A 72089-nucleotide genomic window follows, 5' to 3' on the forward strand; every position below is an offset into this window, starting at 1 on the left:
AAATATAGCATCTTTCCTCAGCTCTGAGACTCAAAACGCGAGAAGCCCATTCCTACAAACCTCCCTTAGCAAATCGAGCAAATCCATTCTAGATCCAAGTGAATGCGGGGGCAATAAGCAGACAGATGAGGGACAGACACTGGCAAAAGCAAACAATAAAGTCAGCTGCCTTCTTAACAATCAGCAGATAAAACGGGGTTGTTTGCACAATACCAGAGAATAATGCAATCTAGGCTGAAAGGAATCTTAGAGGCTATAAAACTTAATGTCTTTTGATTTTCATGATTCTGATGATTTGTCAAGATTCTGTTTTGACCAAATGATTTTAAATATATACATTTTTTGGCATTGATCGGGTTTCCACAAGGTAATGGATTGGTATTGGGATTTCTTGGACTTTACAAGCTCCTCTCTCACCACAAACTGCTCTATCAAATGGCCTTGCTGCGCACAGTCCTGCAAACTGGGAGTTTACAGTCGGGTGTCAGGCTATCCCTCAGGATCTCCTTGATGTATCATCGGTTCTCTTAAGTGCAGGGCGGATTAGTGCGAGGAGAGGCACTTGTTATGCTTTTGCTCATTAAAAAGTTGCAACGACACAGGTAAGTTCCGAGTGGGCAAGAAGGCAATTGAGGGGGCCACTGTGCCAGTGGCTGGAGCGCACAGCAATCACTCGGAAAGCCCGGGTGAAGGTCTCCAACTCTGAGCCGGATTCATTTCACCCAGCCCGCAGTGGGTGGGCTCAGAGCGGCTAGCAGCGAGGGGTTATGGTTGCGGCCCCAAAGAAAGCGGTGACCAGGTGACAGAATCAGGCCACCTTGGCTGCCACCCGCCGTCACCTAACCCGAAAGGCAGCCCGGAATGTCCGCGGCGCGCCAGGCGCATCAAGCACACTGCCCGTCGGGCCGAGTCCCCCACCTGTTGGCACGCTCCCCCGAGCTAGGCTTTGGACACTGTCCACGGACAGGGAATGTGACAGACGATCATAAATATGCAGGACAGATGCAGCCAAGACAGCAGAGCCACCGGGCCGGCGCCGGCGGGAGCCGCGGAGCTGGAGCCCGGCCTCAGTCGCCGCGCTGCCAAAGCCAGGCGGGTCGCGCCGGCGCACTCGGGTCACCGCAGTGGCACCAGGGGCTCGGGTCGCGCCGACAGCCACGACGAGCCCCGCCGCCGCCCGCCGTCCCCCACCGCGCCACCCGGCAGCATGGAAGCCGGCGCGGCGGCCCGATCCGCGGAGCCCGCCGCGCGCCACGGCGACTGCAGGAAGAAGATGGCGGCAGCCGTGGCGGCGGCCACCGCGGCCTCCCACGCGCCGCTGACGCCAATGGCGCGCGCCGGCCGGCGGGCTGCGGATGGCGGCGGCCCCGGCTCGGGCGAGGGGCGGAGCGAGGCGGCGAGGGGGCCGGCGGGAGGCGGAGGCCGGGCGGGCGGCTGGAGGGAGGTGGTGGCGGGGACAGTTTGTGGCGCTCGGAACATGGCGGGCGTCTGCGACGCAGCCGCCCCGGGAGAAGGTGGCGGTGGCGGCGCGGACGGCTCCGACCGGACGGGCCGCGGCGAGGCGGAGCAGCAGGGCGGTGGCGGCCACGGGCCCGCGCCGCAGCACACCGAGACGCTGGGCTTCTACGAGAGCGACCGGCGGCGGGAAAAGCGCCGCGGCCGCGCAGGTGAGGCGGGCGGCGAGCGGGCGAGCGAGCGGGCGGCGCTAGGCCGCGGCGGGCTGCCGAGGGGCCGACGCGGGCTGAGGTGGCGGGGACGCCGCAGTCTCTGGTCTGCGCGCGGAGCGGCCGCGGCTCCGATGGCTCCCGAGTCCCCGCGGCCGGTGACAGCTCCCCCGGCCGCTAGTGCGCGCGGCCCGACGCTCCCGCGGCCATCCCTGAGCCAGGTGCGCCCCGGGGTTCGGCTGTTCTCCTGGTCACCGTCTGTTCCCGGCCGGTCTCAACAGTGACAGGCGTCTCCCGCATCCGAAAGAGGTCAAAAATGGGAAGCGCAAGGCTTTCTAGGTGATGTCCATGCCAAGGTGACTTCCCCCCCCCCACCCCTGTGTTTTTATGCGAAGTTGAGCATCGGAAACCTGTTAACTTACTCCTGGAATACGTTTTTCGTAGATTCAGCTGACAGGGTGGTCGTGACCGTGAAGTTCAGTAGTTTCCTCCGAAATGTGTGGCACCCCTTAAAACGTTACATGTGGACTTTTCCTAAAACTGAAACTTCTGCCAGGAGGAACAGCTTTGCCACACAAGAAAACAAGTACCACTTTTGAGCCCCACCGTCCGTAAACACTTTAAAGCATACTGCTAAAATATTAGGATTCCTGTGTGTTCTCGGGTCTTATTATTTTAGAAGAATTTTTAATAGCTTTGGTGTTCATAGTGAAACTTTGTAGTCAGCCCGGAAGAAAAGGGAAGATTTTGACATGACCCTTTCATTTGGTATACGAGTGATTGATTACATTTTAATTCTTACATAGTAAGTCCAAGATCTTGGACAGCAACTTGATGGCATTTCTTCCCACTTATTCCAAGCTGCTACAGTGGAATAGGGGCTGTGTTAGCCTCTAGAGCGTGCAGCCTGTATAACACACATCCAAGTTATCATTCGCTGTGGGGTTGAAGTTTTAGCAGTACAAAATGACTGGTGGATAGATCTGATAGAGTTGCTCCTTCTCAGAATTGGATGTAGAGTTTTACGTCGGTCTCCATATCTTTGAAAACTTGGGCACAGGCTGTGCCTTGTTTGGCCTTTTTCGATTAGCCACTTCAAATTTTTCCAGCATTCTCTATTTGGTTTAGTTGTCGGTTAAACTCTCCCCTGCAAGAGTATTTGCTTTCTGAATTGGCAGGACCTAATAAGACAAAGTCTTCCATCTCTCGGCTGCTTGTTTACTTAGATCTGACTGCTGCAAGCAAATAGAGGTGACCAGGTTTCAGTACAGTTTCTTTGAAATATTTTTGAGCTTCGGGAAAGCCGTTACTGTTGAAACCCTGTGTTGTTTGCATGAAGAAAAGAACGAAGCTGTGAGGAGCCCTTGGTGAACTCAGACCTTGAACTTGTGAAGAGGTGTACTTTTCTAGGATGCTCCTGGATACTTGGATTTCCATAAACTCACCTCTTAGCACACACTTGTTCTTCCCCAAGGCAGTCCACTGAGCTGAGTGTACTTAGTAGGTCAAAAGGTAGAGTTGTCAACTTCAGTCCTTACTAGGGAGATACAGCGTTAGCTATTGGGATGGCCCTCCTTGTTCCTCTGTCCATCAGTCTTGTGTAAAGGACGGATAGTGGCTACCCCTATTTTGGTAGGCGACATCAGGAACCTAGGCAAGCATCACAGGGCCATTTCAGTTAGAGGTACCAACCAGTGGTTTTCCTCTGTGGGTTTCATGTGAACCACCCTCTTCTGTCCCCTGGTTTCTGACTTTAAGATTCAAGCAGCTTTCACTGTTTCTAATGTCTGCCCACCTCTGACTGGGACTTCATTTGGCAGTGGCATCTGCCTAGAGTAGAAATCTATACCTTCTTGATTCACCTCTAGTGCTTTCTTCCAATGCTGTTTGTTAATCTTTCTTTGCCTCCTTTCCAAAATAGAGGAAACTTACCTGTTGGGCCAGAGAGCACCACCTAGTGTCAGACTGGAGACATCGCTCCCTGAGTCATAGTCTCTCCTAAAACTGAGTGCTCACACTAAATAAAGTATTACTTGACCCTTCTCTGTATAAAGGCTCCTGTGGACTTGCCCTGGCCTCCCTCTGCAAGCTAGGGCAATCTTTGCTGCTCCCTTTGAAAGTCATAATCTTGGTGTCTAGATGGCCCTAACCATCACTTAGTCGCAATGTCCCCTTTACCATTTTCCCCCAAGGAATTCAGGGCTTTTATTATAAGACATTCGTTGGTCAGTTCGAAGAGTCTAGTCTCTTTAAATGAATATCCAGTTAAGATGCGTATCCATACTTTAAGTGAATTAAAATGAAATATAGTGGTCAAGATTCACTTTGTTATTGTATTCCTGCCCATCCTAATAATCTGTTGAAGAAAATATATATATGTATATTAGTTTGAGTATATACAGCTATAAATATGACATGCATTTATCTGTCAGTTATGTTTTCTTCCTGCTTCTTTGCAGACTCTGCTCTCATTTGATTCTCAGCAGCATCTTTTTTTTTATACTCGTGTATTGTCTGACAGATACTAGTTCTTACACGTTAACACAGTTAGAAATGGATACCCAACTCACCATTCTTGTATGTGGTCTCTGGCCTCGAACTCTGGGAATAGTGATCACCAAGAACTGCACTCTCACCTTGTTCTTTTTTCATACTCTTAAATTCTTGCCTTTTCATGTTGCACTTTTGAACATAAACCAGATAGTAAGTAGTGCATATCATCCTATTCCTGTGTTGTTCTGTTTGACTCATCCACAAAGTTCCAGGTGAGAGAGACTCTATGTAACTGTACTTGCCTTTGGGAATTGATACCCAGCAAGTCAACTTTGGACTACAAATTAGGCAATCTGTGTTCTTAGCCTGGTTCAGTTGTTGAATTGCTTTTGTTTAGACTACTTGCCTAATCCACTTGGCTCTATTTCATCGAGCCACTACTAAATAGTATTTAACTTAGCTGTTTTACTCTCCATGGAGACTTAACAGAGGTTTGTTGTAAGATAAACATGACACCTGCTCAGGAGCATGAAACAGTTCCCAATAAGGCAGGTGTAGGAGGTGAGCAGATAAGCCTTGCTTGTAAAATGAGCCTGATGTCAGGTGTGGTCATCAGTGCTGTTGGTGATGGAACGGTGCTGACTTACGGCGCTCACCCTTGTCCCACTTGTTTCCTTGCCTTGCCTTTGCACATCTTGCTGTAGCTCCATGAGCAGAAAGAAAAACTGAAACCCAGAAAAGCCAACTGGTTTTCTGTTACCAGTTCCCACAGATTGACAATGGGCTTCAAACAATTCATAGTTCCTGCATCTTATTGTTTGTGACCTGTAAGCTGGCTACAGGATTGTTGATACATTTCTCACATTTTTAATCCTCTGTTAACGTTAAGATGTTGCTTTCATTTTTATACCTTACTGTCTCTAGACTCTTCCTCTTTACTGTCCTAAATGAGACCGTAAATGTTTTTTAAAGGGTGGGAGGCAGAAGTAGGAAGATTCTGAGTTCAAGGCCGGCCTTGCTTACAAGGGGAGCCCAACTCTCAAAAACACAAAACAAACAATAAAAAGCTTCAAGAATTTGAATATAGTATGCAAAATGGTTCTTTTTCTTACATTTGATTTAGGAGGGCAAAACTACTATTGTGTTGTCTCCTAGGAAAGTTGATTCCTAGTTTCCCTGTACAGAATATGCCTATGTGTAAGAAAAGTATGTTTACTATTTAAGGTATCTGTTTAAACTTCAGAAACACTTTCTTTTCTTAAGGCTGGAGATATGCATGTTTCATAGTTTCTTAACAGTCAACCAGCATTCCTTTCCAATTTGCTTTTTTTTAATGTGCAGTGTAGTATTTTAAGAAAGATATATTTAGACATATTGCTGAACATATAAATATATGTATGATTACTCATTGTTTTAATAAATACTTTTTGATCCTAGCTTCTAGTTTCTAAAGTAAGCTGTAGTAAGCTGTCTCTGATGACTAAGACTAATAGTTCTGTTTCAGGGGTGAGGAAAGGATTGATACATTTATTTCTCAACTTAAAGTGCAGGTTGACAGAGCATTTCTGTGATAGGTGAATATTGATTTAAATACACTGGTGGAATTGATTTGGAGTTACGATTGGTGTTATTTTACTTTATTTATGTGTACAATCTTCTAATATAGACATACTTATAATTAAATAGTAAAGTAGCTCTGTTTTCAAAAGATTATACCCAAAGTCATAGTACAAGTAAACTCAGATAGGTCTATAGAATGCCACCTCTCCAGGGAGTGAGGGGGACAATGGCACAGGCAGCAAGGCTAACATGACAGATCAGGTCCAAGGCAGTGGATGCCCCTTCCTTTGACCTGGGTCAGAGCAGACTCTAGCCAGGTCTTTTTCTCTAAAATAACCAACAGGGGGTGTGTGAATGTAATCATGGCAGGAGAGAGAGCGCGATGTGTTTGCCAGTCAGAGTTCTGGGCTTTGCTCTCATGTTTGTCCTTTAAGTGGGTCGACAGATCTGTTGATTTTCTCTTTCTTCATTTGTATTATGTGAATACTGTTGTCTCCCCCTCTTTAGTTATAATTGTTCTGAGAATTATCTGATGCGGTGAAGAGAAGACATTTGTAAGCTGCCTCAGAGTAGAAGGATCCCATCCCTTACACAGGGTCTCACCTCCTTATTGTTAGGAAGGCAGGGTGAGGCCTTCAAGCTCTTTTCCACCGTGAAGCCTGGGGTTTGAGTCAGCATTATTTACTGTATCTTTGAAAAGCATTCTCCAGCTCATTAGCATGGTGTTGTGCAGAGACAACTGTTACATTTGGAGCTTGCTTAGGAGGGACATTATAAAAATAAGGCACAAGGTACTTGGTTTATGGTCTCCTAAGGGAGTGTGCTGGCTTAGTGTGGCTGCACAGTAGTGACCTTAGGTTCTGTGGAAGTACAGAGACTAGGGACTGGTGGGGTACTAGGTTTTTCAGAAGGAGTAGAGGTGTCTGTTTTAAAAAACACTTGGGAACTGGGCACGGTGTCTCATGTCTATAATTCTAGTACCTTGGAACAGAGACAGGAGGATCACTGCAAGTTTGAGGCCAGCCTGATCTGTATGTGAGTTCTAGACCAGCCAGCCATAGCAACTCCCTGTCTCAAAAAAGAACAGTACCGGAATGTGCAATCTAGTAGTGAAAAACGTCCAGTTGACCAGAACTCTGACTCTGGTCTATCACTTGGTTTGGGGGTAACCTTGGAGATGCCTTTGCTTCTCTGTGCCTTGGTTTTCTTCATCTACAAGCCAGCGATAGCTATAGAACTGGTTTTACAGTTTTGAGTGCTTGTAATTAAAGAATACTCTTTTATGATTTAATGTTTTAGCATTATAGAATCTAACTTGGGGCATGAGAGATGGCTCAGCAGTTAAGAATTTAACTTGGTGCTTAACACTAAGATTCTTGTATTTCTGAGGTAGATTCCTCACATGGTCCTCCTTTGTGTTTATAATATAGTCGTAACATTTTTGTGCACATCATAACATGTTTATGAAATTAATTAATGTAGGTTATATTGTTTGTTAAATGTACTTGTGATACTTTCCACTGTAGAACCAGGATTGCAGAGATAGTATTAGTAGATATTAGGTAACAAGCACACCAGAAATGGTTACTGTTACAGTTAATATGTAGACACGACACTGCATCTGCCTTGTGGTTTTCATCTGCTCTCCCACGAATACTGGCAAGTGCTCGGGATCTGTGTGGAAGGCAAGACACAAACAGGTGGAACTGGCAGCAGGCTCAGCTTTCTCTTTTGGGAACTTGAGATCTGTGACTTGACCATCACGGACCTCAGAGGTGGGAGAGCTGGTGCAGTAGTCCCTTCTCCAGCTGACCCCATGTTCTTTTCGTGGGCCAGAAAACACTGAATATGTCAAGAACTGACCTCTGTAGTCACCAAGGAAAACACCCTCGTGGCAGAGAATTTACCCAGTAAACAAGGTGTATCCAGGACTTTTTGTTATAGTTTGTTTTTTAAAGTATAAAACTATTGTATAATGGCCTGCCTGTGTGTCTCTTTAGTACAGATGACAGAGTCCTAGTATCCCCTACTTCTGGCTCATGTTGAGCAGGAAACCTCCGATCCTGAGATGGCACCTTGGCACTGCTCTCGGGGGTTAGGCCCAGGCCCCTTAGGCTGTCATTTATAATCATAATCACTGAGTACCATGGGCCAAGGCTGGCGGGCCTTAGGTGCTGCCAACTCCCCAGTCTCAGAACAGTGCCAGCCGTAGCACCCAGCAGCTCTTCTCTTCTACAGACTTGTATTCTCTTCCTTTCACTTCTGAGTTGATTGTCCTTTAAAAGTGTATCATTGATATTTATTAATTCCACTAATGTTGAACATTTGGGTTAATCCTACTTTTATGTTCATGTAGATCCCCCATGTGAAGTCAGTGTTAAATAAGATTAGATGGGCAGTGCCAACAGTTGACACCAAACTCAGTGTAAGCGTAGCTTTCTTTAGTATTAGCGTTTCTCGTGCGCAGCACATTGGGGCTTTCTTTTTTTCTTAAGATTTTTCTATAGTTCTAGAAAGTTTCTCACCCTTTTTACTCTTTGTGGGTGAGGTTATAGCATACCTTTAAGTCTGAGCATCTGTTAATATAAGCAGAAGCATTTGTATTTTGTGTCTACTTCAGCCCGTGACTTAACTGTAACACCCTAAGAAGGGAAAGCAGGGTGCACAGTGACCCTCCCAAGCCTGTGCCAAGCAACTATGGGGAAATAGTGACATTTCTCCCCATGAAGTCTTGCCCTCCCCCATTTCAAACTCAGATATTTCTCAGTATATTACCAATTCTGCAAATACAATATTAGTCTGCTGTTTAGAGGTGTGTGTATCTGTGTACTTACATACAGCATACCACTTAGCAGAATAAGTCAGGTATGTGACCAGAGCTAGGAATCGTTCCGGTGCTGATGGAAGTAAGCTTTAGGGCATACTGTTCAGACCCTCAGCTAAGCCTGCGTCTGGTTCCCAAGGGCCTTCTGAGGCTCATTTTGACTGTCCCCACTTGCCACATTTGTTAGAGCAGAGCGCAAGCTCAGAGGTGAGTTTGAAAACTTTTGCTATCCTGGAGGAAAGTTTGGCCTCCTGTAGAGTGAGATGTTGAGGTACCATGGGAAACGTGGCACACCAGAAAGAATGGGCTTGAGCATCTCCACCTCAGCTGCTTACCTCAAATCCAGCAGAGCCGAACATTTCAGCTGCTTTGGCCTTGCCTTCCTCTACTAATCTAAACTGCCCGATAAACTTATGCTGGAGCAGCAGAGGAAACATGCACAAGTGGCCCAGCCTTTGGAAAGGGAGGTTCCACTTTGTGTGGCTAATGACCTCAAGGCGGTGGGAAACTTTCACATAGCAGGAATAAGCTTTCACGGGGAGAGGTGCCGCTGCTAGCCCACTTCTGCAGGCTCTCAGGGCTCACCCAAGCAGGAGGCAGCTGACCTGTATCTGCATGACTGCCCTTGCATAGTGATGGGCTGAAAGCAGTGCCTTCAGGCCTCTTGGCTCCTGGAATACCTACCCAATGGAGTCTTCACAGCTACTCTTTCTTCTGTGTCTCTACCGTCCATCCACACCTGTAGCACCATGAGACCCAGATCTGGTTCGAAAGATGTTCTGACTGCTCTGGCTCTCGGTAACCATCCCTTCCATGCTCCTGTAGTGTTTTCAGTTTGTACACCAGTCCCCAACAGTACCCTCCAGTCATTTGGGTGTCCCTCTCTTCAAGGCACAGATTGTGGCATTCCCCTTTTGCTTCCTATGTGTACTACTTATGGCCCCAGCTAACCTGTGCGTTCCGTGATAAACACTGTTAATTTTGTTTTGTGTCATTTTCTTTTTTCTGTAGAACTTTCATTATTGAGGTTCCTCAGTGCTGAACTAACAAGAGGGTACTTCCTCGAACATAACGAGGCCAAGTATACAGAGCGAAGAGAAAGAGTGTACACTTGTATGCGAATACCAAGAGAATTGGAAAAGGTACTTTTTTTTTTATTTCCAAACATCATTTGAAAGTTTTAATTGTGAAAAAAATTGTGAACAGCTTCTGTTGAGTTTTTAAACTACTGTAAATAACATGGTAAGTGATTGAGCATGTCTGGGGATAAGGGGCTGCTGTGTAGAAAGCAGCTTACGGCAGCTGGTTCTAGTGTGAAGGGAGCATTGCCGACTCTCTCCACGCCTTAGTTTCATCGTGTCCAAACAGCCTTATCCAGGATCTATTTTCTGTCTGAGCTCTGCTGGCTCCCTTCAGTTGTGTGCGTCTAGAATAGCACTTTCTTTGTTTTCCACTTACGGTATTTAATTTCAGCCTTTTCTGGGGCTTCAGTTTCTTAGAATAGCCACATGTTTGAAGACATAGGTGATAAACCTTCAAAGGAAAAAGATGACTTGTTTAACCCTTGTCACAGAAAGCGTCCTGTTAAAAGAAAACACAGATAAAAGAAGACCAAGTTTCGGTAGCTCGTTGCAAGGTCAGTCAGAGACAGGAAAGCCCTTTTCCTCTGATGCTGCTGGACTAGGAGTCCTGAGAGATTTCAGATCTTATTACAAGGGAAGATGTATGAGCTAACGCATTGGTTTTTATAGTAACAGAAGGCTTGTCGAGTCTGGCTGCTTCCTCAGAGCTGTGCTTCCTATTAGAATGGCTGTGGGGAGCTTCCCAGCTTGTTCTTCTCTTGCACTGTGAAGCAAGAGGTGTGGCAGGTGGTGGGAAGCCAGCACCCAGCCACAGTGGATGAGGAGAAGAAACAAATGTAGGCAGCCAGCTTCAGCAAATTTACTTTGTTGAGGTTCTTGGTAGAGTGTCACATGCTACAGATTTGAGGGAGCTGGCACTGGAGTGAGATTTGAGGTTTAGAGGACTGCCGAGGAGAGGCAGAGGCCCTGTGTGTGTCAGTGATCATGTCTCTATGAGGAGGATGGAGGAGCCCTAGAGCAGCCTGAGGGACTGACGGAGGGGGAGGGCTCTGCAGCATCCCTTTCTCAGCACCAGAGTAACTGCATTTTCTCTTGGGGGATTCAGCTAAAATTGTGTCTGGGGCTGGCAAGGTGAGACAGATGTTTGTTATGGGAAGAAAGGAGATTTGAAATCAGTTATATTGGAAAACACTGTTTGGGTGCCTTTTAAATCTCATTGTTTATTTTTTCCAGTGATAAACCATGGGGCAAAAGTGTTTGGACGTAGTGTACAGGCAGGGAGAAGACAATCTGCTGACATCTAGTTTGTCTGGGGTAAGACCAGCATATACCCACCTAGCCTTAAGTTTTTCTCTCAGTGAGCAATCCCAGACACAGCAAACACAGCCAAACTTCTCAAATGCAACCAGGGTCTCCCTTACAGTGGGACCATATGTATCTGGCCCCTTTGTTACAATATCCATTAATTGTTTTCTTCATCAGAACAAGCAGTTCATTTTCCTTCATAGCAATTTTAAAGTGGCAAGCAGATGTCATGTTTCATGGGGAGTAAATGCCCACAGGTCTCAATAAGACTTAATACAAACAAGTCTTCTTAAACTAGAGTCCACTGTGAGACCACAGGTGGGTTAAGTAATGTATGTGGTGTGTTGCCATCAGGATTTGCCTTTTTAAAGAAAGAATCTGTACCAGGAGTTAGTATTGCTTATAAAATTGCATTTATTTGTATGAAGGTTAAATGTATAACATCCCAAATTTAAATTAACTTTCATTTCTCAGTTATTTTGCCTTCCGTGAAAGTGACTGCTGGCTGTAAGTCTTTTAGGAACATGGGGATGCTTCAGAAGAGAGTCATAGTTTCCAGTTGAGTACACTTCTCCTTGACTGCTCATATAGAAGGGACCTCACTTAAAGCCTGGGAAACTCTTGGACATTCAGGTTAATCAAGATGATTTCCTCCCTTTTAGTTAACATTGTCTATATCAACATACAATACCTTATTGACAGTTTTCTTGGTAAATACTGTCACATAACATTATCTGGAAGAGATACTTTGCAACTAGAGAGGTCTGTGCTTCTCTGAATTCTGCAAGGACTATAAACATCGCTGTTTATATTTTAAGGCCAAGGAAAATCAGTTCAGTATCTTTTACTGAACCTGTCAACTAATGTGGAACAAAATAATCCCAGAAACTACATGTGTCAGTGGGTTAACAACTTTACACTTGACGTTGTGTAGAGATATGTTCTCTGTTTAAAACAGTACCTCCAATTATTCCCTAACATTCCATTTTCAAACTTCTTCCTCTGGTATAAGGCCCTGACATTTTAGAGTACTTCCTTGGTCTGAATGGAGATAAATTTCTTCCTTTCTTCCTTCCCTCCCCCCTCCCTCCCTTTTTCCCTCCTTCCCTTCTTCCTTTCTTTTCACGCAAGCCTCCAGTCCTGCTCAGCTTTGAGACTCTTCTGAGGTCTGCTCCTAAGTTCTTATGGTCCATGTGGGGAGTGTCATTCTGTGTTCCGTACAGCTGAGGGGACTGGCATTCTCTGTGAGAGAAAGCACGAGGCAGAATAGTGCAGTGGCTCTCAACCCAGGCCGCCGCTGCTGGCTTCAGATCCCAGCCCCACAGCTTCTGGCTGTGACTCCTGGGTTATTCCCTCACCTTCCTGGGCCTGGATTTCCTGCTTCTGGATCAACTACATGTCAGACCCTGTACAAGTGTTTTAGAATCTCTCCTAGTCCTCCACCTTAGCACCTTCTGGGAGTGTCTTGCCGTAGAACAAGGTGAATTTCTTCATCCACAGGTTTCACTCCTAAGCTTTTAGGACGCGGCAGGAGGTGCTTGGGAGAGACCTGCTTCCAAGGCTCCCTTGGGTCCCTTATCTCCTACTTTGCTTTCATTAAACATGACTTTGCCAAGTGTGCAAGAGATGATTGTTTGCCAGCCTTTCTCAGATTGCTAACCACTGGTAGACAGAGAACCTAGGGAAAGCCGATGTTCCCACTTTCCTTTTCGTCAGGTTGTCTTGGGTAAACCTGATCTTATTCGTGAAGGATTCACCAGACAGGCACACTAGGTAACATGACCTACAGTTGATTCATAGTTCACAACTTTTGAAGTTTAGTTTCAGTGGGATACAACTGAAAGCTAGTTGAGGACAAAGTCCCATGCCTTCTGTCCTGTGTGGCAGTTTCTATGCTGACTTCCAGACTGAGTCCACTTCCCATCCATATTTTGGTAGGGACCAGTACTAGGCAATGATTTCCTATGTGTCACATATGCAATTTTCTCTGTCTAAGGGCTATTTTTGTTGTCTCTGTGAATCTAAAATTGCAATTTTGCAAAAATTAAAATTTTGCAAACCTGCCCATCATAGTGTTTTCTAAAATTCCCTGACCAGTTTAAATGCTAATTTAAGGAAATAAAGATCACATACTTACTTATTTATTTGCTCTCTCTTAAGTACTTATAATATATCCTAGGCATTTGTAGCATGGAAGTGAATAGGTAAATATAAAAACTCATATTTTATCATGTGGTTGTCTTGGGAAATATTGAATACAGAAGTAATTATAATAGAAAATAAAGAATGATAAGTGCTATTAAGCTGTATAAGTAAAATGCTGCTAAGAATTTCAAGAAGGGAAAGTTTGCTTACAAGTTGAGCTGCAGAAGAAGGCTGGGGCAGGACCTGTGAAGGAAATTGGTGTGGCAGAGTTAGAAAAGGAAAGGCAGATTGCAGAGGTAGAGCGAGCATCACAGGGTATGTGTGCATGCACCAGGTGGTACAGGTGACGGCGCTGGAAAGAGTCAGAGATGGGCACATGGTGTGAAAAAGGAGCTGCCAAGAACTGGAAGATGAACTTCGTCTAGATTTTGTCTTAGGATCAGGCTAAAGAATTTTGAATGTAGGCTTCAGGAGGAGACTGCCCAAGATGTATTTGTTAGGAGTGCTCTGACTGTGTGTAGCAGACAGTCAGGGTAGTAGAGGCTTGCTCAAACATGCTTTATCTCCTTCCCTTTGAGCAAATGTAATCCAAGGAGGCCTCAGTTGGTCCAGCAGGCTAGTGACCTGCCATAGCTCCAAGACCTCGTTCTACCCATTCTCCGGTATTTAGCTACTAGTCATCCCGATTATTGATTTTAAATAGAAAGTTGAGAACAAGTTATTAAATTTCCATTATAATCAGAAAAAAAAGAGAGGCTGATAGTGCCACCTTTTGACGCCCTTCCTAGAGAATTAAAGATTTTCCTGAGCTCTCAACACTCCCACTTGTGTCTTGTTGACTAAATAAAAATAAACACATGGCCACTCCCAACTGTAACTAGGGTGATGAATGTTGGGTTTTGGCAACAGAGCAAAGGATTAAGAACAGTTACTGGGTTAGCCTCAGAGTTGTGCTTCTGAAAAACTAGGACAGCAACAGTCAGTGTGGACTGAAAATGAGCAAGGATAGCTCATATCCTTCCTTATGTTACATATCTTTCTATAAAATATTATCTACAATTGATTTGTTTACCTCTACTTGTCATTTGTCCCTCATGTTGGATATATATATCAGATATAGGTTACAATAATTGTTGTGGAACTTTTACATAAATTACTTGTTTATGAACCTTGCCTGTTATGGAAAGTTAAACTAAAATGGAAGTATGTTTTACCTTGTAATGGCATGCTTTGGGCAGCCATTTATTTCACGGTTACCATACTTTGTATATGATAGTTTCTAAATACATCTTCTGTAAACTAAGATCCTCAGTTTAGTCTTAAATGCAGCTACCGTTTTTATGGAATCTTTCAACCACCTATTTATTCATCATTATTTATTTATTTTGTTGTACTAAGGATTAAACACAGGGAGGTGCAATGAGGCAAGTGCTCCACTACTGAACCATCCTAATTTTGTTATTTCAAAACAGATCTCGCTAAATTTGTCCTAGAACTTATTGTGTAGCTTAGACAAACTTCAAAAATGAAAATTTTTTGCCTCTAGCAAACTCACAAATTTTTATGAACCTTAAATTTACCAGGTTGAAGGTTAAAAATAATGATATTTATGTAGTTGGTCAGATTTTTGAAACTGGCATAAACAACTTGGGAAAACAAAATTTACTTGTTCGTATTATTTCAGAAGTACAAGTGCATAGACCTTAACTCTGTGACTTCTGAGCTGCTGGTAAGGCAGAACCTAGTGATGGGAGTGGGTGTCGGTGTCAGAGGCAAACAGAAAGCTGAGAGAGAAAGCAGAAAGGTGTCCAGGATAGAATACAGCTGCTAAGGATAACCCTTCTGCAACTTCTCTCCTCCTAGGCTCTGTCTCCTAAATTCTCAGGGTCTCCCAAAATAGTAGCATCACCTGGGAACTACATGGTCAACACGTGAAGATATGTTATTACTAAGCATGGACTGTTAACCAAAAAGAAGAGGGGTTCCCAGAGTACCAGAAACATGTGATCCAGCGTCAGCCGCCTGCTCGTTTTAGTCTCCTTAGGACTTTACTATATTCATCTAAGATGAGAAGATTGACAGAGTCATCTCAAGAGGCCTAATAGCACATGAACCTGCCATAGTTACTTTTCTACTGATGTGAAAAGACACCATTACCAACGCAACTTATAAAAGAAAGCATTTTGTTGGGGCTTTGTTTACAGTTTCAGGGGGTTAGTCTAGGATTGGGGAGCATGGCTCTAAAGCGGTAGCTGAGACCTTAGCATCTTACTTGAAAATTCAAGGCAGAGACAGAAAGACAGAGACTGGCCTGGTGTGGACTTTTGAAACTTCAAATCTCACCCCAGTGACACACCTCCTCCAAGGCCACACCTCCTAATTGTTTCCAAAGCAGTTCCAGTGACTAGGGAGCAAGCATTCAAATATATGAGCATATGGGGGCCTTTCTTATTCTAACCACCACAGACCTTTTAATGAGTTTGCTTCTGAGAAACAGAGAAAATAGATGGTAACAGAAAGATTCTAGTAGGCGAACTCAGTTCTTGCTCTTTTTGACAGTAAGCAAAGTTAACATTTAAGCAGAACAATTCAAAAGTTTATCTCATAGTAATGAACTTAATTTACATCATATAAAGCTGGTTTTGTTTCATCACAAGGCGTATGCAAAGAAAACTTAGTAACAGCTATCAATTCACTTTATTTCAGTGAAACAGCCCTCGATTTCACTGTGAAACTGACATACTGCTTACTCAGACCCCTGTTTCTCTCAGTGACTTATTGGTCATCCTCTAATTCCATGATAACACGTTTATAGAAACATCCTCTAAATCCATCTTGGGATGCAGCCTTTCTTTGGGACACACCATTGCCCAGACCCCCATTTAGGGAGTTACTGAGAAGATGGAAGACCCTTGCAGCCTGACTGGACTTCGCATTTTGGCAGGCCTTCCTCCCCTTCTTTCCAGAGTGTGTCATCCCTGCCTGAGGTCATGGTGACAGCACCACCCCGAGAAATGAGGCTTGATAAGATGGGACAGCAGCCAGTGAATTACCACTACCTCTCCTTGTGAAGTTGCTGTTGCCTGCTGGGCACATAAGACCATCCAGCTAATTAGAAGAGGACTGTTTGTAGCCTTACTACTTAGGAGCTATTAGCCAGGAACTTTTTGTCTTGTTGGCTTTGGATACCTTACATGATGCTACCTTGATCCCTTACTCGGGCTGTTTTGACTCAACTGCGTACTGTCCACCTAACAAGACTGATCTCTTCCTGAAAAGTAGATCTGAGCCTAAAAGATGTGTTGTCACCTTGTGACAGCTGCCTTCGTCTGCAGGAGCTATGAAGGCCTCATGTATTTGGATAACTTTCATCCTGTTCCAGCTTTAAGGGCACGCTTACTGTCCTGCATCTGGCCAGCCTCTCAGCAGGACCCTCTCTGTCCAGTCTGTCCCATTAAGAGTATCAAGTAGTAATTCTGCCTGTGTATTGAGAAAAGTCCTAACAAAGTTAGTGCAAGTGGAGTACTTAGGACATACCATCAGATAAGAGACTAGAAAATAGTAGGGTCATTCATTGTATTTACCTTTCTACAAATTCAATTCTTCAGTTTCTCTACCTTTCATGAAGTCTGTCTATTGTTAATTGTGTACCAGATGTGGATTATGCTGACTGTGATGTATTGATTGAGATTGCCTTGCTTTCTGTGCTTACAGGTGTGTATATAAGCTCACCCAGCACAGAAGAACCTGACTCAGCAGTCCTTTTGTTGGCCGTCTGAGTATAGACGTCTTAGGGACATGAATTTTTGAGTTCAGGTAGATGGAAATTATTTACTCTGGAGATGTCTGTCCTTGAATTTGTGGCAATTACGTTCAAAGTCAGATCCCTACATGTGCATTTGTTGAGAATTGCTGGATAAGAAGTTGAGCTCCTTAGCTATGAACTGAAGATGGTATTATGTCTCTTATATAACTGTATCCACAGCCTACACCCCACATTGCATGAGGCACATGTTTCTGTGTAGAATTCTGGTCCTCTTGACTGCCTGGCAGACTCTGTTGTTCCCTCTGTGGAAATCTTTCCTGACTGTCATGTGCATAGGCTTCAGTGTACCCCACATCTCCCAACACAGACACCACAAGCACTTATCCTTCCCTAGGGTTTTTAAAATAGTCACTTTAATTCTTATTTTGTAGGAAGGTTCATCGTGAGTGGCCTCTCTCACCATGCTGTTGAACATTGCTGTGTCCCAGGCACTCTACTTAGCTTTCTTGCTTAGGACTCTTCCTTGGCTCACCACTCACTACCTGCACTCACTGCACTGTTTCCTTCCAGCTCTGAGGTCATTAACACCTTGTGGAGCCTCTGTCCCCTGGACCTTTTTCCCCTTTGTAGGACCAGATACAAAGTGGCAGTTGGGGTCAGAGAGGAAGCTCTTCTAGGCTCTTTACCCTGTTTTCCAGCCAGCACTCAAGGCTGCAATGCTTTGACATAGTAGAAGATGTGTGCTAGCCTCGGTAGAGGAAACAGTACTCAGAATTCTAATGAACTCTGAAGAAATAAATACATTCCACAACACTTTTTTTTTAGCCATAGTTTTGAAATTTCAAACGACATTAAGGGAGGGGCCCTGGAGATTTTTTTTATTTTCAAATTAAAAAATGAAATTCCCCATGGATAGAAGCTATGTTTTTGTTTGTTTTAAGACAAGTGTTTCAAATGGCTAAGAATAACATTAATAGGTTCTGTGTAAATGCTTAGAACATTTCACAAGTGTTTAATGTTTATTGCCCAACAGTGTTATAGAAACATTACCACTCCTATAACAGCCTCAACACAGAGTATCGGATGGGAAAAGTCTTCAGTGAGTCGTTTTTAATATCAAGGACTAGGAATTCAGCAGTGAATTTGAGCATAGAGCATGGTGTGATTTTCTGCAGAATGACAACATCTTTTCCATGGCCCTGCTGCTCCAGAACATATCCGCAGTGTCACTGCAGTTAGTCCTGGCCTGGTGGCCATAAGAAAGGCTGCACCTCTAGAGGCCTCCTAGACTGAGGGGCAGATCTCGGAGTCAGACCAGCGAACAGTCCTGCCCTTGATCGCACTCAAGGACCTGCAGCGGTCACCTCATTAATTAAGCCCACAGTTGTTTTTGAAGGAATCTTTTCATGCACGTTTGATCAGTGCTCTGAGGATGAGACTGAAGAGAATATATTTGAGAATGGAGTGTCTGAAGTTTGTAACTTGTAATTCAAATTCACCTTTGTAAGAAGAACTTCCCACTGTGTTCCAACACTGCCCTCAGCAAAGGCCCACTGTCTCCATGTCTGCAGTGTCTGCTCTGGAAGGAACCAGACTTTAACTCGCCTACCTTCATAGGCTGAGGTTTTTTTATACTATGAGCCAGCATGGATTGGCAGTTCATGGACTCATTGAGAACACATTTCACTTGGCGCTCAGGATTGGAGATGTCATTATTTAGAGGGGAAATAGAAAACATCAGCTTGTGCTCCAAAAGCAGATACTATTTTTGTGAGGCTTTCTTCCCATTGTTTTGAGTATGTATATGAATCTACACAGTGAAATACATTGTAAAGTATATTCTTAGCTGTGGGCAAGTTCCAGACAGCCATGAATACACAGAGAAAATCCTGTCTCAAAAAACAGCAAACAAACAAACAATTGATGATGGACAGTGATATCCTGCACAGGGCTAGGCTCACACTCCACTCATCTCTCTAATTCTTTCCGTTCGTAAGGAATTTAGAAGAGTGCTCTTTAGGAGAAAATGTGATGCCACAGTGGCAAGGACTGTCCTCTTCCCACATCTCCAAACTGAGGGACTCTCCTCTTGCTTTTTCTTTGCATTTTGTACTCTCACATTTGTGAATATTTGCCCTCACTCAGCTAAAATGGTTTTAAATTGCAGTCACATGCCCTCCTCTGTCTTAGTCATGAGATCTTTTACCAGCTCCAGTGGTCCAGTTATAGGGCCTACACAGTATAAGAGGGATATTACTCATCCACTGGGCTTAAGGCATAGACTTGCATTGTGAAAGGAAGGTCTTTAGACTTCTGCTCCTGCTGCATACCATGCAGGATACTAACACAAAACCTGCTGAGCTGAGGAGGAGTTTTATTCTTCCCATCTTTACTGTCTTGCTAGCTCCTCATGGCCCTGAAGGCTTTCTTTCTCCCTACCCCCTAGGCCTGGCCTAACATAAACACATGAGGAGACAGGCATTGCTCTTCTTAGTGTTTTGTGTTCTTGTGTAGACATACCCAAGACTCTTCAGACAGAAAGGGTTTCTCAAGAGCAGGAGAGTCATAAGTAAGGACTGCTGCTCAGTCTTTAGTACTCCTCTGCATACCTGAAAACCAGCCCTGCACACCAACAGTAGCATCTGGGTGACTCATGAAGGGGGAGGACCTAAAACTGTAGTCTTCCACATGGCTTAGATTAGCATTCTGCTCTCATTGTTGTTCACGATTCTAGACTGTTGAAAACAACTGTATGTTCAGATTAAGAAATCTGGCTTATAGATAAGATATTTATTTCTTAGATTTTGTCAGAAATTAATAAAATACAGGCTTTTGCTTAAATACGTATGCATATGTTGACTGAGACTACCATAACCAAGTATTGTACATTGTACAGTTTAAGCAACAGGAATGCAGTAGGGGGAAGCCTGACATGTAAGAGGCAACAGAGTTTCTTCTTGGTTTGTGGACAGGCTCCTTTTCCAAAGGTCCTCCTCTGGTCATTCCTATGGGTGTCCATAAGAGCACCAGTCTGGGCTGGAGAGCTAGCTAAGCCATTGAAGGCAAGGCTCACAGCTGCCATCTCCAGGGTAGCAGTCATGTTGGATCACGACCTAGCCTAATAACCTTTTCACCTAAATCACCTCTTTAAAGACCCCATGTCCTGGAAGTTAGAGCTTTCTCATGAGTTTTGAGAAACTTCTGCTTGTAGCAGGGTGAATTTGGATAGTACATACAGGCAGGGCAGTTTATTGCCTCCAGTTATGCAGGGTACTGTAGTGAGAGCATATCCATCAGACATGTTTGTATGTCAGGCGTACAGGTAGTCACCACGTTTGAGCAGCGGAGTTTAATAAACTAGGTCCAGTTACTTCAAGCTAAGAAAGACTTTACTTCCTTTTAGGAAGTATCCTGCTAAATTTAGTGGGGGTGGGAGTATAAATCCATAAGAAACGGGATGGGTTAAAAATAATAATTATTTCTGCAGTTAATCAGAATAGGGCTTTCCAAGTATAGCAGCTATCCATGCTTGCAAAAGTATATTAAACTTAGTAACCAGTTTACAAAAACTGTTCAAATTAAAACTACCTCTATCTTTCTGATGAACAGGACATAGAAGAATAAGGTTAAAGGTAGTAAGCTCATCTGAAAGACTTTACTTAGTTTCTCTAATGTTTTAAGGAGTACTAGAAAGTCTTGTCATTGAGTCCAAGCAACTCTCTTTTGAGTAGTTAGTTGGCTTCTGTGAATGGTAAACTGAAAACTCTGTCAAGAGTAATGAGAGCCTAACATTGTGCTGTTTCTTAAACCAAGTAATCGGGAATTAATTTCTCGTAAGTTTAGAAATCCTGAATGTTTGAATTTTGGTCTACAACTATTTAAAGAATATTTCTCTTTTTTTCCCTTCTCTCCTTTGTCAACGTAGCTCATGTTTTTTGGAATCTTCCTGTGCCTCGATGCCTTTCTGTATGTGTTCACCCTGCTTCCTTTAAGAGTCTTCCTGGCGCTCTTCAGGCTCTTCACTCTGCCTTGCTATGGCCTGCGGTAAGTTTAGATCTTTGGCTGTTTTTAGTGTCTAAACAATTAATTTGCTTTATAATTTGTAGGGTTCTTAGAACAAAGATGATTCATGTAGTTTCAATCACAGGTCTTTAAACACTGCTTATCTGTTCAATTTATATTAGATAATGTTACACATTTTATATATGCATTGTTTTCCAGAGAGATTTTGGGCCAAACCTTTGCTTAGCCAGTAAACTGATACTGATGTGGAAGGCTGTGTGGGCGAGTAGGAGAGAAACAGGACTAAAAGTAGAAACTGACTGGCCATGTTCTTAACCCACCTGTTTGTGGATTATGAGGTCTTCTGGGCCTCATCTATGAAAGATCCAGGTTCTAGGCTGGGCAGGTGGATATCTGAGTCCCCTAAGTAGCCCTCACCGCAGGCTTCTTCCTCTAGTTCCCTTGAAAATCACTGTTGGTGACCTGTGAATCCTTCATCACAAACTTCCAGCTCACGGCAGTAGAGAGCTATAAAGGCACCATTCTGATAGGAAGACAAGTCAGCCCAAACCTTGGATGGCGTGCCTGCTTCCCCTAAGCTTGTCTCTCAGCTGTCAGAAGAGGACATTGAGAGCTCAGTACCAGTTCACAGAAACCTGGAGATATAAAAAGCATGCCAGCAGGGTGCCTGCCTACAGCACCCAGAAATAAATACCAGTTCCTTTCACTTCCGCTCTACCAATCAGAAAGGTGGGGTGTTAAGCCTATGTGGAGTTGTGTGCTTTTGTTCTTCAGGGGAGTAGGAAGTCTGGTTTTCGAGTTTCCTTCTAGACAGCCATGTCGGCATGCCTCCGCTCCATGTCCAGCACAGTTGAGTTACAACTCTAACAAGGGTCACTTTTGTAATTTTTTTTTAAAAAAAACATTTTTTTCTGTTTGAAATTTTAAAATGATAAAATGAATAGTAATTTGTGAAACTCCATTTAATTATGGTGAATATTTGATGGAACATAACGTTTGGAATTATGGTTTTACCACCAAAGTTGAATTAAAAAAATTACTAGTACGTATTCAAAATTGTAAATTTTTTAAAAAGACTAAAGGCACAAAGGCGTTTCTTTGGAGGTAGAAAATGAGCCTATACTTAATAATACTAGTAAATACAGTCCTCTTAAAGGGGCCTCAGTACATTTGAGGATGAAGAAGTGCTTCTAATGTAAATAGAAATAAAATAATGATCAGGTTGTAGAAGAAATAAAAATTACTCTTAGCAAAATTGCAGAGAATAAAACAATTGTAAGAGTTCAGCTTACATCAGTGTAATAGAAGTTAGTATTTTGTATCTGTAATCTTTCTCAGCTTCCAGAATGATATGAATTATGCCACACGTTTTATTAGTCATAAGTTAACCAGATGGGGAGAGGAGCTTAGGATCTATCATGTATTTCTTTTGACTTTAAGGAGAGTTTTCCAGAGGCATGATGATGTCATTATCATTAGTAAGCATTTAGGGACCTCTGCGGCCAGGTCCTTTACTTCTCACAGCCTCACCTTTATGTGCTGCTTTCTGTATTGAGAGCTTGCTGGGTCTTGGCATTTTAGCTCCCTTTTCACAAGCCAAAAGAAGAAAATCAATAAAATGCTACCAGTTGTAAATCTTCATGTGTGGCTGCATAAAGAGGGAGATACAGGAATGTTAGATTAATCCAATGCAGCAACCTGACATAAATTAACTAAGGTCTTGCAGGGGTTTCCCATGTGCGTTGTGAGTGAGATCACTTCTTCGTTATTCCTTTATCAGCAGTGTTTAATAGGTTCATGTTCTATCCGTGGCATGCTCTGATCAGCTGTTGGCATTCTTGGGTGAAACAACCTAGAGACTCTTTCTTCTGGATTGGTTCATCCCTTTCTATGTGGGTAGCGTGTGGGTGACATACGCTGCCTGATGATGGCATGTCAGGTTCTCAAGATTCTCTTGAGGGTCAAATTCATCATCTTATTTGAAGATACTTATTCTTGAGGCATCTAATACTGTTGTATGCTCAAAATCATTTCTGTGTTTCTCTGGTAGTTGGGGAAGCAGAACATGTAAGTAGCATCTAGCATAGTCTTTCTATTCCGGATATTAAGAGGTATTGCAGAAAATAGGAATCTTAAGTCATCTACTCCAGTTTGCTTCAGGTAAATAATTGATGCTTCCTGTAGTTGACCCTTTTATAATAGTGTAAGGGTTTTTTTTATTTTGTTTTATTTTTTTAGCACATAACAATGATTGCTTTAACAGATTAGTTTGAAGCATTTTTCTGTCAAAATTAACTTTAGTCACATTTGAGTAGTGCCTTCTATTTCCATGGTTTTGTAACTAAGAGGACTGTAGGGGGCAGCCTAGTATAAACAATTTGTAATACTCTGTCTGCAGTGTAGGTTAACTGAAGAGTTACATTTCATGCTGTCACTCATATTTAAATAATAATTGAAACCCAAGAATACAGTTAAAATTGTATTGAAGAATTTCAACCACCTTGAAGCATCTATATGAGCAGACAAGATTACAGAAAATACGAAGTATTGCTTTAATGCCTTACTTAGTACCTTCAATATTGTTTAAGTTAAGCAATGTGTGTTTAGAATAATGTGAGCCACAGTTTATTTTCTCTGAACAGTGAAAACAAAGTCTGTAGATTGTTTGAAGCATGGAAATATATTAGACTGTGAAAAGTGACTCTCAACAAAACTACTGCTAACATTATGCTTACAGCCTTTCGGGTATTTCTGGAAGACCGAAATACATTTGATTTTTACAGAATTATTCTTAAATAGCCAAATTCTTCTATCTTATAGCTTCCCTTTCAATGTTCTCTACTTCTGTTAAAGATTATTTGATTGTTTTGCCTATCGCTGTTTCATGCTCCGTCTTTTTCAGCAAAGTGCTCTCTCCTCCAGTCTGACTCGAACCTGCAAAGCTGACTGTGCTTTTCCCAGCTGCTCTCATCCTCACCTCTTCTGTTTCAAAAAAAATTTATTCAATAAAAATCTTCCTAGTCTCTTTGTTATTTTTTTTTCTAAAAATAGAAGAAAAGTGTGCTTGTTAATTAAGCCCAACATGGAAACAGTAAACTGTAGCGGGGCAGAGACTCGGCAGCAGCAGAGTTGCCCTTTGTCATCCATCGTTGTTCTGAGTGAGCCTTTCCTCCTCTGCCTGAAGGTCTCTCTGGTCAACATCTGTGAAAGGCTTTTTAAAGCGAGCAATGGCCCTGACCCAGAGTGTCTGCTTTGAGCCTGTTCTTAGATCTTCTGCTATCTTGATGTGGTTTTGGCTTTGGTTTGAGGTTTGGGTTTTTGTTGCCATTGATAACAATGGACTGAACAGAGACATTGCCTTAGCCAAGAGTGAGAGGCAGCAAGATTTTGTAGCCTATTCAGTAACTCAGCTTCATTTTGACTTCCTGGTCAGCAAACCATATTGACAAGTCTCAACCAGCTAAAATTGTGTTTGTTGGGGGATGTTGTCAGGATATAATTGTGAGTCTACACTGGGGTGTGCTGCTGGTAAAGGATGCTTCACTGCTCCTGCAGAAAGCGGATACCACTCTCAGGAATCTTAGAAAGACTTGGCTGCATCTGTTTCTGATGAATTAACAGTCTTAGCCCCTGCTCCCCAATGTTTAATGAGAGAGAGAGGGAGAGAGAGCGATGCATCTAGGATCATGAGAAGCAGGTTCTTTCCTTTCCTAGATAGGATAAGATAGTTCATTTTACAGAAGATTTTGATACTGAAGACATAGGAACAGAATTGGGTTATGATAATTATATGAGTTATCGGGGTGTTTCAAATATCATCTCTCTAAATTTAACATATTCCAAGTTTGTGAAATATGTTAAAAATACCAATTATATGGGTAATTTAAGTAGTGAATCATTGTGAATACTGTCTCTTCCTAAAATTGCCATTATTTTGTGCTTTAGAATTCTGTCACACTTAGTTAAATGTTGAATGAGATTGCAGAGGAAAATGGTAAGATCTCGGCCCAGAGTCTACAGCTTTTAGTAAGAAAGCCCTGCTGAACATTACAGTGCTAAGTGCTAGATTTAAGAATGCGGGGGTGTTTTTCTTCTATAATTAGAGTAAATAAAATTCAGACAAACAGATTTTCTGGTCCCTTGTCTTGGTTTTAGACATGACTCTTACTGAAGGCTTCACTGGCTTTTTTTTTCCTTCTTGTTTTAGGAAAGGAGAGTATCTTTTCTTTCGAGTGCTGACCCCATAGGAGAGTTCTCAATTCACAAAAGAACTATGGATTTCAAGTTCTTGAGTTTCTTCACCTGTTGGCTTTCTTCCATGTGCCTTAACCTCATTCAATATAGTTATGCTCACATTAGCACTTTATGTGCAGTATAAATAGGCTTTCTCTTACCATACAAAATTAAGCCTTTGAATCTGGCCTGAATAACTAATGCCACCACAAGAGCATGTATGGAGAGCTCTTAGTATCTTTGTTGGGGAAACAAGTACGTCCATTATTTCTTCTTGCCAGGCTGATGGTGTGCTGCACCAGTGGACAGCATTCTACTGTTACATAGAAAGCCCTCATAGCATCAGGTTTTGTTGCCCCGTGTTCCTCAGCATGACGCTCTAAGTAGCGTAGCAACATTACAACCTTCTCTCTTTCTTTCTCTCTTGTAAATCAGACCGAAGGGAGGAGCACTTTCACTTCCTTTATAGGATGGAGTGTGGTGGCACAGGGACTCCTTGTGGTGAGTAAACCCTGATTTTTCCTTCTATACTCTTGGCCAAATTGACCTCCATACAAAAGCAAGAGCGCCAGCATAGGCCACATAACCACTAGAGGATGGAAGCACGGAGGAACTGGATTCCCTGTCCTTTACTCGCATCCTCACTTGGTCTTAAGCTTTATCCAGTTTATCCCACAATGTTTGACCCCACTATCACCCCTGACAATCACCTGTGAAGTAATCTCTAATGACTTGTTTGGGTCTTTGTGGTAGCAAACACCCCAATCCTTGCCCCAGGACACAACCCAGCTGCTTGTTCCTAGAAGCACTTTTTACTGTTATTCCAAACACAAACAGCTTCATAAATCAGCCACTTCATTCTAATATAACTAATTTAAGGTAGAAGAAAAGCTGTTAGCCATCAGGTGTAAACTGCTAAGAGATTATTTAGTTACTGTGTGTCAGTCAAACTTGAAAAACTGTTTAGTTTCCCAGGTCAGGAAAAGCATCTTGTTCTTAGTACTGTATTCTAGTCTACTTTAGGATTATAAAGGGACTTCTCTTAACAATGTGAACATGTGGAATACATAGGTTCTAAGTCTCAGCAGTACTTGTCCTTCTCCCCTCTTCAGTTGCACACGTGTTTTACAGGGAAATAAGTCATGCTGACACTTGGCGTGTGTCCATGGCTTGAAATTAACTGAGCAGCAGGGCTCTGGTGCCTCAGCTTGTGGTTGCCTCTTCCTTCTTGATCTTGCTAGTATCAGTTTCACTTTCCCGGTAGAGTATCAAGGGTGGGGCTGCCTCCCAGTGAGCATCGTTCTCCAAGTAATTCTACTTCCGTGGATCTATGAGACTTTAAACGGCTCAGAGATGTATAATGTATAGAGTAAAATGTATAACAAGAAACTGCCATTTGTAATAACTGCAAAGTATAGTAGAAGTATTTGTAGGAATTAAAAGGTGAAATTTAGGGATGCAGAGAATCTTTCAGTATGGGGTTTTTTTTTGAGACTGTATGGGTTTTTTAACTTGAATATCCTTTAAATTGTGGTAAATATCGTATTTTTATTTTAAGTTCTATTGAATATCTTATTTAGTTAAGCTTGTCATCCCATGGCTTGTAATCAAACCATAATCCTAAACTATATTAGATTAGTGTGGGTTTTTTTGGATTTTTTTTATTTTTTTATTTTGTCCAGCATGCTCTTGAGATTTCCAGCATTTGCGAAAGGAGCTGACCACAGCTGCTCTTCAACAGCCATTGGAACTACAATCTCAGCCTGAAAGGTTGTTCAGGTGTCCGTTCCAGGTTGATTGGCAGCATTATAGATAAGCTTCTTACGGCGTTGATAATGCTAACTGGTAGTCATCTAAAAATATCCTGGCAGAGAGGAGCAAATGCTGTGTTTGGTTCAAGTTACTTTAATCAGATAAACTCATTTGTGAGGTTAGATCTCAGAGAAGTGTGGTGCATGCAGGTATCTTGTAAGATGCCACTTGAGAAGTGAGTTTGTTGTTTTCTCTTTGCTACTTTCCTTTTTTATTAACAGCAGGTGTGGAAGAAGAGCCTCGTTTACAGGGCTGTGAATCATGTTTTGTGCTGTATTTGAATAGTAGTCCTTAATTTTGACCTCTAGTCACCATAGCAGCCAGTTAAGATGTTATTAGTCGAAGAGTTCACCAGAGCAGACAGTGACAGACAGCTGAGGAACCAGAGTAGTGTATATTGTCCTGTTTTTTTTTATAGTGTGTTTTAGAAATTAATAAAATGAGACGTATGCTTGTGTCTTAATGCAGTAACTTTTCCAAATGATAAATTTTATAACATTAAGTTTGCTGACAAGTACAAAACAGTAAATTGCTGACTTGTATCAGTTTGGAGGTTCAGTTTTTAAAATTATTTATTTATTTTGTATGCAGTGTTCTGCCTGTATATATGACTGCAGGTCAGAAGAGAATACCAGATCTCATAGATGGTTGTGAGCTACCATGTGGTTGCTTGGAATTGAATTCAGGACCTTTGGAAGATGAGGCAGTGCTCTTAACCTCGGAGCCATCTCTTCCAGCCCCTAGAGGTTCATTTTTAAAGTGTTGAAAGTCAGTGGTTGTTAGAGCCATACCTGCATTGATGCCTCTCAGTGTCTTTCCTGGATGTTAGTGGGACAACAAGCACCCTAGCCCAGGAATGCAGACTGTTCAGCATGTCTCCTCCTGATATTTGAACTTGAAATGTATTTGCTTTTGACAGAAGAATCCCTGCCCCCCAGTCCTAGCCTCGTGTGGAGTGGGGCATGAAATCTCTGGTATTATCACTTAGCCCTTGGTAGAGAGTGTGCTCTAAATTGGGTGTGTGGGAAGTGGAAGATAAAATGTACCTTGCTTTCCATGAGAGTGAGCCAGGGATTTCTGTGGGAGGGAGGGGAACAGCACTGGAGAAAGGAAAGTCGGGATAGAAGTAATGATGGTGACTGTGCTGGCTGCACTTCCGCCCAGAGCTCTAACTTGAGCTGCAAAGACCAGTCAGAATTCGACATCTGTTGGAGGACATGTGATCTGACTAAGGAAGCCAGGCTTGTCTCCATATAGGGTCACTAGAATGTCTTCCCATCTACTTATAACCCTTACTGAATGTGTCCTTTTCATACCTGCAGTGTCCCTTATTGTTTGCAAACTTGCTGATAACCCATGGAACTGCAGTCCTATGACAGCTGCTTTCAGAGCTGCAGTGCAGCCTAGTGGTAGGAACAGTTTAAAAGACTTACACGTTCTTTTGGAAAAGTCCTGCTCATTTGAGCTGCTGGGAAGGAGCTGAACAGAACAGATAGCCAAGAAACTCCCAAGAGGTAGGTGTGCAGCTCAGAGGTCATGAGTTCCACCCACACCGTCTTGAAGTGGCAACTGTTGGTAAAGATGAAGAGGCCACAGCTCCTAAAGAATGCACTGTAGGTAAAAGCTGCCAAAACAGAAGTCTGAACATTGATCCAGAGAAATAAGCTCGCAGCAGACTCAAACAGACTCATTCTTGTCATGAAAATGTTAGGTCCAGTAAAAGGGAATTCTAAATTTCTTTTCTGTTTGTTTCTCCATCTTATTGTTTTCTTCTATAACTTAGGTTTAGTTTTTATGATCTGGTCTCAGAAGGAAGAATCGACTCATTTAATTGTGAAAAAATTCAAGTCATGTCACAAAGAACTAACTTCTGCAGTAAAAGATTGTCCTACAAGCCTGTACCAAAAAACGAGAGAAAAAGAAGAAAAGAAGATATGAGGAAAGAATTCATTAGAAATTTAGATAAATCTTAAAAATTTAAATGAGTCATTCAGAGCAAGACCTAGTAGCATAGGCCTATAATTCAAGCTATTTGGGAGGCCAGGGCAGAAAGATTGCAAGTTCAAAGCCTTCCAAGATACCTTAATGATACTTGGCTCAAAATATTTTTTAAGATTATTTTAAATGGTGGTATGGTTCAGTGGTAGAGTACTTGACTTGCATGAGCAAGGCTCAGGAGTAGAGCTTCACCTCGTACCAGCTCTACTCCTGAAGTAACATTGAAACTATACTGGGTTTTGGTGTTCACAATGCAACTGGCAGGAATCCAGGAGTTGACCACGTGTTGTTTTGGAGCTTATAGACCACAGGCTTCTCAATACATTGCTAGCAGAAGTGTAAATTGATGCAACCCGATAGAGGCCACATTAGTTGTTTCTACCAAAATATCAAGTGAATGTAACTTTACACCTAGAACTTTAGAATTTATAATACAGATACATTTTTACTTATGAGACATGTCTATTGTGCTAGCTTGTAGTGAGAAAAGAGTAGAAATTTGTCAAGAATGAGCTGGAAAAATTATGTGTTCTGGGAGGACCTACATTACTTTACCATAAAGATGTGAGATCCTTTGAACCACTATGAAGAATGTAGAGCTGGACATGGTTGTAATTCCAGCACTCACCTCAGACTCTCTATGTGGCCCGCTAAATAGAGTGGACAAGGTGCAGAGTGGTGTGCGTAGCGCACCCACTGAGCTGGGCAGGCTGGTCCAGTGGCCGGGACTACAGGGAGCTTTGCCATCCCCGGAAAGCTGCTGTCTTAAAGCACGAGCAGCAGCCGGTGCCTGCCCACTCTCTTCAGTTCTGATCTACTTCTAGGATAACGTCTTTATACTGTGCACACAACAGAAAGTGTCCTGTTACAGTCTTCTGGGTGGCTGTCCTTGTGAAAAAATTTTATAGCGTCAGCCTGATTTTCACTGTGACTTTGGTATGCCGTTGTATGTCCAGTAAAGATGACTTGCTTTGAGAACACATAGAGTAAAACTCCTATTTCCATTACTTGTATGTTTCAGGGACAGACGTTTGCTTCAACCTGCGCAGGTGTGTGACATTTTGAAGGGTGTCATCTTGATAATGTGCTATTTTATGATGCACTATGTTGACTACTCCATGATGTACCACCTGATAAGAGGGCAGTCTGTCATCAAGCTCTACATCATCTACAACATGCTGGAGGTGAGGCCGCTTGCTGCCTGCGCACTGGCCGCAGTCTAGCAGTGTAGAGGGAGTGGGGAGAAGAGCTTGCTGTAGCTTCTGGCAAAGGGGCTTCATCACCTGAGGGTCTTGGGAGCTAAGCTTTTATGGAGGTGACGCCTGATACACTGGTCCTGGATCAGTGAAGGGAGCAGCTCCTCAAAGACAGGTGTTTCCTCCAGGTAAAGGCAAGATTCCCACTGCACAGTTCTGAGAACGCATGCTGTCACACTGCACATTCATTGGAAACCCCCTTGCCTAGTGGGGTTTTTGTTGTTGTCTTTTGTTACAAGTAACTTTAAGTGACTGTTAATTATGAGCTTGGTATACTAAATGTAAATTGCTTTGAACTTTTTAGTTTAAGTTTCTCAATTTTTTTAAGTTTTTATTTTTTTTTGTTTTGTGTTTGCTTTTTGTTTGTTTGGTTTTGTTTTTTACAAATGGCTAATTTGACAAGGCCAATTCTGAGTCCCCCCCGTGTATTGAGTACTTGGCTGAGCCAGGAGTATGTAGAGGAAATGATAAGCTTTGCTCTTTTTCAGCTTTCCATCCAGAACTGTAAAACTCAGGTTTCTAATGATGGATTTTCAACTGATTGCTGGCAAAGTACTTAAATGAGCAGTTAAAAAACTTTCCCACAATTTCTCTCTGCAGGTAGCTGACCGTCTGTTCTCCTCGTTTGGACAAGATATCTTAGATGCTCTCTACTGGACAGCCACAGAGCCTAAAGAAAGAAAAAGAGCACACATCGGAGTTATCCCTCACTTTTTCATGGCTGTTCTCTATGTCTGTATCCTTTTTGACTTAGTGGACATTTCAGCCACCAGCGTGATTCTACCCTATTTTATTTCTTTACCTATCCCTGCTTGAAATGGTGTGTATGTGAAGATTAAAATGAAATCCCTGATTCCTTTTGAAAAATTGGTTGTAATATCCATTGTAAATTAGTTTAAGGCCTTCTGCATGCCCAACTGCTTTTTCCTGTGATTGGTTGATTATGGGAGATGTCTCTCTATAGCTGTGTGACTCTTATGCTTAACAGCTTTCTTTAAGTTTGTGATTTGCATGATATAATTATGGAGATTTTGTATGTGTCTGTGTGTGCATATTGTCTTTTCAAGTATTTCTTTTGGAAAACAAGTACTTTCCCATATTTGTGTGTGCCTGTACATGTGTGCATACTTGTACTTGTGTTTACCCTCACATAGATTCACATACACATGCATGTCTGTGAAACCTGTACTCACTCACAGGACTCTATCATATCTTTCCCCACTGTCAGTGACACTTTGAAGAAATTAATACTTGGGTACAAAATGGGACAAAGCTTGTTCCCATTTTAGTGGAACAAAGGTAAATTATTCCCATGTGCAATATGATATAATTCTGCATAACATGAAGAACAATCTAAGACATTTCTTACCATTTTAATCTTCTGTATCATTTGAGTAACCAATGAAAAGCTATTCAGCACTAACTCTGTGTTCACTTTTAAAACTTTGAATTATAATTCAGATTTATATCTCTTCATCTCTTCTCTCTTCGCTTACCATGATTTCTTCCATTTATTTAACACCGTTTTGAAGGTTTACTTCTTCTTAGGTACTATGCCAGGCACCAGGGGTTCAGTTTTATATAGTGAATTACAGGTTTCCTCTGCTTCTGTTTGTTTCACATGGAGAATATTTACTTTATCAAATCTATGCCAAATAGATAACAGGAAAATTGTGACATGATAAGAAAATATTAGTCAGATTTGATTTAGAAGATAAGATCATTTCTCCCATTTTTGATAGTGTGTTAATAATTCTGAAAACATGTTTTTTCCTTGACTTACTGTTAGTTCTACATGCAATTCTCATAATGGTTCAAGCAACGACACTCAATGTGGCTTTCAACTCACACAACAAGTCACTGCTTACTATCATGATGTCCAACAATGTAAGTGCAAAATTCTGCTTTCTATTGTTAGTTAGGAAGGGCGTTCACATGAGCACTGTGCACGAAACCAATTCTTTGCTTGCTCTTATCCTAAGAAGCTTTTTGTGGAGAGAGTTGATTTTACAACTGTTGAAGTGACAAAGACGGTATTTCTGTTGCTATTTCAGTTTGTTGAAATTAAAGGAAGTGTTTTCAAGAAGTTTGAAAAGAACAATCTCTTTCAGATGTCAAATAGTGGTAAGTAGTCAGATTCTGATTGTAGCTCTAATTAACATTTGTTGAAAGTGACTCATTACCATCAACGTTAAATAACATTTTAATGAAAATTAATTGTATTTTAAAATAATTTTTAAAGTTTTAAAAATTGTATTTTCTAAAACAGATCCGTATTTAGTGCGGTATTTTTCACCTAGTGGTGTTAACATCTGGATAAATATCAAATGAAGGAACTTTGACCTCTGTCCTCCTCCAAACAAGTTAATTCAAAATGTTTTGTTGCCATTAGTATAAGTGCTACATCTTAAAGTTTCTGAAATAAAATATGGGAGACTATATCCACAAGTATAGGGGAATATTTTTAGAGACTGCGCAAATAAATTAGTAACCATCAGGACAATATAAAAGTTGAATTTCAAAATTTAAAATATATATGCTGATTAAAAATGAAAAGACAGGGACTGAAGAGATGGCTTAAAGCTTAAGAGCACTGGCTGCTCTTTCAGAGGACCTGTGTCTGTAACTCCAGTCCCAGAAGAGCCAACACCCGTTCTGGTCTCCCCAGGCACTGAAAGTACGTGGAGCACAGATGTACCCATACGCAAAACACCCAGGCACACAAAATGAAAATGAAGGAAAAGCATTTTTTTTTAAATGAAAAGGCATATCACATTTATGTTAAGAGAAAAAGGTTGAGGTTATGTATATCGGAAAAAGGACTTTATTATCCCTGAATATGTATTGCAAATTCTGCCAATTAATTATGAAAGAGTGATCTGATTTAGAGGAGCAAAAGACTTAGATTTTGAAAATGAAAATTTTCGAATGGCCAGTATGTTCTCACAAATGTTCCTAGCATTATTAGGGAAAATATCACTGGGAAAATACAAAGGAAAATCAAATGAGACGTTACCACATGGCCACGAGAATGCTCTTGTAGGCTGCCAGTGCCCTATCGTGGCAAGACAGGCACTAACTGGCTCTCGTGCCTTGATGGTGAGTGTGAGTGTAAACATTGCAACAACTCTGGAAAGCTTTGGAACAACTTCCGCCTCAGTGTCCACACTCCCTGTAATTCAGCACTGGGAGTTAGTTTGGCAACTCTACTCTTAAGAGTAGCCCCAAAATGGAAATGACCCAGGATCAACCAAACCATAAATAAATGGTCGTTCATACAAACCGTGTAATACTACTCAGCAAGTAATGGAAATGAAGGCTGGAAATAGCCTGGTTGCTAAAGTGCTTTGCCACCCTGACCTGAGAGCACTTATAACTCTGGGTGAGGGGCATACGCTTTTAATCTTAGCCTTGGGGAAGAAGACAGGTGGATCCCTGAGGCTCCTGGCAGCCAACCTGACCTACTCAGTGACCCTCAGCACAGTGAAAGTCCCTTTCGAAAGAGGCGTATAGATCCTTAGCAAAACCACCTCTGGCCTCCATAAACTATACAAACTTCAGCACATTCACATAATGCCAAACAAATTAAATAAAAATAAAGGAAAAATGAATTACTGATATAGCCTACTATGTACACCTCTAGCATTGTGTTCATCAACAAACACCAGCCTCAAAAAGTGTGATTTAATTTTATTTTTCTGAGGTCTGCAATCAGACAGAATTAATTTATGATGACAGAAATGAGAGTGGTTACTTGTTGGGGATGGGACATGACTGGAGGAAGGGTCAAAGGAACTTTCTTGATGGTAGAACTCTTCCGTTTCTAGTTAAAGGGGCACCAGACGTTACCAACCTATGTACTCAAGATCTGTGCATTTCATTGTATGGAAATTAATGACAAAAATAAAGATGGATGAATAAATTAAAGCAAACAGCTTAGAATTGTAAATTTGAAAACTTTTCAAAGAATAAAAGAACAAATGAGAAATTAGTAAGGTCTAGACAGTTCTGTGGGGCTGTCCATGATGGGTCTTTAGACAGTTCTGTGGGCCTTTCAATGATGGGTCTGAAAGCTCTGAGCCACAGTGGCATTTATAGATTTTACTTCACTAGGAAAACCCCTTTTTAAAGCTTTGAGATATGTTTTAGCAGAGCTCAGTTTATGTAAATAAAGCCTTTACTTCAAGATGCATGTAAAACATTAAAATATAAAAAAGTAGAAAGTACCAGAATAAAACTTCTTTTTAATATTCCAGGGTTTCATTTCATACTTAGGTTGATAGATTTTTGAAGTAAAAATTTAATTTTTATTTTGTCAACTTTTCTTACTATTTAAAATTGACATTTTTCATATTACAAACTAGTATTTACCCATCAAAAATGGTTGATTTTTATTCATTTTTTCATATTTTGGATCACTGTCTTCTAAACTGTTTTTCTCAAGAGTACCTGAACAGAGTTTTTTCCTCTCCCATCAGTGCCCTTCCAGCTGACATGGCTGTGAGTGTTGTATGTTGTAGCTTCTATGTGCAAGAGTTGGATACAAGCTTAAATACTGCTATCATTCTGGCTCCATTATCTCAGCAACCCAGTTTTCTTGCTTCAAATGATATGTGCTCAGTTTCCTTCCAGATAATTGGGTTAAGAACCAAGTTTGTCTTATAGAGCCATTCTTAGTAGTACGGTTAAAATGAGTACATTTCTTTAACTTTGTGAATGAAAATTAGAAGTCAGCACACATACAGAGACAGATTTGTGAATAGCTATATAAAATTCCAGTTAAAGGTACATTAAGAAAAGCACCCCCACAAATTCAGATCCATTTCTAATGAAGCACAGAGAGTATGTTCTCCCCTTGGACTGACTTTGCTAGGCACTATGCTAGGACAGACTTTAAGGTGCAGCCCCTTTGAGACCACGTGAGAGCGTGTGCACGGATGTTGTGGAGCTACTCAGAACATGCACTTAAAAATCTCACATGCTTTTCCAGTTTTAGTATGCATTTCAAAGGGGGTGTATCTGTACTCCACACCTCAAAACTCATTGCTGTATCTACCATACAAATGGTATTGTGTAAGGATTTATAGACTGGTTTCACGGATAGCACAGCATTTGTGTCCACAAGGGGTTAAAGGCCCAGTTCAGACCCACAAATGAGAAGCTTGTCCACAAGGGGTTAAAGGCCCAGTTCAGACCCACAAATGAGAAGCTTGGCAGATCTGGAAAGGCAGGTACCGGCTCTGACTGGAAGAGTTCAAGAACTTAGGGAAGGCACAGACAGTAAAGGTAGCTCACCTGAGAGGATTTGCAGTGGAGGGAAAGTCCAGTCATGTTGTAGAGCTGCAGCAGTGGGAAATGGTGAGGCAAGGACAATCCTTAGAGGACACTGAGGTGACAATGAGATGCATGGTGCTGGCAGGCGGTGCCACAGTCAGGTGGTATGGAAGCTATGCTGTGTGAGTGAGAGTCCTAAGCACAGCTCCCAGGCACACAGAGACACACATATGGTTCACACTCACTGTCACACGTATTTATTTCTTGACTCCTAGAAGAAAGTAACAGCTGAAAAAAAAATAAATATATAAACTGTCTCTGGCAAGAATTCAATTCTTGGTTTTCACTGGATTCGTTCCAATTAATTGGCTAGTTATTAACTTAGGGCAAACACCTCTGTGAAACCTGCATAAACACACACACAAAAGAAATTCTCTGCATACCACCGAGCAGTGCTGCTACAATGCCAGCATTCTCTTAAGTAGGAAATTGCATACACATTCACTACCAGGTTAGATATTTCCTGGAAGCACACAAAGTCTTGTATTTTATTCTGTGATTCTATTTTCCTTCTATAAAATGAAAACACTTGTCATGTATTCCCAAAGACGGTTGGAGGCATTTTTTTTTAGAAAGTAATTTTATTAAATTATAAAAGTTTCCATTTCCGCCCCTCCTCCCAACACCCTCCCACTCCCCCCACTCCCTCTCCTCCTCCCTCTCCATCCCTAAGAGCAGTCAGGGTTTCCTGCCCTGTGGGAAGTTCAAGTTCCTCCCTCTTCCCTCCAGGTCCAGGAAGGTGAGTATCCGAACAGACTGGATCCCCAAAATCCACAGTATATGCAGAGGAAACAAGTCCCAGTGTCATTGTCAATGGCTTTTCAGAAAGAGTCCGGGCCAGCCACATTCAGAGAATCCGGCCACATTCAGAGAATCTGGTTGGATCACGTGCTCCTTCAGTCCCAGTCCAACTGGCCTTGGTGAACTCTCATTAGATCTGTCCCCTTGTATCAGTGGGTGATCGCATCCCTCGCAGTCCTTATTTACTTTTTCATTTTCTTCCTGGTTGGAGGCATTTAATGACCCAATTTGAACATTTTAATTTTTTAAAATTTCCATACTAGAAATATGTTGGGAAACGAAGTAATGATTTGCACAGATTGGGGATATGTGCACATGTGTGCACGTGTGTGTGTGCACGCGCGCACACACATTCAGCTGTGAGTCCTTTATGGCTGTAGGAAATTCTAAACAGAAGTCACATTTTGGTTAAACATGTAAAGACTTTCTTGTCACTGTTTCCTATGTAATGTTGTATCATAACAACTTTACACATTGTTCTTAAGTTGTATCAAATATTATTAAGAATGGGGATGACTTTGAGCATATGACAGAAGGTGATGTCCAGATAGATAATACTGTGTTTTGTTTGAGGGACTTGAACACTGTGAATTTTGGTATCTAAAAGGGAATTCCAGGAGTTCCAAAAAACACTTTATTTTGTAACAAATGTTTTAATAAAATTATTTTAATTATTTCCCTATTTAATATAGTTTAACACTTAATGTTCAATCTCTCCTTTTTTTTTAGATATTAAGGAACGATTCACAAATTATGTACTCTTGCTAATAGTGTGCTTAAGAAACATGGAACAGTTTTCTTGGAATCCAGGTAAGTGCCTCTTGAATCACATATGGTATCCTGTAAAGTTTACTTTTAAAATAAACCAAGGCTGGGTAGTAATGACACATGCCAGAGTGTGGTTACTCTGGTTCCCGTTAAGACTAGAGCCTTTGATCTTCCTTGCATTTATCATTTTTTAAATAGGGGTGAATTGTAGAAATAGAGTAAATCAGCAATTATGTTGCTTATATTCACTCCTGATCCTGGCTGACAAAAAGTTGTCAGAATTGCACAAATATTCACCTGTTTGGTTAGCAGCCAGGCACTGCTATGCCCCATCTGAGACCAGTGGCCCAGCCCTGTGCAGCTTAAAGTGCTAAGAAATGCACAGGACTCACAAGCTGATGGAGTAGAAGGTGATTGCAGTGCAAAACTTGCTCAGATAGCTCAGATCATTGTCAAGCTTTTTTTCTTCATGTACAGTTTGTTCTTAATTGAACAGGCAGTGTTTCATATTTCTTGTGTTGCTTCCAACATTATGGATGTCCTAAGCCTCTAAAAGAAGCCCTTGCTTTTTTACATGACCTATGCCCTGTTTTCAGGGACATTTAAGATTCAGGACCACATATAAAGTGATACTGAGTTTGGAAATACATTTCCAGAGGTTACCTTCTTACAGTTAGGTCAAGTCGTAGGTCTTAGCAAGTTCTAATCTGAATAGATTCAAAGGCCATTTGATTTACAGTGGGAAAGCCCCTCATGCAAAACACCGGACTCTGAGTTATCTACATGCTGTTATCTACATGCTTTCAAAAATGTGTGCTCACATGTCCTCACTCATGCATGGTGTACAAATGCTCACTTGCACACTCATGCAGTTAGAGAACAGCTTGTGACAGTCACTTTACTCCTTCCACAGGGGCAATTCTTGGGCATGAACTCAGTTCAGGCTTAGCAAATTCCTTTACCCACTGAGCCATTTCTCTGGTCCCTACCTAGATGCTTTTGGTGCATAGTGTTTACAAAATCATCACAGTTACCACAAAAGACAGTGTCTATGTGTGGCTGGCCCTGGGAGCCCAGATGGAATCATTCCCAAAGGAACAGAATTGTTATGTCAAAGGAAGGCCAGAGCCGTCTGACGACTGAATGTGTGAATTCCTATAATCATACTTTAAGTCTCCTTTATCTCCACTGTGCAGTGACAAACCAACACCATGCTTTGATGATTTTAGTTTTAGACTTTATGCTTTGATATTTCTGTTTTTTTTTAATTCCTTTTTCTTTGTGCCCAGGAATTTCCTTTTCTTTTATTCCTAATAATAAAAATACTGTTTTGTTATGGAAAGCGCATTGCTGCATATCAGTACTTCATTTAAATCTTATAGTAATGAAAAGCAAACATTCTGTTATTCTCATTTTGTAGATGAGGAAACTAGAATTTAGTTGCTTAGAAAAATTTGCCCAAGAACGTAACAGGAGATGGCAGCATTTGGTATTAAGAGTTCTAAGAGTCTCATAACTTCCGCAAGTTGCCAGACTCATAAGAACTGCCCTGTGTTGGCCATGTAGGCGGCCCTGCCCTCCAGGAGTCCATGCTGAGTTTCTGTAAGCCCCTGCTAGCATTTCCAAACATCTTTGCTTTATATCTCTTCAGTTATGGTTTGGGGCCTAGGAAGGATGCCTGTGGATGTGTTTATCAGTTATGTAGCACTGAATTGAGGTCTCTTACTATAAAAGTAAGCAGTTAAAGTAAGCGGATATGGTAAGTTTTGTCTATGTGGCTCTGAAATAAATGAACCAGATCTTTAAGTCACAGTGATCAAGGAGGAAAGGGCTTCACCACTTACCCTAGTCATCTCTCCAGTAGGAGGTTTCCTCCTAGGCCAGAGGTTCCGTGGACCCTGGCCTGCGCGTAAAGTGGTGCTAGGATAGTGCAAACTGCTAAACAAGCATTAATTATCCTTTGACTTGGTGTGACTCTGGAATGAAGGCTAGATTAAAGAATGCTAGTTCTCCACTAGTGATTGAAAATACTGCAGTGCTCCCTGGTGGAGGTTCCAGACTGCTGGGAGCTTGAGGTACAGGTTCTTTCTATGAAGAGGTCTAATTAACTGGTTCTTCCCTGCTTTATAGATCATCTTTGGGTCTTGTTTCCTGATGTCTGCATGGTGATCGCATCAGAAATTGCTGTGGATATTGTAAAGCACGCCTTTATCACCAAATTCAATGACATCACTGCAGATGTATGTATTTCTAGCAATTCCTAGTTAATATTCCCTTGACTCCATATTATCATAAAGGTGTAACCTATATTTTATTGTATTTATGAGTTATTAAAATCATATTGGATCTATTTTAAAATAGAAACACCAAAACTTTGATTAATTTGCAAAATATTTCCTATTTAAAATTTTATTTTTTTTCTCTGAATATAAACAGAGAAATATATACCTAACTCCTAGGAGACAAGCTGTACATTTTACTTCTGAACTCACTTGAGGAAGCTTTAAGGGATTTGCTTTATATTGTAATCATTTTCTCTAGGATCTGTAGAAATAGTTCTGTGCCTATAAATCACTGTCCAGATACATGAAGGTGGGAGTGTCATGGCACAGCCTCAGCCTTAGTTCCACATGGAGAATTGGCTCAACAGCTCTCTTGATTTTCTTGCGTTATATTTTTGACAGCCTATTTATTGTTTACCTCAAAACTGAATGGAGTATCAGTTGCAACATTCTATTTTTGCTTTCTAAATGCTTGAAGCATGTTTCTGTCCTTTCAGCAAAGCAGGAATTAAAAATGAATTCATAATTTTCTCTCTTGGCTTTTTCAATACAGGGTGGTTCTCTTTTCATAGGGTCATTTTCTCAATACCTGAAATTAAAATTAAAGGGTTGATTCATGCCATTTTTAATGAGAATATAGTTGTGATGCTCCCCAGTAGCTGCTACCATGACTCTGATAAGGTCCAGTCCGTTTCTGTCTCCCTCACTATAATAACTTTTGTTATTATTGTGGTTGAATACACGGTTATAAAACTTATTTTATAAAAACTTATTTTAAGAATTATTTTTTCAATATAGCACTGCTTCAAACAGCCACATCTCTGTAACTTCTAAACTCTGGGAATGATAGTCATTGGCTGCTGCTCCTCTTTGAAGCAAATCCTTTAAAAGCCTGTGAATGTAGGAGCTCAGGGCAGCTTAGACTATCTTCCTCAAGCTGTGGGTGTCAGACTGCTCATTAGCATCTTGCATCTGTCCCTGAGCAGTTAGGAAGCATTTTTATCTACAAAGTCTAAACCTATCCACTGTGTATATGTTCTAGACTACATCTTACTTTTTTTCTTATTTGCCTTCAGGTCTACAGTGAATATAGAGCCAGCCTTGCTTTTGACCTTGTTAGCAGCCGGCAGAAAAATGTAAGCATTTCATTAAAATGTTGTCTGAAATTAGCTCCTCAGTAGTTAAATGTACTACAGATAAAACACTTAAACTTGTCTTTTTCTAGACATTGAATAATTAATACAGCAATAACATTGACTACCGTATGTCTGAAACAGTGTAGCAATGATGTAATTTCTTATTTGACATGTGTGGTAATAGTTCAGGTTCCTCCTGCATCCTTCTGCTTAGTTACAGGGCAGGTGCCATGTTCTCTTCTGTTCACACTGCATCTGCTCAGAGTGCTTACTGATTAGCCCACTGACTCCTTTTCACCTTTCTCTGCAGGCATATACAGACTACAGTGACTCCGTAGCACGGAGGATGGGATTTATTCCTCTCCCGCTAGCTGTCTTAGTAAGTTCATGCTTTTATGTTTTCATGATGAGATGGCCATCATCATAAAACATCAGTATGTATTATCAGTAAGTTTGTTTCAACGGGTATTTGTATTTTAAAAAATTATAAGTAACTTGAAAGGGGAGTTTGTCTTAAATTCTAAAATCATTACTCCTTTGGATTTTGAGCTATCTAGCAGAAAAGTGACATCAAGGGACTGCTTATCCAAATAGTTTTCCTAACAATGAGGCTATTCTTTTTTTAATCCATTGAGTAAAGAATTTTCTTCTCTAATGGAGATATACCCAAAAGTGGGCACTTTGCTCTGGCTACTGGAACATGGAGGTGGCAGCACAACTCGTCCTGTTCCTAGAGGGCACTTTGATAGTGAAGTGCTAGATGCCATCCATCTAATGCTGGCAATTTATGCCTAGGAAAGAAATGCAGACTGCAGAGCGTGAGTGGTGAGCAGGTCTGAGCGTTGCAGTGTGGTTACACCTTCCGCACTACTGAATCCGGCATCAGAACATGAAAAGACCTGAAGGCATTTGTGTCCAGGTCAACTAACAAGAACCTGAAGTCATAGCAGCTGTATTTAGATTTTATCCAACGTTTTTAGATGGTGGGTGATGATAGGCTTAATGTTAAATTTCAACAACTTAATAGATAACCATATCCTAAACATTGTTATGGTTTTAATTGCTTATGATATAGTAAAACAAATTTCTTTTGCTTTTAGAAAAGGAACTCCTAAAATTTTGGAGAAACTCGGATTTCAAAGGTTATTTAGTGAAAGTTAAAGAAATTGAAAAACAATAGCATATCAAATTTTTCTACTTGTATTTCCTGGTATTAGAAAAATCACATATTCAGTCATGAGGGTAAATGTAGCTTGTGCAACTATTTTTTAATAAAAGAATTAGTTAAATAGTAGCAGCCCTTTCTCTGCTAGAGACTGTGGCACAGGTAAGGGTTCCATGGTGCTTTTCTCACAGTGAAACTTGATTGAACACATGACAGTCCAGTCTCATATCTCATTCCTGTTGTACTTTTTATTGCTAACATCTTAATTATATTTAAGGCATCACAATAGCATCTTAGATTACCGGGGGAGGCCAGTTGTCTCTGCTTCACTTCCATGTAGCCACTCCCAGGACCTGTACCTGTAATGTGTAAATGTTTTCTCTCAGCTGCTCCCACCACATTCATTCAACAGGCTCCAGGGATAATACTTCAGTTGCATAAGAAACTAAGTGTTAGCCATAACACTTAGCCAAGGAGACAGAGCTTCATGGCTTTTAAGTAATTGTGTGCTTAATTTCCTAAATAGTGTAAGTCTTCCTTTGCCCTATGTAACATGAAGGCCAGCTTGTTGGGGTATCTGTCCCGCCCAGTACCCCAAAACCGGCAAGCCCAAAGAAAAAATAGCACAGAGTCTACATTAGGTTATAAACTGATTGGCCCATTAGGTCAGGCTACTTATTAGCTCTTATAACTTATGTTACCCCATTATCCTTATCTATGTTAGCCACATGGGCTCAGTACCTTTCTCAGTGTGACAGCTTACATGTTGCCTCTTCGGTGTTCTGCTCAGGAGTTGCGGAGGGAGTTTCCTCCTCCCTAGCCTTATCCTAGTCTCATTGCCCCGCCTCTACTTCCTGTCTGGTTGACCCGCCTATACTTCCTGCCTGGCCAATCAGCGTTTTATTAAAATACATGATTGACAGAATACAGATAATTCTCCCGCACCAGCCCTATAGTCCCTACAAGTTACTGGGTGCTCTTAAAGAATTTGAACAACGGACAGGAAAAAAGCAGGAATGAGAAAAATGTCCAACCAGTATTTTCTCCTCCAACAAGCATTAGATGAGCTTCGACAGACAGACCTTATGGGTTGAGTTTCCCACAGCTCTGTTAGGTGTAAGCAAAAGCACGGTCAGTGAAGTAGGCCATGTGAGGCCCTGAGTGTCTGTGGCAGCTGCACTGCATGCTGGGTTTGCCTGTGTAAACCCATGCCACCACAGATGCCATAGGAGGCCTATTGCCAATGAATTGGGAAATCTAGACCCAAGCCCTTCGACCTAGATGCAAGTATACTCTAAAATATTAAAATAAGGAAGAAAAGGCAGTTTTAAAATATTAACTAATCACTCTATTGTTGTGTTTTTTTGTGTGTTTTGGTTTGTTTCTGGCTAGCTCATCAGAGTTGTAACAAGCTCAATTAAAGTGCAAGGAATCCTGTCGTATGCCTGTGTCATACTCTTCTATTTTGGGTAAGATTGACTATTCTTGAATATGTTTCAATTTTACAGAAAACTATGTATAACTGTAAGATGTAATAGAAGCTAATTGCATCCAAAAGTATTTTTTCTATTCTATGTACTTAAGATTAAATCTTTAACCAAAGTTTACAGTAAGGTCTTTTTGTTCACGATCTATATTCTACCCATACTTTATTTGGTGGGGGGTGGGAGAAAAGGGGCTTTCATTGTGTTAGTTTTTCCATATTCATAAACACCTTTGATTTTTCTGTGTGCTTGCCAAGCTTAATATTCAGCACACTGGACCTGTGCCCCATCAACCTGATAATGTCAACTGAACCTTTTGCCAATTTGTTGATCCCAACTAGCTTAACATTTCTGGTTGGGAAACACAAGCAGGAAGTAAACAATTTAATTTATAATAACCATAAATGTCAAATATTACTTTGCCATTGTTCAATTTTTCAAGAAGTGAACTAAAATAAAGAGCCCGCCTGAGTTCTAAGACTTTGCCCAAAAAGAAATCTGGGAAATCCACAGCTGAGCTGGCCTATGTGGGGTGCATGGGCATGAGTGTTGCAGAGTGCCTGCCGATGGGAGCGTGCAGCCCTGAGGACCTCCAGAGGAGAAGGTGGTGCGCAGATGAGCAGAGCAGGAAGTCTGATTTCAAAGGCACCTCCAGCCTCATGTTTGAGTGTTTTGGTGTGTGTGTGTGTGTGTGTGTGTGTGTGTGTGTGTGTGTGTGTGTATTCTGCTTTCTTCATATAATGCCTGGCTCATGGCAAGCCCCCACATACTGTTTGGAACATGACAGGTACCCAAGACTGTCCAACAGATCAGACATGGTCACTCCTGTGGGCTGCACATGAGATCCCTAACTCATTGCAAGTCATGAGTGCTTCCCAGCCCCTGTCTTAGCCCTCCTCCTCCAGAGCTGTGTCTGGGTGACTGCTGGCTGTGACACCAGGGTGTGACTGAGTGCTGTGGTTACAGGTGTGTACCATGGTTTATGCTGTGATGGACATTGAACTCAGGGCCTTGTGCGTGCTGAGTATATGCTCTGCTAACTGAACTACATCTCCACCCCACACCTTTTTATTGTTTTTGAGACAGGATCTCACTTAACCCAGGCTGGCCTTGAGCTCGCTATGTACCAAAGGCTGGTTTTGAACTCCTGATCTCCTTCCTCTGCCTCCTGAGTGCTGGGATTACTGGCAACATGCCACCATGTCCAGCACTCTTAAATTGTTGGACACTAAGGTTTTACATGAAATTATGCAATATTAGAAATTTTACTGTATACTTCCTTTTCCAGGTAAGAGTTAAAACTCCTATTCCAGAAAATTGACTGTTATTCTCATGTTCTGGACTCTTCCCATCTTTTTCTGCATTTCCCCTGAGCTGCTTCCTCGTTTGGCTGTAGTCATACTTGCCTTTTCTCTCCTCTCTTCTTTTACTAATATGCCAGAGGTGTTCCAAATGCACACCAAAGACAATTTGAAAACTTGAAGCTATTGGAGCTATGTGCTATTTTTGAGGATTGATATTTAAGGAGGTTTCATTGTACTTAGACTACATTACAATAGATGCTAAAATATTTCTTAAAAATAGAAAAACTCATGACGCTCCTTCTGTAGTGCAGGTTCCCACATCCTGCCTTTGGTGATCTTAGCGTGGTTCCCTATTCCTACTCACGTTCTTCTTTGTTTAAAGATAATTGCTCTCATAGTTTGACAATAAATCAGGACAGTGGAACTTAAATATAGCATACTTGAAAACTTGTCATGCGCCAGCTAGGATGTGAGACCAGGAAGATACACAGAACACTCAAACATGAGGCTGGTGATGCCTTTGAAATCAGACTTCCTGCTCTGCTCATCTGCGTACCACCTTCTCCTCTGGAGGTCCTCAGGGCTGCACGCTCCCACCGGCAGGCACTCTGCAACACTCATGCCCATGCACCCCACATAGGCCAGCTCAGCTGTGGATTTCCCGGGTTTCTGTGGAGGGGGAAGATGGAGAGTGACAGCAGGACAGCTGGGGCTGTGACCACGGCAGGGAGTCCAGGGCATAGCCTAGAGGGTGTGTGTGCTTGACCCAGGGAGTCCAGGGCATAGCCTAGAGGGTGGACTTGAAGAAGGTGCATGGCAGAGGGGGGAGAGCTCCAGATTTTCTCAAGAGGGTTTTTTGCAAGAACCATTCAATGCCTATGTGGAGAATGGGCTGGAGTGTAGCAAGAAAGTCAGGAAGCAATGGCACCACCAGGAAAAGGTGAGCAAGGCTGAAATGGAAGTGCTGGCAGTGGAAGGGTTAACACTTGTCTGTTGGATGCACGTTGCTTGTACATGAAATATAAAGCAACGACTTCAGGTGTCGTTATAGAACCTGGGGTTAAGCAGGGAAGGTAATAGAATTATCACTTACTGTGATTGAAGCTTGTGGCAGAAGCAACATATAGGGGTGGAGAGATGAGGGCCTGCTGAAAGGGTGACTAGAATCTGGAATTGGGGTTGGTTTGGCAAATATGGAATTTTCTTAGGCAGAACCACAGAAACGACGGGGGGAGTGACGGTATGGTGTGTGGAGTCCTGCAACTGGCAGTGAATTTGCACCTGTGGGGCCGTGAGCTGTCTGTGCTGTGTTCTGAGATCCCGAGTGTAAGGCCTGAGGACCAAGCAGGAGTCCTCATCTCTTTTGTGCATTGACTCATGTGCATGTTGAGCCACTGATGGTTCTCACTGGCTTGTAATTCCGTGGTACTGACAGTGTTTTGTCTTGGGCAGAAAAACAGCAGCTTACAGCTAAAGCTGTCAGTCACAGCCACAGTGTGTGAGAAGATGGGAATGAGATACTGCAGTCTCTAAATCGTTTTACCAGAATTATAGTAGGCGTTTTAAAATATTAGTTTTTGACCAAAACCTTCCATGTCTGTAATTATAGGTGTTAGCCAGTTATTTTAATAAAGTACAGGTTTAAGCTAACTTTTCTTAATTACCAACTTTTTAATAGAAGCAAAATGTTAGAAATAATCCATATATCCAGAAATGGGAGCTGTTACCAGTGTGTTTGTTATGTAGCCCATACCACAAAGCATTCTTAAGATCACATAGGAGCATTAACCGACATGGAAGAATGTTTGTGTGTGTGTATGTATGTAGTGTGTGTGTATGTATGTAGTGTGTGTGTATGTGTGTGTGTTACATAACAATAGCAGAGTGATAAAGGTGCAGGCTTGCTTTTCATTTCTTTGTGCGGAGCATGGCTCTGAGTCTCTCCCAGTCCTCCTCTTTCTGATCAGCTCTGGAGGATTTTGCCCACATCCATAAAGGACTCCACTCACACACTGCTCCCACTTTGCCTCTACCACAACCTTATAAATAGGCGCCATTTCTGCACAGTGAGGAGGTACAGACAATGTATGCAGAGCAAATGGCTAATAATATACCGGATGCCACATAGGGAATTAAAAATCATCTTTTATTTCTTGCTCACCTGCATCTACCTGTTTCACAGTACAAGAATACATGTTGGCTTATCTATACTAGGAAGAGCTGCTGACTGATAGAATTTCTCAAGAATTAGAATGTATCAGAAGTCTTCCTTTGTGATAAAGCCTTGGGAAGCTCAAACTTTGTGCAAGGAACTCACGTTCACCAGCCCAGCTCCCCTCACCCTGTCCTGCATCCCAGAAGCAGGTTAGGAGGTTGGCTTCCACTGATTTAGATGAATTCCCACAACTCTGTTCTCTGTCTAAGGTTGATCTCCCTGAAAGTACTTAACAGCATTGTGCTGTTGGGCAAGTCATGTCAATATGTGAAGGAAGCCAAGATGGAAGAGAAGCTGTTTAATCCTCCCCCAGCCAGCACTCCCAGCAAACCCTCCAGTAAATCCCAGAACAAGGGCAAGTCCTCTCAAGGTACGTTGGTGTCAGAGGTCATCAGAATTCTCCTGAGTGAATCACTGCTCAGCCGAGGCTAAGTGGTTTTAGAGACACGCTTCATTCCGCGTCACTGTTGGGTCCTGTAAAAGTTCTAGTCTAGGACAGATATCCCTGGCCCAGCGCTGTTTCTCATTGGCTAACCCACTGTTCTGGTGGTGGTTATTCAGCACCTATTACATGTCAACACACGGGAAATGCCCTGTGCCTGCTCTGGTGAACTGGATCTGACTAGTGGGAGGAGGGAAGAACAACAGTAGGTAGAGCCTGTGTCAGGCACAGTGATTGCAGTCAGGAATGGGAAGCACTGCAGACACAGCCAGTGAAAGACTTCGGTGTTCAGAGGATAGCACAAGCCCTGTGGCTGCTGTGCTGGTCAGGGCTGACTTGGTCTGAGGCCTAGGAGGACCCTACCTCCCCATACCACAGGGCCCTGTCACTCTCGCAAGGCCCTTGACTTAGACTTGAAAGGGAGAGGAGGCCAGTGCATCCAGACAGCACCCAGCCGTGCTGGAGAGTATAAAGCTTGATCCAGAGAAAGTAAAGGAGACCAGCTGGTGCAGGGTCTGAAGCAAGGTCATGTTCCTGTGTGTTTTCTCAAGCTAAAGTGGAAGCTCAAGTTTTAGATTGTACGTCGCTGTAAGACACTGAGCTCTGTCAGTGATGCGAAGATGCAGGTGCATCAGCCTGGGTTCTCTTACTTACATCGAGAAGTTAGTAATGTCCTTACTTTCGAGAGGGCCAGTCTAATGGAGGATGGCCATCAGACGAGGGGTCATGTCATGTCACATGAAGTATACAGAAGAGGAGTGTCTGTGAAGTGTGCCCTAGAGGTCAACAGACTACAAGCTAGAGATGGTTCAGGGGTTGTTGAACTCAGGCTCTGAAGAGGGGTGGAAGTCAACCCTGAAGACAGGCTTAGCTCTTCATCTTCTCAGAGTCACAGGAGATGACAAGGTCTCAGCAGGACTGCATACATGGCAGAACTTACCAGGTTGCATCTTAGATAGTGGCAGTTTATCTACAGCTCACTCTAATTTAAAGCTTCCTTAAAAGGATCAAATTGGGCTAGGGAGGGGCATTGAATGGGGTTGAGGATGTTAGCTCAGTGGTTGAACACTTAACCTAGCAAGCATGAAGCCCTGAATCCAGTCCGCAGCACCTGGGAGAAGGAAAGGGGAAGAGGGTAAATTTATAAATCAGAGGTCAGTGGGTCCCAGTCTCGCTCAGCTGCCTCCTAGACCAGGCTTCTAAATTCCCGGGGTAGGACGAGGAGGCGGGGGTCTTCCTTCCGATGTGGGCTTTCTGCAGGTGATGATACTGGTCTGAGATGAGCCAGTGTACAGATAAGAGATGGAGCACCGTAGGGTCTACTTAGCCCTTAGTCTGGAGTGAGGAGCAAGTGCTGTTTTCCACTCAAGCAATAGTTCTGTTGATTTGTGGCCATGTAAGAGGGAACTGTAAAGACAGGTGGATCTTTTCAGAATCAGGTGGTAGTATTACCTATGGGTGTATGTAAAATTTTTGATGTATGGACTATGACTAGCCTCTGAACTTTATTATGAATTACAGCTTACACAGTATGCTTTTAGTTTTCATTTGTTTATCTAAGAGGAAAGAAAACAGATACTTTCCATCACCTCTGAAAACATGGTGTTTGATAAGCGTTTTCTGTGGCTGAGTCATCTAATCCATGGATCTGCTTTCTCACAGGCCTTTCCACAGAAGAGAACCTGCCCACTTCCACCACCAGCCAGCCTGTCCATCAGAAAGAAAACATCATACCCTTACTTGTGACCAGCAATTCTGATCAATTTCTGACAACCCCAGATGGCGATGAGAAGGACATAACACAGGAGAACTCTGAATTAAAACACAGATCCTCAAAGAAAGATTTGCTAGAAATAGACAGGTTCACAATCTGTGGGAATCGGATTGACTGAGGTTGTAACTGATGAGGTGAAGATGCCGGGCCCTGGGACCACAAATGCTGGTCCGCCAGGACACACTTGCTAAAAATGGCACTTAAATATTTATTTAAAAACTTAAATTATTAATGGCAAGCAAATCTTAGTATCTTTCTTCCAGTAATGTGGCCTGACAAAAGGGCAGATCACGGAACAGCGCCGGCTCCTGGCCTCGACTGGAATGCTGGTGGAAGATGAATACTTCCTCCTGCTTGGCCAACAGCAGCGGCACTGCTGGCACCGAGCCAGAGAGCACTGCAGGAGCCCCTTTGTCTCGTCAGCCTGGGCTTCCTGAATGGTGGATTTTCCTCAAGGCCTCTTCAGTATAAGGACATACCTGGGAAACTGTGAAGCTTTTACCGTGGTTATCTTTCTGGCCTCATACAGCTTCACAAACTCTCCAAACTTGACTTCACCTGCCAAAGCACTAAAATTATTAAATATAAGTCCAGATAAATGTTCTTACCACCAGAGTCATCCTTGGCAATACATCTGAACTAATAAGCAAAATAAAAGGCTACATAAATACATGGTGAATAACAGCATCTTATAGGAAACAGAGCTGTCCCATTCGTTTACTTCATGAAGGTCATGTGTCATGTGTAACAGTGTGAGCTGTATGGTAACTAATGACAGTGACACAGTAAAAGGCAGTCTGTAATGCACGCACAGAGCAGTGTCACCTGTGAGGTGCAGTTACCCTCTTTCATTTTAAAGCTGCATCAGTTATTGCAAGCTAAAAGATTTGGTGGTGAATTGGCTGAAAAGCTGTTGATACACAAAATCAAAGTGGTTCCTATCAACGGGCCAGTTTGTTGGTTTTTGTTTTGAGTAACATTTTTATTTGGTTTTTTCGAGACAAGGTTTCTCTGTGTAGCTTTGGAACCTGTCCTGGAACTAGCTCTTGTAGACCAGGCTGGCCTTGAACTCACAGAGATTCCCCTGCCTCTGCCTCCTCAGTACTGGGATTAAAGGTGTGCGCCACCACTGCCTGGTTGAGTGACATTTTTAAAGTATTCACAATGGGTGGAGCAGCATCACCTTGCCAGGCTCGTAGAATGCATGTGTCCTTCCATGGCTCTGTGTTCTATCAGGGAAGGGGGTGGTGGGTGCCTTTGCTGGGACAGTGCCTCACAAGACTATAAAGGGTACTGGGATAGAAGAGGGTACTACACTGTGGACACTGAGAATAGCAACCAAAAGGTGCTTTGGGGTTTTTGTTTGAAATGAAGATGCTGTTCCTCCTTCATTATTTGTTGGTGTCATCCAAGGGCAAGTTTCCACCACCCCATTTTTATCTTGAGAACCTTTACTGCACTTCTCTTAAAAAGAAAATTGACCACTTCTGCTTTCTGAACTGTCTAGAAGATGGTACTCTTAACTGCATTTCCTTTGCTGTCTCACTTGTGAAACTGCTCTCATACAAACATTTCAGGCACAGATGGCAAGTTTTAGATGGTTTGCCTGTATCTTGGATAAATATAAAACTAGTTTTGATGCTTTGGCTTATGCATTTAAAATACAGGAGGGTTTCTAATGATTTGCACTAACAGAATCTAAAGATAGCTGTTGGAGATGTTATACATGCCTTGTAAAGCCAGGAAGCAGTTTTAAGTTTAAAATGTTTTGTCGTTCTTTTGTGTGTGTTTCAGTGGGGCCCCACTTTTAAAATATTCTTTTTACTATCAAGAAAGTGTCCATTGCAACTAGCAGCAGTGTGGAGAAAGCTTTGCCAAACGCAGCCCTGATCAGAACAAGAACATGGCCTTCATGTATCTTTCATTTCCGCTTGGATTTTGTGTTTCTGTGTTTTTTTCTGAAGAATGCATTTCCTTTGCAGATGCTGTTCGGAGTGTGGATGATACTCACTTCTGTCATAATGGCATTCAGTACTAATTTTATAAGTGCATCTTGTGTGAAACTCAATAAATTCAATTTTGTAATCTTTTTTAAAAAGGTCGCTGAATTTCTTTTAGTAACTATTACTATTGTATTTGATAGAATGGGTGTCTCATTGTGTAGAACTTATTTCTAGTTTATAAATACTAGAGCTGTATTGATTATGTTTAGTTACTCTTGTCCTAAATGATAAAAAAAAAAGTTGTGTTTTTGAACTTTTGAAAGGATGGGCTGCATGTTGGTCATAGACCATTAGTATCTCTTCTTACATGAAGATGTTTACATTTGACAGGGATCCTAATGTTACAGTGTCAGCATGTACTTGTGTTATATGGGAATCACATTCAAGATGATACTTTGGTTTAAATAGTCTAGTTAAGGTGCAACATATTTCAGACCCATTTTAGCTTTTCCTGTAGATCAAAGTACTAAATGCTATTGATGAATTTACCCTGGCTCCCTGTGGACTTGTGCCAGTGTTTGAAAGAAGCATGCTAGAATTGGCTCCTCAGCATCTGCCCTACCACATCTGTAGCATGTGCCCTACTACATCTGTAGCATCTGCCCTGCCACATCTGTTAGCATCTGCCCTGCCACGTCTGCAGCGTCTGCCCTACCACATCTGTTAGCATCTGCCCTGCCACGTCTGCAGCGTCTGCCCTACCACATCTGTTAGCATCTGCCCTGCCACGTCTGCAGCGTCTGCCCTACCACATCTGTTAGCATCTGCCCTGCTACATATGTTAGCATGTGCCCTACCACAGCTGCAGCGTCCGTCCTACCACATCTGCAGCATCTGCCCTGCCACATCTGCAGTGTCTGCCCTGCCACATCTGAAGCGTCTGCCCTGCCACATCTGTAGCATCTGCCCTACCACATCTGTAGTGTCTGCCCTGCCACATCTGTTAGCATCTGCCCTGCCACATCTGCAGCATCTGCCCTACCACATCTGTAGTGTATGCCCTACCACATCTGTTAGCTCAACATAGATAAGTTCACGATTGTTTTTAAATTACTGTATTTTCATATGTCTCAGCTCTAGGTTTTTTTTTTTTTTCCCACAGTGATTTGCTAGTTATCTCCTATGTCAGAAACTTTTCTGGGCAAGGGATAGCAAGAAACATCAAGGTTTCTGTCTGCTGGGCACAACTGACAAGAGCGTGCCCGCTGGCCACAGCTGCCCAGTGGCCAAGTGCCCTCTCAGGCTTACGGCAGGCCAAGGAGAGCACAGTTTATATTGTGGCATCAGGCTGATCTTTCCCTGTTCTGTCTGCTTAACTTTCCCAGAGCTTTGAAAAAAAAAATAAAAAAGGAAAAGGATTTTTTACCACATACTGTTAGTTGACCTGCCAGAACCTGACCTTGCTGCATGCTGTGTAGAGGACTGCAGCCAAACTTCATGGCACCTCATTGTATGAGCCAAGGCAGCTGCAGGAGAAGGGGGTATGCCATTTTCAAGTCAACACCCATAGTACTGTGAGTCACCTGCACATCTGTCCCCTTCCTGCTTGCTGGGACCCAGCAGCTGGTGGCTTGCTCCCCACCACAGGTATATTGCACCACACCCCAGAGTGGCAGGGTCATGATGAAGAACCTGAGGCTCAGGATGCCTCTGAAAAGCAAAATTGCCGTTCAGCTTAGAAAACTCTTAAAAGATAAACAAGCTCAGAGTTGTTTTGATTTGCATTTCTCTGATGACTAAGGATGTTGAACATTTCCTAAGTGTCTTTCAGCCGTTTTAGAGTCCTCTGTTGAGAGTTCTCTGTTTAGGTCTGTACTCCATTTTTTAAATTGGATTATTTGTTCTTTTGTTGACCAATTTCTTGAGTTCTTTGTATATTTTGGAGATCAGACCTCTGTCTGATGCGGGGTTAGTGAAGATCTTTTCCCATTCTGTAGGTTGTCGTCTTGTCTTGTTGACCGTACAAATCAAAACAACTCTAAGATTCCATCTTACACCTGTAAGAATGGCCAAGATCAAAAGCACTGATGACAACTTAGGCTGGAGATGTTGTGGGGAAAAAGGAACACTTCTGCATTGCTGGTGGGAATGCAAGCTGGTACAGTCTTTTTAGATATCAGTGTGGCGATTTCTCAGAAAATTAGGAAACAACCTTCCTCAAGACCCAGTAATACCACTTTTGGGTATGTATCCAAAGGATTCTCAATCGTGCCACAAGGACATGTGCTCAACTATGTTCATAGCAGCTTTGTTTGTCATAGCCAGAACCTGGAAACAACCTAAATGTCCCTCGACCAAAGAATGGATAAGGAAAATGTGTTACATTTACACAATGGAGTACTACACAGCAGAAAAAAAATAACAACAGCTTGAATTTTGCAGGCAAATGGATGGAGCTAGAAAACATTTTGAGTGAGGTAACACAGACACAGAAAGACAAGTATCACACGTACTCATTCATAAGTGGTTTTTAAACATAAAGAACACCAGGCCACAAATCACAATCCCAGAGAACTTAAATGACAAAGAGGACCCTAAGAAAGGACCATCAATTACTCAGAAGAAATTGGCTTGTGTGATGAGGAGGTTTTAGTGATCCTCAAACATGTTCTTCACAGATAGGGAACTAGCGGTGCCGAACAAGCGAGGCATGACTGGTCTAAACTTCAACAAGAAATGGAAATATAGCCAGGTGGTAGTGGCGCATGCCTTTAATCCCAGCACTCGGGAGGCAAAGGCAGGTAGATTTCTGTGAGCTCGAGACCAGCCTGGTCTACAAGAGCTAATTCCAGGACATGCTCCAAAGCTACAGAGAGAACCCTGTCTCGGGGGGTGGGTTCTCTCGGTTGGGGGGAGAAGGAGGAGGAGGAAGAGGAGGAGAAGAAGAAGGAGGAGGAGGAGGAAGAGGAGGAGAAGAAGGAGGAGGAGGAGAAGAAGAAGGAGGAGGAGAGAAGAGGAGGAGGAGGAGAAGAAGAAGAGGAGGAGGAGGAGGAGGAGAAAGCAAGCAATGGAAATATGAACAAGGTAGTGAAAGTGAGAGAGATGAGGCTTCTGCAGTCTGGTGAGGCCACACAAGATGTAGAAGTAACGAGAAAGCTGAGCAGGCATCAGTCTGTAGAGTTTTGCTTTGAACACACGCCCTCACCTAGTAGTAAGGAAACCAAGCAGTTTGTGAGGGTTTGCCCGGCTTTCTGTGTCTGTTTCCATGTTTGTGTGTTCTGTGGGTGGGTGCCCATGTACTGGTATGCAAACACAAGTGCATCTGTGTGCAAGGCTGAAGTCGATGCCCACTTATTCATTGAGGTGGGGTCTCTCACTGGGCCAGCCAACTACCTGGCATCTCTTGTAAGAGATTAGATTAGGAAAGCAACACAAATTTGCAAGGTGACCAACGTGCAAAGCGGGTAGCTAATTTGTAGCATAATTATTCTGAATAAGTCTATTCCTGTTTTAACCATGTCTACACAGGAGTGTAAATACTGGGAAGATCAGAGATGCCTGCTGTGTTAGAGTTAACCGGGGCAGGGAAATGAAAACAGGTTCCTTTGAGGCGTGCAAATGAAAAGGTTGTGCTGTATGCTGGCGAGCAGATCTTGTGCAGTGGGCGTGGGAGGTACCAGCTAGATGTACACAATAACAAGTGTTACTGTCTCACTGGCACGGGTCACAGGAGACCAGCTTCTTCAGACAGGCCCCGCCCCATTCAGCGCTGCAGCCCTCGCACACTCGCACACTCGGCTCCTGACACAGGCAGCGAGTATTTATTGTGAGAACTCGGGAGCCAGATGTGTGCTTGAAAAGATAGGACTTAGGGCGAGGGAGGGGCTGGCGAGGCAGTTGTCACTGAAGGTGGAGGAGCATGCAGGATGTCTGCAGCACAGCCTCAGCCCCTCCACACACGCACCGTGCCAATCGAGAGGCAGTCTCTGCCGAGACCACAAAGACCGGCGCGCTCCAGTCGGAGAGCTCTAGATGCAGACAGGACTTGCAAGCGCTTAATGCCTTGCTGAGGATCCTGCACCTGATCCGGGCTGAAGGATGGGGAGAGCGGAGCTCGTGTGGGATTTTAAGTTTGATTGTTATACATAGGGTAAGTGAAAAGGCCACTCTGTAACTATAAAGTACGGTGATCAGACTCGTGTGTTAAGAAAGGTGGACTGGTGGCCTCCTGAAGGACTGGTACCTAAGAGCTTTTGTGTGAAGGCACAGTGCTCTCCTCATCTTCCACGTCATTTCGTTTATTTTCATCCCCCTGTGGCGTGCATGCTGTTGTCTCATCCTACCCTAGAAACAAGAAAGGACGAGTAAGATGCCCACCACACAGGCAGCACAGCAGAACATTAAGGCCCTTTCCTGCAGCCCTGACCTGCTCTGCCAGCTGTTTTCTGCAAGAGAAGGATTAGGGAAAGGAGGTCCTGTAAGGAGGCTACTGGGGCTGTCCACACCAGAGAGGTTAAGATACCACTGGTCCAGGGACCCAGTGCAGCTGTCACGCGATCAGGGGACTAGAGAGATGTCTGTGTGGAATGCAATGGGCTCACACAGACCTGGAACCGCATTAGGGCAGTGCCACGACTCCAGACTATCCTGAAGGCACCTTCTAATATCCTTTGGCGAACACGTGACCAACCTTCTTCAAATCTGTCACTCTGCAGGAGTGACTCCTAGAGTCAAGCTGGTGTTACCCATGGGCCCTAGGTGGAAGACAAACATTTCTATGAGAACGAGGAAGGGACAGTGGTCTGTGGCCCTCATACTGAGCACCACCATGAGCTGAGCGCTCTCATGTGGGGCAGCACAGAGAGCTTGGTTGTTAGAGCCTCGGTAACATGAAACAAAGCCAAGTCAGTTCAGACTCCACGCAGCACGGGTTTCTGACCGCCATTATATACACCAGTCATATATGCAAAGGTTTAGTTTGGCTTCAGCTTTCCGTGTTGCAGCCTATGGCCAGTTGTCCCTGCTCCTTACCTAACAGCCCAGCCAGAGAACAAAAACCAAGAGAGGAAGGTATGTGAGTCTCACAATCCCTTCCCAGGACCTGTCTCCAAAACACGCAGCTCCTGCCACAAGTACATTCTGCAGATCCGCTCAACTGCGCCACCTGGGGACCAAGGCTTTGACACACAGGCCTTTGAGGGATGTTTAAGAGTCAGAGTATCCCACCATCTAGAATTGAAGGATACAAAAGAACACAGCCTTCCTCCCTTTGCAACTATAATGGCTATAGCAACATGATTTGTTTCTCCTTCAAGCATACACTTGGGGATGATGTAAGTTCTGAGCTGGGAGAAGTTGAACATTAAAGCAGCCCTACCAAGGCATGCAACCTCTTCCCCAAGTGCTTGCCTTGTCATTGAGCTTTGTCTTGCACTATTAACAATGATGTTTAAACCAATGTATACTAAGCTTCTACCACAAACCACCATGCAAGGTTATATTAATCCACTCCCTCATCTGATCTGCACTGTGTCCCTGCAAAGCTATCTGTGTGGAATGCAATGGGCTCACACAGACCTGGGACCGCATTAGGGTCTGCATTTTGCAGATATTTAAGCTAAGACCCAGAAGCTCCTTTCTCAACTAAGCCACGGAGGTAGGGGCCAGGATTTCACAGGGTCCAACTGCTCATACAGTGGGCTACAGTCCACCTTAGGACAGCCCTGCACAAGTCTGTATGAGAACTGCCCCCAGCACACACAAATCATTGTCCAACCAAAGCATGCCCAGAGAAGTGGTTTTCCGGTCCCTATCCTCTCCTGTCGGTTTACATTTTCTGGATTCTCATGTGATTAAAATTCTCCATAGATGGTCTATGCAGGGTACTATTTTTAGAACTGGATTGGGAATGGTTCACTCTGGTTACCCCACTTATACAGTTGAAGTAAAAGGCAGAGCAGCATGGGTTTATGTAATGTCTAGTATTTTTCAAGTGGGCTCTCCTTGACTTCTCATTTGACACTGCAGGATGTGCACAGTAGGGCTGCTGCTCATGTCCTCATATCAACCGAGGCCATGGTTTTCCAATAGGTTCCATGCCAGGTCGGGGAGGAGGAGCCCCAAAGAGTCCGGTACTACTTACCATAAAGGGCATCCAGGTCATGGGCAAAATATGCTCAGCACTGCGGTCCATGCTGAGAAGGTGTGCAGTGAACAAGCCCCTTTCTAGCTCAAGGAAATATCAAACATTTTAAAGGTGTTTAGATCCTTAAGTAATACTGATTTACTATTTTAAAAAAAAACACCTAAGACCATTTTAAAAATTAGGGTGAATAGAGAGATAGCTCTGTGGTTAAAAGTACCTATTGGTCTACCAGAGGAACTAAGGACCCAAGTTCAGGTTCTGAGCACCCATATCAGGTGTCTCACAGCCAACTATAACCCCAGTTCTGGGTGATGTGATGCCCTCTTCTGGCCTCCACAGGCACCTGCATCCCCTGTGTGCATGTGTGCACACATACACATACATGTGTGCTCTCATACACACACACACACACACACACACACACACACACACATACTTAAATAAATAAAAAGAAATGTAGAGATGGTGAGAGGAATACCTGCAGCTTCATCATCTAGCTTGGCATCTCTTCCTTCAAACTGGACTAATAATACATGAACAGTGTCTTAGGGTTCCTATTGCTGTGAAGAGACACCCTGACTATGGCAACTCCTATAAAGAAAAACATCTAATTGGGGTGGCTTACAATTCAGAGGTTCAGTCCATAATCATCACGGCAGGGAGCATGGTGGCATGCAGGCAGACCTAGCATCTTGCAGGTAACAGGAAGTCAACTGAGACACTGTACGGTATCTTGAGCATAAGAAACCTCAGAGCCCACCCCCACAATGACACACAAGGTCATACCCACTCCAACAAAGCCACACCTCCTAATAGAGCTACTCCTCATGAGAGTTTGGGGGTGAACTGCCTTCTGACTTCCACAAACAGATCCAGGTATCCACATGTAAATACATCTCAATCAGAGTCGGTCATACATGCTGGCTTATAGCTTGTTTCCCTTATTTTATGTGTGAAGGTCAATAATTTGAAATATTTTCGGCAGCTATGTGGAATTCCACTGTGGCCAGATCATAATTTGTTTGAAGAGTTCCTTTACTCTGGGCCTTTGTCTGATTATTTCCTTGGAATCCTTTCCTGGAACTGGAATTCCTTCTACCAGGAAGTTCTGACATGTGCTGCCTAACTACCCTCACACAAGCAACAAGGGTCTAAGCCTGCCTGGAGCCCACATTCTCAGGAGCCTTAGGAACAGAAGACCTGGCTTGAACAATGCACTTACATATTTTAATATATGTATAGTAGATATTTTAAATTTCTTTTACATCATTTAATAGTGTCATTAAACCTTTTAAAAATTATTTTTATTATTTTTATTTGTGTGTATGAGTGGGTGCGTGTATGAGTACATGTACACAGGTGTCTGCTGAGGCAAAGAGGTGTCAGATCTGGACCTGGATGTGTAAGCCTAATGTGTGTAAAGAACAGCAAATGCTCTTAGCTAAAGAGCCATCTCTCTAGCCCCCCTCCCTTCATATTGTAAACTTTTCTTCTTAGTTTTAACATTCTTCTTGATCATTAAAAAAAAAAATGAAGGGGGGCTGGAGAGATAACTCAGTGGTTGAGAGCACTGTTTGTTCATCCAAAAGTCCTGAGTTCAATTCCCAGCAACTACATGGTGGCTCACAACCATCTGTAGTAAGATCTGGCACCCTCTCCTGACCTGCAGGCATTCATGCAGATAGAACATTTTATACATAATAAATAAATCTTAAAAAAAATGAAGGTTCAACCCAACTTTTAGGGCAGTGAAATGAATTCACGGAGGTAGAAATTCCTTGTCCCACCCGACATAGCCTAGGCCCTCAGTGGGACTCAGAAATCAATGTGTACTCTTGAAATAAGTTACTTACAAAAAAAGGAGGAAAAAATGTTAACGTGTTAAATGCAAGGGCTTTGGGAGAGAGTTTAAGAGTGGATTTATGAAGCGTCTCTCATGTGACAGGTCTGTGAGGACAGACTACTCTGAGCGGAAAAAAAGCAAATCACATGCAAGAGCTCTGGACTAAGATGGGGGAAAAGGAATTCTGGGGGAGCAAAAACGGAAAGTACTGGAGGGCTCCCTGCCATCTCTGTTTCTGCAGTGAGCACAGATGCTCCCACACCTTAACCAGTTAGCTAACCTGAGGCTTCTCCCACCTTGCTATTCTATGCCCCTCCCCACTTTCCATTTTATAACCTGCCTCAGAGTGCAGAGACACCCACTGATCTCTGTGTTTTCAGAGGAGCAAGGCAAGTACCAGGGCTCCAGGACCAGACATCACCCCTCCGTGGCAGCTACTCCAGAAGAGATGGGAACGACTGAAGGGAAAAAGTGAGCTGACTTCCTGGCTGCCTTCCAACTCCTGGAGTCCTGGAAGCCACCATCCTTCATCCCAAAGATGGGGACCCGAGGGGGAATTATCCCCTAATTGACATCCTCCTGGAGGCTTTCTGGAACCCTGGAGTCCTATCAGGGAGCAGCTCAGGGGGTAAAAGCACATTCTTGCTCTTCTTCTCTCAAAGGCACAAGTGCAGTCTCTATCTCCAGGCCCAGCTGCTTGCTGGAGGCAGTGGATCAAGCAGGACTTTGCAATCAGAAGCGTGACAGGCAGCAGCATCACATCTACCCCCAGTGAGGGACGTGGGCCCAGCGTCTCACACGCCTGAGGCTCCCTCCCCTATTAGTGCAGCAGGAGGAGCGACCACCTCCAGCATGGATGGATGCCTGTTTAGGTGACATAGTGAGACCCAGGAGGGTTATGAGTAACACTTCTTTGCTCTCTCATCCTCCAGTCTAAGATACCAGCGGCCTCATGTTTTGTCAAACTCACCCAGCAAGTATTTACCTGCTCTCACTGCCTCGGGAAGTGATGAGGAGCCAAAAAAAAAAAAAAAAATGAAGCAAATATATCACTATAACTGTAGATACAGAGTCACCACGGGAAGAACCTTCAGACGCAGACAGTTGAGTGTGAGGGTGTGTCTGGGGCAGGAGCACACTGAGCTAAACCCTGCTGAGGGCGAGGGAGGCATTAAAAACTGGATTCTTGCACAACCGCAGTGGTAGGTGAGCAAATTCCAGCTATTTTTAGCAAGGGGCCAACTGGGGCAGTGTGTCTCACATGCCTGTCTGGCCATGCTGGCTACAGAGCCGACAGGATCCGGTCCATGTTTCCCTGTTAGTCTCAAGGTGGCTGCTGCATTTCAAAGCATCGCACTTGTGCTAAAGACAGGAAACAAGGAAAAAGCCAATGGCATGCTTCTTCCATGCCTGTCCTCTGATCAGGAAGGCAGCAGCTCCCCAGACACTTTCTCTGCAGCTGGAAACATTGCTCACACTAACTAGAGATTCTATGGCTACGCTTAATAAGCGAGGCTGGAAAATTGGACCCAAGCCCCATCATTGGACTGAAACAGCATTTTTTTTAAAGAATTTGTACTGCAGTTCATAATAAGAAATAAAATTTTCATGGAAACCCCGAGTACACATGCATGGTTATATCTAGAAAACCTAGATATAACCTAGATAAATGGTAAACCTAGATAGAATATTTGCCTTACTCTGATTTATTTGAATATTATCTGTCGTAAGCTTTTCAATGCTGGTCTTAACATGCTAAACTGATTTCATACTCTGGTGATGGATGGAGCTTGTCTCATAGTTCCGAAAACATTCACTTATCCCGAGCATAATCAACCACCTGGAACATGTCAGTCCCAAATGTCACCAGGGACCATTAGCAAAGACTTGAAGGAAGGCAAGTATCAGAAAGAGACAATGCACAACAAAAGAAGACAATATGTATACATGTGAAGGCAGTATGTGTATATTTGAAGGCCGTATGTATACATGTGAAGGCAGCATGTATACATGTGAAGGCAGTATGTGCACATGTGAAGGTAACATGTGTACATGTGAATGTAGTGTGTGCACATGTGAAGACTGTATATATACATGTGAAGGCAGCATACGTACATATGAAGGCAGTATGTACACATGTGAAAGTGCTATGAATGAAGACAGGGCAGCCGCATGTCTAGTGCCAAGCCAGCTGCACTCCGGAATGTCTGAAAACAGCACTGGAAAGCCAGTTAGGCCCCGCCCCCCCACCTCCCCTGGATGCTGCAGAAAAGCCCTGTCAATCCTCCTGCAATCCTAGCACCTGGGAAGTAGAGGCAGGAGGAGGAAGAGTTCAAGGCTGTGTTGGGTTACAGAGTAAATTCAAGGGCAGCTGGAGTTACATGAGGTCCTGTCTCAAACACAAACCCAGGGGCTATGGTGAGCACTTGGTTCTGAAGGACTTGTGATGCAAGCGTGGGAACCTGAGTTCCATTCCCATCAGCAGCCGCCGCAGGAAAGCTGGGCACAGGGGAATTCTCGTGTAATCTCAGCACTTAGGAGGTAGAGGCAGGAGGTTCCCAGGACCTGCTGGCCAGCCAGTCTAGATAGACTGGTGGGATTCAGATTCTGTGAAAGAACCTAGTTCAAAAGTAAGGTGGCGCTGGGCACCTCTAATCCCAGCACCCAGGGAGGCAGAGGGAGGTGGATCTCTGGTCTATAGAGCAAGTTCCAAGATAGCCAGATAGTGTTACATAGAGAAACCCTATCTCCAAAAACAAAAGACAGAAAAAGTAAGGTGGGGAGATATTAAGAAAGCCATCCAACATTGGTCCCTGACCTTTGTGCCCATGGACATGCATTTGCACATGCACACACGGGAACACATATGCCAACACACACCTTCAGAAAACAAGAGCAGACCACAGAGGCCCATCAGGGAGAGCTGACCTGAGACATGGTGTTTTTACCTCCCTAGAGGCCTTCCCTCCTGGGATTCAGCCTTCTAACCACAGGTTATAAGGTGGCCCACTCCAGGGTCCTTCACCAGGACTCACGGGCAGGGTCCTTCACCAGGACTCACGGGCTGGTTCCTTCAGGCATATTCCACCGCAGCACATTTTCTGCTTTTTCTTGGTAGGATGAGTGGCCCTGGTGTCTGGCTAACCACAGTCGCCACAGCGGCTCCCAAAGGCTCTGTTCAACATCGTCACCTGCCTGTTCCCCACATTGCTCAGAGCAGCTGTGCCGGATGGAAACTGTATCGCTTTTGATGATGCTCCCAAAGTAGGAGCCAAGGTTCTCAGAGCCTTTAGTGACTGGAACACAGCCTCTCTGCCCGTGTCGTGCCCACCCCTCCCATTCCCCTCCATAGCTCCTGCCCCACTAGGCTTAAGACACAACAGTTAGAGAAACGGTCGTTCCTCCTCCACCCAAGAGGGACTTTGTTCCGTCAGTCTCCTGTGCCCAGACCCCACTTGGCGTGTGTATCCCCACCTGGCGTGTGTATCCCAGCCTCACGACGGTTCCAGTGGAAGTCCTGGAGCCTGCTTCTGCCATTACTCCTGACAGGCTCTCAGCATTCCCTGTCATAAAGGTGCAAGTTCTGTCTCATGATGCCCTTGTGACTGGATTGTGCCCACCTCGAGGCTTGTCTCACAGGTCACCATGATTGCTACCAATGTTCTCTCTGTCAAGGAGTGAAGGAATCCTACTTGAAAGGAATTCCAATTTAATATTCATTCATTCATTCCAACAGGAAGAAGGAGAATCCAAAACACTGTGTGTAGGATCAGTTGTCTGGGGGCCAGGAGATGGGTTGGTGGCTGAGAGCACTTGCTCTTGCAGAGGCCCCAACACCCACATGGCATCTCAGAACCACCTGTTGCTACTTCTAGGGGATCTGTTGTTTCTATGTCTGCTTAGCAGCCATACCTGAAGCTACTGATACTTTAACTATCATCTGCGCCCCATGGCCCACAGTCAGCACCCCACCACCCAGACTGTGGCCTGGCAGGATTTCCATCCCGCCATCACCAGCTAGGCCACTGCCATGATCACCAAATGTTTTTTTATCTAAGTTATCATAAAGATTCAGGAGGCAGCTATAGGGGTGAAAAGCTGCTAGATCAGGGAAGCTGAGAAGCAGCCAGCTGACCTTCCTTTTCAACCAGAGACTCAGTGAGAGGGCGAACCTCTCCACACTGCACTCAATGAAATGAAATGAAATGTACACCCTGGCAATGTTGAAGCTTGCATGGGCAGCCCACACTGTCCCAAACCAAAGAACAGTCCGAATCTCATAGTCCCTCCCTAACCCTTCCTGTGTCTCTCTTTCTGCATTGCTGGATCCTCTGTACTCTGTGGCTAATTCTTATCAACTACTCAATGGCTTCATCCCCAAGCTTAATTCTATTAACACAATCTTGGAGTTTCACCATGGGATCAAACATCCTGCAACAGAGTTCTAACGACCTTTACTCTTCTCCGTAGGCACGTGAGTTACATGCAGACAAGACACTTATGTACATAAAATAAATAAACCTTAGGAAAAAAGAAGCCATTCTAATTGAGTTGAGTGCAGTGGCATGCACCTATACCCCCTGCTGTCTGCAAGGCCAAAGCTGGAGGATGGCTTGAGGCTAGGGGTTCAGGAAGCACAGTGAGACTTTGTCTCAGAAAAAAAAAAATTCTGCAACTCATTTTGGTCTTTATGGAAATGGCACCGCAGTATGCTTGTTTCTCTGCATTAGCTCAGAGATGTGTAGAAAACAGTGAGAAGTGAAGAATAAACCAATAGGAAAAGAAAATCTCCACTCTTTGGAAGGTGGGGCCTCCGGAGAACAACAATGACGGTCAACCCTGACTTCTATATATGACCCAATACTTTCCTACTCAGCTTTTAATTGATTATGTTATTAAGTTGGTGTTATAGGTTTAATGATTCTCACTTTTGAGGTCAGATAAAGCCTGGAAAAGTTAGATGGCCCATCCCAGGACACATCTCACAGAGTGACAAGAAGGTTCACCCCGGCCCCTGACCTACAGCCCTGGGTTAGTCTCACCTCACTGCCCGGAGGAGAGCACCCTGCTGACACTGTCAATTACTTCCCTGAGACTTCCTAATTAAAATGCAAGTAATTAGTTCTGTCAATTTAACATAGAGAAGTGATCCTGAAGTAGTCTTTGCCTCCACTTCGCAGAGGCCATGTAACTTCCTACTAATTAGGCTACAAGATAATCACCCCTCCATGATTATCATCAAAAAGCCCATGATCCCTGTTGGGAAGCGGAGTCAGCATCTCTTGCAGAAGTGGTTCCTAACTAGGGACTAGAATATCAGTCTTGGCTCTTACATGCAGCCTTCCAATCCACAGATCTCAGCTTAGAGCATGTCACATTTCCTCTCTGTTGTTATTATATGAGGACAGCAGCCACTTTTAGCTGACTAAGAACCCAATCCTGTGATCTCATTGCATGACCAGGACGGCAGCTGAGGTCCCAGCCGACACGATTGCTTTGTGTTTGTAGAGTGATGATATTGTATCTCCACTTTTGTCTTAGTTAGGCTTTATGTTGTTGTGAAGAGACACCATGACCACAGCAACTCCTATAAGGAAAACATTTAACTGGGGCTGGCTTACAGCTCAGAGGTTTAGTCCATGATCATCCCAGTGGGAAGCATAGCAGCATGAAGGCAGGCATGGTGCTGGAGAAGGAGCTGAGAGTTCTACATTTTGATCCACAGGCAGCTGAAGGAGACCATGTGATTCACTGGGTGTAGCTTGAACATATGAGATCTCGAAGCCTGTCTCTTCAGTGACATATTTCCTCTAACAAATGCACACCTCCAACAAGGCCACGCATATTCCAACATGGCCATACCTCCTCATAGTGCCAGTCCTTGTGGGCCAAGCATTCAAACACATGAGTCAGTGAGGGCCATATTTATTTAAACTACCACATTCCACTCTCTGACCCCCCTCCCCGCATAGGCTTGCAAAATGCATAGGCTATCACAGTTTCAAAGTCAAAAGTGAAAAGTCTCTTCTGAGATTCATGCAATCTCTTAACTGTAATCCTCTATGAAATCAAAACCAGTAAACATGTCACATACTTCCAACATATAATGGCATTGGATATACATTACCATTTCAAAATCGAATAAAAGGAGCATAGTGAGGACATACTGGACCAAAGCAAATCTGAAAACCAGCTGAACAAACTCTGCATCTCCATGTCTGGTGCCAAAATGCTCTTCAGATCTCCAACTCCTTTCACCTTTGTTGCCTGCAACACACTTCCTTCTGTTGGGCTGGCTGCACTTCCTGTTAGCATCTTTCTTTGGCAGGCATACCAGGGCTCTGGCCATCTCTAACATCTTGGGGTCTCCAAGGCAATTCAGGCTTCTCCTTCACAGCTTCACACGGTGGCCCCTCTAGGCCTCCACACACCCCTGCCCTCAGCTGCGTTCCTTAGTCGAGGAAGGAGATTTCATAACTCCTTTCTTCTAACCTTGACTCTAAAGCCAAAACCATGTAGCTAAAGTTGCCAAATTCTGCTGCATGCTGGGGCTGGAACATGACCCCTTTGTTTAATTATATCTTCGCCAGCATTCTGTTTTCAATGGTTTCCTTCACTACCTAAGCTTGGCTGTCCTGAAGCTTGCTCCTTAAGACCAGGCTGGCTTTGAACTCAGAGCTCTGCTTGCCTGTCTCCTGAGTGCTGGGGTTGAAGGCTTGTACCATCACACCTGGACCTAAGCTGTTCATTAATTTCTTTTCACATGTTTGTCAACCTATTAGAACCACATCACTCTGCTATAGTACTGGGTCTGTGAGATTGTTCCTTCTACACATATCCTTTCTTAGAAAAGTATTGTCAGAACCACTTATTTATTTATTATGTATACAGTCTACTTGTATGCCACCAGACCAGAAGAGGGCACCAGATCTCATTATAGATGCTTGTAAGCCACCATGTGGTTGCTGGGAATTGAACTCAGGACCTCTGGAAGAGTAGGCAGTGCTCTTAACCTCTGAGCCATCTTTCCAGCCCATCACTTCGCTTTTATAGACGGCATAAGAGTTTGAGAAAAGCTGAAAGTGCATAGTGACATGGTCAGTGGCACCGGAAAAATAAAGCTCAGGTGCTTTGACTTTGGGATCCACAGCATCGCTATCCTATGAACTCCGTCTACAGTCTATCTGTGCTACTGAGGACTAGGTTGACCATTTAGCCCCAGGCTCAGTCCATAGACCTGACAAGACCATCAGACCCAAGGAAGGTGTAGAATTCTCCACCCCTACGGAGCTGCATAAGCACTGCCTGGCCTTTTGGGGACTAAAATGTGAAGAAAAGAAACCCATTCCCATGGGTGTTCCGTTATGCAGGGATAGGGCTATTAGCCACATAATGTACTAATCCTCAAATCAAGGTCAGACTTATCTCAGGTTCCTAACTGAGAAGTCTGGGGTCCAAAAATGACAAGGCATCCTCAAAGGTCTTGCAAAGTTGTAGAGATAATTCTTATACTCAATTTGACTGACATCAGTGAGTGACAGATTGCAGGGTGGCAACAGTGTTCCATGCAGGGTCAGAGGCACCACTCACAAGGTGTACCTGGGACCAACACTAAGAAGTGACTAAAAAAGAGCCAGTGGATGTGAATGGGAAGCACAGACCAAGCCCAGACAGAATCAAAGTCTCCTCGGGAAAACTCCAGTACCCTGGACTGTCTCAAGGACCAAGACCCAAGCACCAATACTGATGGAACTTCCTTTAGAAGTGCTGAGCCTTGATTGTTCTCAAGAACCGAGACCTGTGCTCCTGCTGGGTAACCACTATGCCATCTAGCCTGTCCTCTCCAGCGTGAGATGAAGGGAGACTCCTACAGTCTAAACACGGCAGCGAAGGACACAAGCTGACACATAGACGGGAATGACAGTAAAAGGGGTGGAGGTTCTAGTTTAAGCCTGTGATAAAGGACTGCATGTGAGAGGAGGCGGATGAAGATGAGACCCAGGCTTCGTCCTCCAGGTCACCCTTTCCCCACTCACCGCCACCTCCCAACTTTGGGAAATACGGACAGCAAATGGCATCTCCGCTGACGCTTTGGTAGAGAAACTACCTAAACCCTCAAGAAAGCAGCTGCCTGGGGCCTCTGGGGAGAGCAGCATACCTAGAGGTCCGTAGGGAAAGCAGCAGTCCCTGCTCTTTGTGGGCCTGGGTATGAACGAGGCTATCTCTAGAACCCTTTTTCTATCTCTGTTTAGGAGTGAGCCCTCCTGGGACTGTAGGCCAAGAGAATACCACAGGCTGGCCAGACAGCCTAGGGTACTCCTTTAACCCCTGTCTTCCACCTGCAGGCCCCTAAAGGTCAAAATATGGGAGACACCATGAATGGGCTACATCATGGGCTTCCTTTCTTCCTTCCTTCCTTCCTTCCTTCCTTCCTTCCTTCCTTCCTTCCTTCCTTCCTTCCTTTCTTCTTTCTTCCTTACTTTCTGAGGAATCTACACATCTTTTTTTTTTTTTTAATCTCCATATCTCCCCTCCGGAGGAGTCTTTCATTGCAGTTACACTAGTTTACACTTCTGCCAACAGAACCTAAGCTTTCCTCTTTCCTCACCTCCTCGTTAGCTTTCGTTACCATTTTTTTCTTGACGATAGCCACACTAACTCGGGCAAAGTGAAACCTAAAGGTAATTTTAACTTTAATTTCTGTAATTGTTAAGGATGCTGAATGCCTTTTCAAATATATTGCTCATTTATGTTTTCTTCTTCGAGAACTGTCTACTCAATTCATTGGCCCACTTATTGAATGAATGGTTTAGTTTGGTTATTTAATTTTTTGACTACTTTATACATTCTGGAGATTGACCTGTCAGATGACTAGCTGGCCAAGACCCTCCATCCTGTAGGCTGCCATTTCATTGTGTTGACTGCTTGTTTTGCTGTGCTTTTTAATGTCATGAAATCCCACTTGTCAAGCCTTGGTTTTACTCTGGCTAATCAGAGTTCTTTTCAGAAAGACCTTCTTCTGTGTGCATCTTCAAGTGTTCTACCCCCTGCAGACAGCAGCTCCAGGTCTTACATTAAGGCCTTTGGATGGAGCAGGGAGGAGCAAAAGAGAGGGTATTGGATTCTGTGTATCACAAAAGCAGAAGGAAGGGACCATTGGGGTTAAAGAAAGGGACAAGAGACAACAAGATGAGGGAAAAGGGGAAGAGAAGGTAGCAGAGGGGGCAGATAAGAAGAAAGTATAATGCTTATATTTTTGTTAGTGACAGTAAATTAGTGTGACTTTCCCAAAGAACTATTTGAAGATTTTTTTTTAATGAAAACTAACAGCTTAAGTTTTAAAATCAAATCATCTTAAGTTTGTCTAAAGTTTCCACTTTTTACAAGTACCATTAAGCAAATTATTTACCAATCTCAGTGACTTCATCTGTATAATGGGATGAGTGATAACAACAGAGAACCAGCTGGGCACCAACTGAGGCTACATTTGCCAGGCACTTGGTTCAGTCACAGAGCCTTATTAATCACCCAGTATAAGTTGTCTCTTCATTGTGACTAAGAAGCAATCCTAAGAACAAGAGCCATTTTTCTTAATGACCTTTATAATAGCACAAGCCCTAGTGTCTTAAAATGTGGGATCTTTAAACAAATTCTAGATCCTCCGTAGAGTAGAGTCCCATGCTGCTATTTTTAAACATAAGGAAATCTTTATTAGCATAGAAAAATGGTTAAGTGTGTTGCTAAGGGAAGAAGGGACAGCTCTGAAAACTATACAAAAAAGGCAATCTTACAAAAACACGAAGAATATTAGTCACTGTTGGGAGTACAAAGGTCCTTGTGCTCACAGACAGCACTAAAGGAACCAGGAATGTTAAACACGCAGGGTTGTCTTTCCAAAGGAAAAGGTGTATAACCTGTTTTCTGCCCAGAAAGCTGGGAATGGAGGTGACTAATAGCCTAGGAGACCCCTCTGCTATCAGTAGGGCCAGGCCATACTTGCCTCCCCCTCCCCCAAACTCCCACAACTAGGACCAGAGACTGCTGACCTCTACACTATATGGATGACTGAGACCTCACCAGATCCTGCCCTAGGCTCTTCAGATAACACATGCAGTCTGTCTCTAGAACCCATCTTCCTGGGAGAAGTGACGTGTGCTTTGAGAAGAGTTTTTAGTAGTTATGCCGTGTTGGACACACAGGATTATTTTACACCAGAAAACTTTTTTTCCAATTTGTACTTAAATATGCCTATAATAAACTGCCTAGTATCAGAATCCAGATGCATGAACCAACTGAGTCATGTTGAGCTGGATTTCCTTCTTGCCTCATAGAGATCCTTACTTGGCTGAGCCTGGTGTTTGCAGAGACCCCCACAAGTCACACTGCTGAGTGGTCTTGCATGTGTGCAGAGTCCGGATGTAAAGTGATTTCCCCCATCTATGTGATCTCTTAAAAATAGCTTTTTAAAAAGGCTGTTTCGTTTTAGCTTCACATCAAAACTGAGCGTGAGTTACTACAGGATCCCACTTGTCTTCTGCTTTATGTAAACACAGCCTCCATCACCACCGCCATTCCCCACCCACCAAACTGCTGCATTCATCACACCAGCAAGCCGGACTTACTCAGCACGCTCCTTTGCCCAAAGTCCAGTGTTCGTTAGGGCCCACCCTTGGTGCTGTGCATTCTTCAGGTTTTAAGGGATACACACACACATACACACATACACACACACACACACACACACGCATACATACACACACATATATATATACATATTTGTATGCATATGTATGCATATATGTTAGGGTTAGGGGGTTAAGGGTTAGACTTAGGGTTAAAAGTTAGAGTTAGGGTTGGGGTTTAGGGGCTAGGGTTAGGGGTTAGGGTTAGGTGTTAGGGTTAGGGTTACACACACACACACACACACACACACACAACCTTATGTCCACTTGATATCATTGTATAGAATGCCTTCACTACTCTAAAAATCTGGTATATTTCATCTGTCCATTCTTGCCTCTTACTTAATGACTGAGAATACCTATTTTTACTATCTCCATGGTTTTTTCTTCCATGGATCATCATAGAAGAGATCAGAGATCATCTGGACTGTTTCAGAATATCAACAAGGGTCATACACAACAAAACCTCTACAAACTCTTCTCCTTCTCTTAGAGACATGTATTTGAGGTTCTTCTATGTCTTTTCATGACTTGTTAGAATTAAGTGGCTTTAATACACCGCAGACACTATAGCACATCCAGAAATCTACTAAAGGATTTTTATGCATTTCAAAAATATGATGATTAAGAATAATGCTTTGCCAGACTCTGTTTGACAATTCTATGCAGATATATTTTATGACTTTGTAATAGCTTCATTTTATGGCTGAAAGACACTTAAGGACATGTTCAACATCCTTAGTCATCAGAGAAATGCAAATCAAAACAACTCTGAGATTCCATCTTACACCTGTAAGAATGGCCAAAATCAAAAACATTGATGACAACTTATGCTGGAGAGGTCTTGTGGAAAAGGGAACACTTCTGCATTGCTGGTGGGAAGCTGGTACATGCAATCTGGTACAATCTTTTTAAATGTCAGTGTGGTGATTTCTCAGAAAATTAGGAAACAACCTTCCTCAAAACCCAGTAATGCCACTTTTGGGTAAATATCCAAGGATGCTCAATCATACCACAAGGACATGTGCTCAACTATGTTTATAGCAGCATTGTTTGTCATAACCAGAACCTGGAAACAACCTAAATGCCCCTCGACCAACGAATGGATAAGGAAAATGTGTTGCATTTACACAATGGAGTACTATACAGCAGAAAAAAATGACAGTTTGAATTTTGCAGGCAAATGGATGGAGCTAGAAAACATTATTTTGAGTGATGTAACCCAGACACAGAAAGACAAGTATCACATGTACTCACTCATAGGTGGTTTTTAAACATAAAGCAAAGAAACCAGCCTACAAACCACAATCCAAGAGAACTTAGAAAACAATGAGGACACTAAGAGAGACTTACATAGATCTAATCTACATGGGAAGTAGAAAAGGACAAAATCTCCTGAGTAAATTGGGAGAGCATGGGGACCTTGGGAGAGGGATGAGGGGGAGAGGAGAGGCAGGGAGGGGAGCAGAGAAAAACGTAGAGCTCAATAAAAATCAATAAAAAATAGCTTCATTTTATAATAACTTCTCATACCATACAAAACATCCATGTAGAGAGTATTCAAGATCTTCTAGGATAGTCACAAAGTTATGCAATGATTGCCAGAATCCACTTCACAACATTTTTATTGTATCAAAAGAAACATGCTAATCATTATTAGGCACTCGCCAGCACGATGAGCCTAGCCTTTGGTAACCACTAACCTGCTTACTAGTATAATCTGTTTTTTACAATATTTCCTATGCATGGAATCATACAGGACATGGTCTTTTGTATCTGCTCTGTTCTCTTAGCACAATATTCTCAAGGTTGACCCACACCATAGCCTGTATCAGTGTTTCATATCCCTTTTGGTTGAGTAATATACACCATACCATTTATGACCATCTGCACTGCTTCCATGTGGGGTTGCTAAGAATAACCCTGTGGAGAACAAACCCTGCAACTTGCCTGGGGGGCACACTAGAGCTGACGCTGTTGGCAAAGAGGCAGGTGAGCTGGTCCTATGGACACGAGAGCAGGAAATCAGCCCCTGTCCCTCCCTCTTATGCCATGTGGAGGCGTGGGTAAGGAAAATATTCCTTCCTACTCCTTGCCACCTGTAGCAAGCAGGAGAGCTGGCCTTAGAGTCACAAAAACAGAAGAGCTATCCCTGCCCCTCACCAACTACAGCAATTGGGAGAGCCAGCCCTGCACCTTACCTGGTCAAAACAGTAGAGCTGTTCCTGGTGGTGTGGATGTAAAGGAGCTGAACCCGCAGACATAAGAACAAGAGGACTGGCCCTGCTCCTTTCTGCCTGCTTCATGGGGTGAGCTAGCTGGGGCAGTGCTGGAGAGCTCACCTGCACGGTGATGACAAGGGAAAAGTGGCAAGCTGACCAACCCAGCTACCATTCAGGTTCAGAACCAGTACTATGGGGTAGCGCGCCCCAACATCCACCTCATCTATGAACTGCTAGAATGTGTGGAGGGGGCAGACCTACAGATCCAAAGCCACAGGATCTCTATGACACAGGACAACAGGATAGTCAAGAGGAGTCCCAGTGAGCGCCAGGTTTTGATAGGATAGCAAAAGCCAGATGCCTCAAACCAGACCAATGACTCATCGTA

The 72089-nt window shown here is 43.2% G+C and overlaps 1 protein-coding gene across 1 annotated transcript; it reads left to right on the plus strand.

Moving 5' to 3' along the window:
• The first annotated feature begins 1462 nt into the window (after positions 1-1462).
• Tapt1 (transmembrane anterior posterior transformation 1) lies at positions 1463-50964 on the plus strand. The gene is made up of 14 exons (XM_085691920.2): positions 1463-1667; positions 9553-9683; positions 20765-20883; positions 29927-30089; positions 30762-30897; positions 31951-32048; positions 32216-32285; positions 37026-37106; positions 39195-39304; positions 40423-40482; positions 40793-40861; positions 43040-43116; positions 46860-47020; positions 48755-50964. The coding sequence occupies exons 1-14, from the start codon at positions 1478-1480 to the stop codon at positions 48982-48984; spliced, it is 1695 nt and encodes a 564-aa protein (XP_085548046.2). The 5' UTR covers positions 1463-1477; the 3' UTR covers positions 48985-50964.
• Positions 50965-72089: the final 21125 nt, after the last annotated feature.

Source organism: Myodes glareolus, chromosome 8, assembly GCF_982192425.1.
Source record: "Myodes glareolus chromosome 8, mMyoGla1.1, whole genome shotgun sequence".
NCBI classification, from domain to species: Eukaryota; Metazoa; Chordata; class Mammalia; order Rodentia; family Cricetidae; genus Myodes; species Myodes glareolus.

Bases quoted from the DNA above. Each gene is read 5' to 3' on its own strand.
- Tapt1 (XM_085691920.2), top strand. From the start codon at position 1,478: ATGGCGGGCGTCTGCGACGCAGCCGCCCCGGGAGAAGGTGGCGGTGGC. The intron at 1,668-9,552 runs GTGAGGCGGGCG...TTTTTTCTGTAG, and splicing joins AAAGCGCCGCGGCCGCGCAG to AACTTTCATTATTGAGGTTC. The intron at 40,483-40,792 runs GTAAGCATTTCA...CTTTCTCTGCAG, and splicing joins TTAGCAGCCGGCAGAAAAAT to GCATATACAGACTACAGTGA.